This window comes from Lactuca sativa, chromosome 1 (genome assembly GCF_002870075.4).
Source record: "Lactuca sativa cultivar Salinas chromosome 1, Lsat_Salinas_v11, whole genome shotgun sequence".
NCBI classification, from domain to species: Eukaryota; Viridiplantae; Streptophyta; class Magnoliopsida; order Asterales; family Asteraceae; genus Lactuca; species Lactuca sativa.
This window is the reverse complement of record NC_056623.2, coordinates 71230454-71300581: the sequence shown is the minus strand read 5'-3', so window position 1 is coordinate 71300581 and position 70128 is coordinate 71230454. Positions and strand designations below refer to the sequence as shown.

General features: G+C 34.1%; 5 protein-coding genes across 8 annotated transcripts; 3 read left to right on the top strand and 2 right to left on the bottom strand.

The window, feature by feature from the left end:
* Window positions 1–11218: 11218 nt before the first annotated feature.
* LOC111916540 (secreted RxLR effector protein 161-like) lies at window positions 11219–11875 on the top strand. Its single transcript, XM_023912203.1, has one exon. The coding sequence runs from the start codon at window positions 11219–11221 to the stop codon at window positions 11873–11875; it is 657 nt and encodes a 218-aa protein (XP_023767971.1).
* Window positions 11876–14459: 2584 nt separating this feature from the next.
* Window positions 14460–15025, top strand: LOC111916641 (major allergen Pru ar 1). Its single transcript, XM_052771023.1, has 2 exons — window positions 14460–14666; window positions 14739–15025. The coding sequence occupies exons 1-2, from the start codon at window positions 14483–14485 to the stop codon at window positions 15023–15025; spliced, it is 471 nt and encodes a 156-aa protein (XP_052626983.1). The 5' UTR covers window positions 14460–14482.
* Window positions 14826–17316, bottom strand: LOC111916640 (protein CHROMOSOME TRANSMISSION FIDELITY 7). Of its 4 annotated transcripts, none has more exons than XM_042901486.2 (7): window positions 17141–17316; window positions 16423–16623; window positions 16084–16336; window positions 15904–15999; window positions 15776–15844; window positions 15337–15680; window positions 14826–15262 (listed from the first exon to the last, which is right to left on the bottom strand). In XM_042901486.2, the coding sequence occupies exons 2-7, from the start codon at window positions 16590–16592 to the stop codon at window positions 15130–15132; spliced, it is 1065 nt and encodes a 354-aa protein (XP_042757420.1). In that variant the 5' UTR covers window positions 16593–16623; window positions 17141–17316; the 3' UTR covers window positions 14826–15129. The 4 variants fall into 4 exon arrangements, with proteins under 4 accessions (XP_042757420.1, XP_042757421.1, XP_023768077.1 ...); XM_042901487.2 differs by having other exon boundaries at window positions 16423–16604; XM_023912309.3 differs by having other exon boundaries at window positions 16423–16638; window positions 17141–17315.
* Window positions 17317–29275: 11959 nt separating this feature from the next.
* On the top strand, window positions 29276–32903 carry LOC111916639 (digalactosyldiacylglycerol synthase 1, chloroplastic). The gene is made up of 7 exons (XM_023912308.3): window positions 29276–30088; window positions 30470–30502; window positions 30631–30718; window positions 30804–31279; window positions 31389–31655; window positions 31738–32069; window positions 32160–32903. Exons 1-7 carry the CDS (start codon window positions 29423–29425, stop codon window positions 32674–32676), a joined length of 2379 nt encoding a protein of 792 aa, XP_023768076.1. The 5' UTR covers window positions 29276–29422; the 3' UTR covers window positions 32677–32903.
* A 2675-nt stretch (window positions 32904–35578) lies between these two features.
* LOC111916638 (E3 ubiquitin-protein ligase PUB23) lies at window positions 35579–37118 on the bottom strand. The gene has a single exon (XM_023912307.2). It carries the CDS (start codon window positions 37048–37050, stop codon window positions 35812–35814), a length of 1239 nt encoding a protein of 412 aa, XP_023768075.1. The 5' UTR covers window positions 37051–37118; the 3' UTR covers window positions 35579–35811.
* Window positions 37119–70128: the final 33010 nt, after the last annotated feature.

Below are 70128 nucleotides of genomic sequence, written 5' to 3'. Positions count from 1 at the left end.
TCAGTTCATTCATGAGTCAATACTTATTACTAAGAGTACATATACAACTATACTAGGACGAGAACATATACAACGATACTAGAACAAGTAACATTACATTACATATACATGAATACGTTAACAATTATGATCCACTGTATGGGAGCATGCCTTAATTGTCATGACCCGAGTTATAGCCAGAGTCTCTTGAAGGGAGAGCGTGAGTTTGCGTATAGATCTATACTGGATTGACTATCCTACACCTGGCTGCTAGCTACAGCCGGACCGGCAGGTCTGCGGGTGCCAAACGTCATACCTTATTTTTCGACTATACGTTGTTGTTGTTACCAGTCTATAGTATGGTGCAATTTATCACATGATACCTTAATATAAATCCGGTTTAAGGTAGTTAGTACAGCAGTAGTTCCTATAATACCACACTACAGTACTACAATAATTTACCCATTACATATATTTAGTGATTATTTCACTTAAACATTAATGTACAAACTATATTTTGTTAAATGATAGTTACACTTGGGAAATTACACACTTTTACAACAAACGAGCATACAAAACAGTTAAGCCTTGGTAGAAGGCTACTTTAATAGAAAATATAGGTTTTTCTGAGAGATTCAAACTTTTACAAACACTTACAAACATTTACTTACATTTTACAAACTTACACTTGAGACATGTTCAAATGTTTTTGATAACAAACATCGACACTAAAGTACTTATGAACTCACCAACTTAATGCTGATAAACTCTTTCAAAATAACTTGTATTCTCAGGTCATCAGTAGACAGGTACCGAGGCCAGCTTTTAAGAAGATGGAGCGCATCCAAGACTCATCTTATTATTTTGATTTACATTATTTTTGGTGTCTATAACTGTTCAGAACACGCTTGTATTAAAATTATATATTTAATGCAATGGATGATGTTGTTTGCTTATTTACATTTACTGTGTTGTGATACTTTACATGACGTCCTCCGCCCCAGAACGTTTCTGCCGTTCTTGGTTTTGGGGTGTGACATATACCAACTTACGCACACTTTGGGATGAGACGTCATCCATATTCCCCTTCCCAAAGTGTTCATGCAATAATTGCTCATGTGAACTTGGAAAGAGACTTAGCGAGTATCAAGAGAAAGAACACCTATACCAATTCCTTGTGGGATTGGACGAAGAATTCTCCGTTATCAAAACGCAAATCCTAGCCACTAAACTGATACCTTCGCTTAGCATCGTGTACCATCTAGTAGCTGAAGATGAAAGATAAAGGACAATTTCGAATGACAAAAGAACACCTGTTGAGTCGTCGACTTTTTAAACCTTCCAAAGCCGAAACACAAATTTTGATTTAGCGAAAGAAAAGAGTGTTTCCAAGACAGTCAAAGACAAGAAAGATGAACATTGCATACACTGCAATAAAATTGGTCATAATAGTGATAGGTGCTTTAAGCTAGTTGGGTATTCGGATTGGTGGCCCGAAAAGAAGAATGAAAAGCCCAAGACAATGACAGTCCATGTTGAAGTGGAAGAGAGCCCAATACCTGAACTTACCAAAGAACAATATCAAATGTTAATAAATCACTTCAAGAATTCGAGTATCGATGAAGGACCGTCACGAAGTGCCAACATGGCTGGTAAGCATGATTGGATCATCAATTTAGGTTGTACCGAACACATTGCCTTTAATCCTAATTTACTTACTAATAAAAGAGTCACACACTTTGAACCTCCTATTGTAATACCTAATGGTGATGTAATGTGACATCCCTAAAATCTCGGCCAGAAAAGACCGATTTTCATTTATGCTTTTAAAATAATTTCAGAGTAATTCCTTTTGATTTGAAAGAGTTGCGGAATTTGTTCCCCAAAACAAAACGTAATAAAATAATGTTTACCAAAGCATTTCATAAGAGAAATGTATTTTCATTATATAATCAAAACTCGGGATGTCATGTTCCGATACAGACCATAAAGCATAAACGTTAACATTACAAGTCATTCAACAAATATATATATATATATATATATATATATATATATATATATATATATACAGGCTTGTAAACAAAACAACTTGATGGTTCATCCATCTTATGCCCTTGCGCCACTTCCTGTAATACAAATAAAATTGAGTGGGTCAGGCTTGGGAGCCTGGTGAGCATATAGGGTTTTCAACCCACAATAAATAATTATATTTAATTCCACCAACCAACAATAACCCAATTACCCATTCCCGTTATTCTCACTTTACATCCTTAAGACAACTGACATAAGGGACCTAGTCTAAGAATATTTCATCGGGGAGACAACACATGCTTCGGGGGTTCCTCATCAATATAAGTCAAATAAGGCAACCATGAGGGGCATGGAGTACAGCAAATGAACACCCAAGTTCATTAACACCTACAGGTGGCGAGCCTGCTAGTGTTCCACATGACTGTCTAGAAACGTCTGTGGTCGTCATCTAAACTCCGCTAGATGACTGAATCAAAACACCAACGAGGCCTCTCATCTGTTTATTACACACCAACTATCTACCCATGTTCTACCCAACATATTAGTAGATAAAAATATACATTTTTATACATAGTTTAAAAACCTATATAGCATGCTTTAATCAATACATATTCCACATAACAGATGAGGCACACACACATAAAACGTATTTCATAGAAAACAAATCAGATCCATGAGATAGAAGAGAGTGAATATACATTCACACATATAACACAAAATATACACATAACACGTATTTCGTATAAAATACTTTATAATTATGCGTTAGAAGAAAGTAACTACACACTCACGCATACAAACAACAATATACTTAATACACTCAAACCATACTTGTATTATTATCGTGTTTATGAAAGGTAGTATACACTCATGTGATCAGAAGATGATCGGACAGCACTACGGCTTATAGAAGTAGTATTCCTTTGGCAGATCTGGAAGATCTTCACAAAAACCGGACTCCTTGCGGGCAGAGCTTTGGCTCGGGAATCTTACTTCTCGGGATCTTCGGGACTTCGAAACTTGCTTCGGGGCTCGGGAATAATACCGGGGCTTCGGGGTACTTCTAGCACGCAAAACGATGCAAAACAAGATAGAGAAGAGAGAAAAAGAGCAAATGAGCTGGCTGCCTTCGCATCCTATTTATAGGAGGCTGAAGCCTCGGAGTACGCTGGGCGTACAGCAGTACGCGGGGCGTACGCGTCCAAATCGTCACTGCATGCGTCATCCGAAGAACTCGAGTGCGAGGCGTGTCATGCTTCGCTGAACGCTGGGCGTACTTCGGATCAGATCGGTGACTCCTTCGGATATACATCCGAATTAAAGATTAAATTTAAATACAAATTATTTAATAAACTTCGGAAATTCATATCTCCTTCATACGAACTCCGTTTTCGACGTTCTTTACATCCACGCGTAGGTGAGACTACGCTCTACAACTTTTGTTTAGACTCCGTCGGCTAATTTTGACTTTATTTTTTATTAATTATTTTTAGTAGGCCAGGACAGAAAAACTTCGTTATAAATTCATAACTTCTTCGTTTGGCGTCCGTTCCCGCCTAACTTTTCATCACTTCGATACCAACAACGAGATCTTCGATTCTCGTTTAGATTGATTCGACTAAAAGCCGCTCGATCTCAAAGCGAGTATGCGGGCTGCATACCGCTAAGTCGAAACTTCAGAAAATCATAACTTCCTCATACGAAGTCAGATTTGGGCGTTCTTTATATATTCGGAAACCTCATTTCAACTACTACAACATTATCCAAAGATATCAAGTTTATTTTACACTTAAATTTTGATGCTCATTTTATTCTTAATTAATCAAATCACATAATTAAGTAATTAAGCACAAAACACATAATACTCAAATAATATACTTCTATTATTTCAAAACGGGTTACAAAGGTTAACCTAGACTATTACATCAACGAAAATGCATAGCCTGGAAACGCGGGCGTTACAATTCTCTCCCCCTTAGGATGATTCCGTCCCCGGAATCACACATCAACAAACAAATGCGGATAGCGACTCAACATGTCACTCTCCGTTTCCCAGGTGAGATTTGGCCCATTCGAATGTTTCCAACGAACAAGGACTAATTTGACCATCTTGCGTCGAAGCTTCTTAGTCTTTCGGTCAACAATTGCCTCTGGTTCTTCAATTAACCTCTTGTTTTCATCAATTCTCAATTCAGAAATTGGAATTATATCGGGAACTTCTCCCGTGAACTTCCTCAAATAACACACATGAAAAGTGTTGTGAATTCCATTCAGTTCCTCTGGTAGTGCAAGCTTGTAAGCTTGGTTCCCAATCCTCTGAAGAACTTTAAACGGTCCAATAAACCTTGGACTCAACTTTCCCCTTTTACCAAATCTTATAAGTCCCTTCCACGGCGAGACTTTAAGCAAAACCGAATCTCCAACTTCGAAGGTCATTGGCCTTCACTTCTTGTCAGCATATCTCTTTTGACGATCTTGAGCTGCTAACATTCTTTCTCTAATTATTTTCACTTTTCAGCGGTTTGATGGACCATCTCGGGACCCATAAACTGGTTTTCCCCAGCCTCAAGCCAACAAGACAGCGTACGACACTTCTGTCCGTACAAAGCTTGATAAGGTGCCATCTTTATGCTCGAGTGGAAACTATTATTGTAGGAAAATTCTACCAAATGTAAATGTTCATCCCAGTTACCTAGGAATTCCAGGGTACATGCTCTCAGCATATCTTCAAGTGTTTGTATTGTTCTTTCACTCTGGCCATCAGTCTGTGGATGGTAAGGTGTACTTAAACACAACTTGGTACCCAATTCCTCTTGTAGACTTTTCCAAAACCTCAAGGTGAAACGGCTATCACGATCCGACACAATCGTTAACGGAACACCATGAAGCCTCACAATTTCCTTCACGTAATAATTTGCAAGCTTCTCCATAGACCATTTCTCCTTGGCTGCTATGAAATGCGCACTCTTAGTGAATCGATCAACGACCACCCAAATCATGTCGTGACCATTCTTTGTTCTGGGCAGTTTAGTGACAAAATCCATAGCAATGTCTTCCCACTTACCCATAGGCACAGGCAATGGTTCTAAACTCCCGTACGGTTTCTGATGTTGTGTCTTTACTCTCGCACAAGTCACACACTCAGCCACATACTTTGCAACATCAAGCTTCATCGTCGGCCACCAGTAGTAGGGTTTTAGGTCCCTATACATTTTAGTGCTACCGGGATGAATCGAGTACATGGTTTTGTGAGCTTCTTCCATCAGAAGATCTCTGACTCCTCCTGTCTTAGGTATCCAAATCCGATCTTGGAACACCTTCAGTCCATGACTGTTTACACCGAACACCAACGTTTTGCCCAAACGTTCCTCTTTTCGGTCATTCTTCTCAGAAGCTTCGCTTTGAGCTTTCTTTATACTTTCCAAAATAGTCGAGACAACTTCAATTCTCAACGCTCTTGGCCTTTTCCTTTCAAGATTGACTTTCCGACTGAGAGCATCAGCAACAACATTAGCTTTACCGGGATGGTAAAGTATCTCACAGTCGTAGTCCTTGAGTAACTCTAGCCAGCGTCGTTGCCTCATATTCAATTCTTTCTGATTAAAGAGATATTAGAGACTCTTATGATCAGTGAAAAGTTTGCACTTCGTGCCATAGAGGTAATGCCTCCATATTTTCAGAGCGAAAACTACCGCTGCCAACTCCAAATCATGAGTCGGGTAATTCTTTTCATGCTCCTTCAGCTATCGAGACGCATATGTTATCACCTTTTCTCTTTGGGTCAAAACACAACCCAATCCAACCCCAGACGCATCGCTAAAACAGCGAAGTCTTCAACTCCATCGGGTAAAGAAAGTATCGGTGCCTCGCATAGCTTCTTCTTTAGCTTCTTGAATGCTTCTTTATGCTTATCACTCCAAGCATAAGTAGTTCCTTTGTGGGTCAAAGTTGTTAATGGAGTAGCAATCGAAGAAAAGCCTTGGATAAACCTTCGGTAATATCCGGCTAATCCTAAAAAGCTTCGGATCTCCGTGGGACTTTTCGGCTGTTCCCACTTCATTACAGCTTCAATCTTTGTTGGATCAACCATTATCCCTTCTTGGTTGACCACTTGACCCAAGAATTGGACTTCACGAATCCAAAAATCACACGTAGAGAACTTTTCATACAGCTTCTCCTTCTGCAAGACTTCTAACACTTCTCGTAAGCGTCTGCCATGTTTCTCTTGGCTTTTTGAGTAAATCAGAATGTCGTCTATGAATACTATCACGGATTTATCAAGGAACGGATTACAAACCCTATTCATTAAATCCATGAATGTTGTCGGAGCATTGGTTAGTCCAAACGACATAACCAAGAACTCCTAGTGTCCATATCTAGTTCTGAATGCAGTCTTCTCGATATCTTTCTCTCTTACTTTTAGCTGATGATATCCTGACCTTAGATCGATCTTCGAGAAATAGCTCGAACCTTGCAATTGATCAAATAGGTCATCAATCCTTGGCAACGGGTATCTATTCTTTATTGTTGCCTTGTTCAGCTCTCTGTAATCAATGCACATTCTCATACTTCCATCTTTCTTCTTCACAAATAACACCGGAGCTCCCCAGGGTGATGAACTAGGTCTAATGAAACCTTTGTCCAATAACTCCTGAAGTTGCATCATCAGCTCCTTCATCTCCGTTGGTGCTAATCGATACGGTGCTTTTGCTATTGGCGTGGTTCCTGGTAACAAGTCTATTCTGAACTCTACTTGTCTATCAGGTGGTAATCCTGGAAGATCTTCGGGAAATACTTCCGGATAATCACACACCACTGGTATACTCCGCATCACCTTCTTTTCCTTCTTAGCATCAATCACGAATGCTAAATATGATGTACATCTCTTGGTCAAACACTTCCTGGCTTTCATTAGGGAAATGATTCCAGAATTTACTCGCCATTTGTCCCCGTACACCATAAATGAATCCTTCCCAGGCGGGTTTACTTTAACTATCTTCTTCTTGCATAAAATTTCGGCATCATTGGCGCTAAGCCAATCCATTCCCAGAACGATGTCGAAACCATTAAGTTCGATAGGCAATAATTCCTCGTGAAACTTATTCCCATTAAGATCGATTAAGATGTTTTTCATACGATGGCTAACAGGTACAAACTTGCCACTAGCAACTTCGACTAATAAAGCATTATCTAGAAGTAGTATTCCTTTGGCAGATCTGGAAGATGATCGGACAACATTATCTAGAAGTAGTATACACTCACGTGATCAGAAGATGATCGGACAGCACTACGGATTATAGAAGTAGTATTCCTTTGGCAGATCTGGAAGATCTTCACAAAAACCGGACTCCTCGCGGGCAGAGCTTCGGCTCGGGAATCTTACTTCTCGGGATCTTCGGGACTTCGAAACTTGCTTCGGGGCTCGGGAATAATACCGGGGCTTCGGGGTACTTCTAGCACGCAAAACGATGCAAAACAAGATAGAGAAGAGAGAAAAAGAGCAAATGAGCTGGCTACCTTCGCATCCTATTTATAGGAGGCTGAAGCCTCGGAGTACGCTGGGCGTACAGCAGTACGCGGGGCGTACGCGTCCAAATCGTCACTGCATGCGTCATCCGAAGAACTCGAGTGCGAGGCGTGTCATGCTTCGCTGAACGCTGGGCGTACTTCGGATCAGATCGGTGACTCCTTCGGATATACATCCGAATTAAAGATTAAATTTAAATACAAATTATTTAATAAACTTCGGAAATTCATATCTCCTTCATACGAACTCCGTTTTCGACGTTCTTTACATCCACGCGTAGGTGAGACTACGCTCTACAACTTTTGTTTAGACTCCGTCGGCTAATTTTGACTTTATTTTTTATTAATTATTTTTAGTAGGCCAGGACAGAAAAACTTCGTTATAAATTCATAACTTCTTCGTTTGGCGTCCGTTCCCGCCTAACTTTTCATCACTTCGATACCAACAACGAGATCTTCGATTCTCGTTTAGATTGATTCGACTAAAAGCCGCTCGATCTCAAAGCGAGTATGCGGGCTGCATACCGCTAAGTCGAAACTTCAGAAAATCATAACTTCCTCATACGAAGTCAGATTTTGGCGTTCTTTATATATTCGGAAACCTCGTTTCAACTACTACAACATTATCCAAAGATATCAAGTTTATTTTACACTTAAATTTTGATGCTCATTTTATTCTTAATTAATCAAATCACATAATTAAGTAATTAAGCACAAAACACATAATACTCAAATAATATACTTCTATTATTTCAAAACGGGTTACAAAGGTTAACCTAGACTATTACATCAACGAAAATGCCTAGCCTGGAAACGCGGGCGTTACATGTCATTCCCGTAGAGGGAAAATGAGATTGTACCATTTTAGGGGGAGTCAAAACAAATGGGGTTTATGTGTACCAAAGTTCAAATGCAATTTACTTTCAGTTAGCTGTATCACTAAAGATCTCCAATGTGTTGTAACTTTTTTTCCCAACTTTTGTGTTATGCAGAAACTCAACATAAGGAGCTTGATTGGATCAGGTAGACGCCAAGGGGGATTGTACCAAATTGGGATGACTGAAGACAGAAGAGCCATGATTGCTATGACAGACACTTGGCACAGAAGGTTAGGTCACGCCTCAAAGGGAAAGCTATCAAAAGTAGATTTATTTAAAACCAAATTCGTTGAGTTTAGTAATAAAGTTTGTGACTCGTGTGCTAAGGCTAAGATTGTTGGAAACTCTTTTCCTATTAGTATTAATAAAACTAACCATATGTTTGAATAAATACATTGTGACATGGGGGGAGGTATCAGATACCTTCTTACACAAATGCCAATAATTTCCTCACTGTGGTTGACGACTATAGTAGAGTTTTTTGGATTTTTCTTATCAAACACAAAAATGACGCTAGTGAATGTCTCATAAATTTTCACAATATGATAAGTGTTCAGTTTGACAAACACATTAAGAGAATTAGATGTGACAATGGCGGTGAGTTTACCTCTAATTTCATGTGTGATTTCTATAATAAAGAGTGTATATTGCTTGAAACCACTTGTCCACATATGCCACAACAAAATGGCGTTGTGGAAAGAAAACACCGACACTTATTAGAAATTGCGCATGCAATTCGGTTTCAAGCAAATATTCCAAAGAGGTTTTTGGGAGAGTGCTCAAGGCTGCATATATAATCAATAGGATCCCTTCAAAGGTCATTAAAAATAAAACTACCTATGAACTTGTTTGGAATTCTAAGCCACGGTATGAACACATGAAAATATTTTGGTGCCTTGCGTACCACAAAAACACCAATACAAAGGGAGATAAATTTGCATTAAGAGGAAAACCTGGTATATTTTTGGGTTACCCACAAGGTACTAAAGGTTACAAAATTTTCAACATTGAGTCTAAAAAAATTATTGTGAGTAGAGATGTAGTTTTTGATGAAAATGTGTATCCTTTCAAAGATACACAATGCATTGTACAAGGTGATGATGACTTACCAACTAAACTTCAAGAAGGTATGTGTGAAGGTAATAAAAATTATGACAAAAAATTTCAAGTAAATGAGGACCCAGAATATCATAATGATGATTTGTTGGCAACCACTGAGCAACATGTTGAGTATACTAGTTCACTGGAGCCTGATAGTACCAACACTTCTGGTAGCCCAACGCCGCAAGTAGGACCAGATGCACCAAGTAGCCCAATTCCGAGCACAAGCCTAGCTGCGCCTTCTGCTGCCAGCCCATCAGATTATTCAGATTTTATTTCAGAACCAGCCCGGCAAATGCATACTAATCTCGAAAATACAATCAGAAGTGTTAGAAAAAAACACAACCTCAGAAATTTCGAGATTACTTCGTGCAACTTTCCCCTTCCGTCAGTCATCAACAACCCGTTTTCGATCAAGAGGCCTCGACGGTACATCCTCTTTCTCATTTTGTTTCTTATAAAAAATTTCTAATAAACATGTTGCTTATCTTGTGGCCTTTACGTCCAATAATGAGCCTACTACCTTCTTAGAAGCCTCACAAGTCCACATTGGCGTGGTGCAATGAAACAGGAGGTTATAACACTTGTTGATAATGATACTTAGACTCTGACGCACCTTCCTGAAGGAAAACGAGCCATTGATTCAAAGTGGAGTTATAAAATAAAGTTCAAACCAAATGGTGAAATAGAAAGATACAAAGCACGGCTAGTTGCAAAAGGGTTTACACAAATGGAAGGCGTCGATTATCATGATACCTTTGCACTGGTTGCTAAACTAGTAACACTTCGTATTTTATTGGCGGTTGCGATTAAGAAGAATTGGTGTATTCACCAACTCGATGTGAATAATGCCTTCTTGCATGGAGATCTTGAGGAAGAGGTTTACATAAAGATTCCTCAAGGGTTTGCAAAAGAAAACGAAACGCGTGTCTGTCGATTAAAGAAGTCAATCTACGGGTTAAAGCAAGCTTCACACAATTGGTACCAAAAATTCACCACTTTTCTTTTGAGAATGGGGTTTTGTCAGTCAAAAGCAGATCACTCTTTGTTCTTATGGGATAAAGGAGGAGTTTACATGGCCGTTCTCATTTATGTTGATGATGTGATAATTATTGGAAACAAACCGAATAGCATTCAATGAGTTAAAGTGCAACTACATGAAGCCTTTAGTATCAAGGATTTAGGTGAAATTAAAAATTTACTTGGTATTGAGTAGGCCTGTCAAATCGGGCCGTCGTGTCGTGTTTTTGTCTGACACGACACGACACGACAATGTTTTTTTTGTAACACGAACACGACACGACACGATGTCGTGTTTTTTTTCACTAACACGAAAACGAACCAATTAAAAAACGACAACACGACAAAGATAATATTACATAACTATTATTTTTATTTAATTCATATTTAATCATATATAATACGATAAAAACGACAAACACATGCTCAATCGTGTCAATTTCGTGTGAATTTGTAAACACGAACACGACACGACACGACATCGTGTTTTTTATACTTGACACGAACACGACACGAAAACGAATTCGAATTTTGATTTCGTCACGATTTCATTTCATGTCGTGTATTTTTGTCGTGTCGTGTCATAAATTGACACTCCTAGTATTGAGGTTGCAAAAACTGATAAGGGGCTTGTCTTGAGTCAAAGAAAGTATGTCTCGGATATTCTTAAAGATAGTGGCATGCTAGGTTCTAAACCTATTCCGTTTCCTATTGAACAAAATTTGAAACTTGATCACTGTGAGAATGAAGATAAGGTTGATGCAAGCAAATTTTGTCGGCTTATTGGACGCTTGTTGTATCTACAAGCCATGCAAACTGATATTACATACTCGGTTAATGTTTTGAGCCAATTTGTTGTCGATCCTCGATGTAGTCACTTGGACTCTTTACACCGCGTGCTACGATACTTAAAAGGCACAGTTGGACAAGGTGTTCTTTTACCGAAAAGTGGAGATTACGTGTTGACAACATTTTCTGATTTTGATTGGCTAGGGTGTCCATACACGCGTCGCTCCATGACCGGTTATTTGATCGTGTTTGGTGGTGCTTCGGTTTCTTGGAAAACTAAGAAACAATCGATGGTCTCACGATCTTCAGCTGAGGCAGAATACCGGGCGATGGCTTCGACAGTTAGCGAGATTATTTGGATTCATTGGTTGCTTCGAGATTTACAAGTTGGTGTGGATGGACCTACTACTCTTTTTAACATGACAACCAAGCCGCCAGATACATCGCGAACAATCCCGTTTTTCATGAATGCACGAAGCATGTTGAAATGGATTGTTTTTTTGTTCGTGAACGAGTATTTCAAAGGAGATTATGCCCATGCAAATTAATACCAAAATGCAAGTTGCTGATTTACTCACTAAGGGCCTTGGTGTAGCTCAGTTTCAATTTCTTCTTGGCAAGACGAGCATTGTCAATTTACATGCTCCATCTTGAGGGGAGTATTGGATATTGTTTTTTTTAGTCAATCTTTGTCTAGTATTAGTTTATCCTTTTCTTAGCCAAGTCCGATACTTTTGTGAATTGGTTATTCTCATTGTACACGTCTTCTATTTATTATTAGCTTGCCATATCAATAAAATAGTTTTGAACGATTCTCTGAATAATACCATAGATTTCTATACTTTGAAGTGCCTCAACATTGGTGCATTGTTAGATTCTACAATACAACTTTATAATAAGTATAGCCTTTTAAAATAAGCTTGTAAACTTGCATGAACCAACAACCTTGATAACGAATTAGGAAACTATATTGTATCAAATATATACAGTTTATAGCTATTGAAGAAATTATCAATTAAGATATTTGTCAATGTGGAGAGATAATGGCTCCGAAGTTCTGTCTTTTGGCAGTTACAACATAAGATTTACTAACAGCCAAAGCTTTCATGTTAGCTTTGTAATTTTTTATTTTTTTTGCCAGTCACTGGATTGTATTACAATATTAAACAAGACAAATACTTTAGATGGAAGTACGATTTAAAAGATTACAACACTCAATTCTACATTTCGTTTTACTTTCTTTTGAATGGTTTTCAAGATTTTTAATTTGAGAGTATGTTAAAGAATCAATTTTTAGTTTGGTCTAGTATTCTCGTATTCAAAAATGGAACCTAGTTGGTTTTCTTATTTCTTGGATTTAACACCAAGCTATATGTATTTTTTAAGTTTAAACAAACTCAAAAATATAATATTTGAATTAGCATATACCATTGTTGTAAAAATCCCGACTAGGTCCCGATTAATCCCTAGGCGCTACTCGACCGATTAAAGGGCGCCTAGCGATTAATCCCTGCATACATAATAAGTGAAACATTTTAAAACGAAGAAATTTTAGCATTTTAAAGAAGTTTTATCTCAATGGAAACTATTTGAGGCATGATTAGTGTTGTATTAATCATATTAACCTATTTTGTTATCATATTAATGGTATTTACGAAATTTGATATGATTCTAGTCATATTTATTTATTTTTAAATTGAAGAAATTAGCAATTAATGGTACCCGATTAATCATCTGATTAATCTCCGCCTAGCCGATTAATCCCTTGACCCCAGTCCACCGACTAGCTAACGTCGAGCGTTTTTTGCAACCTTGGCATATACTTACTGATAGTTAGATTTCTACAGCATTAGACAAAATCCAACATGCTTATAAACCATAATCAATAATTTCAATATTACCAAAGAACAAGGTCTTTTTCGAATAAGCCAATTCATTTGGGACCCTGCAGATCCACTCTTTTTCCTATTCAAAGCTCAGCCCTTTGTCTCTGTGTTTTCACATCGAGAATTATTTGCAGATGAAGAGATGTCAAAGGGGCTTCTTACTCCCCAAAAAAATCGTCCTACATCTCTATATAAACGTTGGTTTATCAAGAAGACGCAAGAAAAGCACTTCGAATTGTTGATTAATCGCCAGAGATGGCTTAGAACCAATCGTTCATTATCTAATGGATCTTTCCGTTCTAATACTCTATCCGAGAGTTATCAGTATTTATCAAATCTGTTCCTATCTAACAGAACACTATTGGATCAAATGACAAAGGCATTGTTGAGAAAAAGATGGCTTTTCCCGGATGAAATGCAAATTGGATTCATGGAACACGATAAGGATTTTCCATTCCTTAGCCAGAAAGATATGTGGCCATGAAAGGCGAAGAAAGGCTGGAATGCCAACAGGCGTATAAGTTAATTTTCAAATATTCACTTTTTTGGAATTTCAAATTATCATGTTGATATTATAGTTTATTTAAAATATTGGGGTTATTTTATATGTAGCCATCATCATGTATGCCGATTAACACATATAGTCCTCAATGTTCTAATAAATAAATGTTTACTAGTAAATTTAGAAATTTGGTTTCAATTGACCATTATCGCATGATATAGCAAAAAAATGAAAAAAAAAAAAAAAAAAAAAAAAAAAAAAAAAAATCATTTTTCATGCCTACATGACGTCCACTTTGAACACATTTTGATCACAATATGTCTATGTGGATTTTTTGTTTAATTCTTATTTTTAAATTATATTCTTTAAATTTTAAGATTATATTTTTGTTTACGTTTATGACATCTCTTACATTTAATTTTAGAAACATCACACCCCACATACACACACATACAAAAGATAAAAGCCAACAAAATGGATGTATAGAAAGATTAATAACATTAACACTAAAATTGTGAGACTTATACTTAATTTTGTTTGATTCCTATCGTTTATTGTGGCTAAAACTCATTTCAAATGTGGACAAGTAACAGAATGTTGATCTTGCCAATGCAAATGTACAACTACAATTGCATCAAGTACAACTTCACAATCCTCTACACATTTCAACCTATGAAGTATAAATACAACCCACATCAACCTTCAATATACACACTCCAAAACACTCGAATCAACCCATTTTAACCATTTTGTTATCCTTGAAAACCATGGGTGTCTTGACATATACCGATGAACACATTTCAACCATCCCTCCATCAAGAATTTTCAAAGCCTCAATTATCGACTCCCACAATTTGATGCCAAAACTCTTGCCAGATGCTATTAAAAGTGTTGAGTTTATCAAAGGTGATGGTGGGGCCGGAAGCATTAAGCAGATTAACTTTGCAGGAGGTAAACTTATATCTGATCCAATATCTATTAATAGTGGCAAATATTTGTGTCTAATTAAATTCTTGTATGTAGGTTTTGTGAAGCACGAAATAGATGAAATGAATGAGAAGACATTCACATACAAGTATAGTTTGATTGAAGGTATGGGCATATCAGACAAGATTGAAAAGGTGTCGTATGATATTAAGTTTGAGGATTCATCTGATAATGGCACCATTGCAAAAATGACCACAACTATTTACACCCATGGTGATTTTGAGCTCAAGGAAGAAGAACTAAATGCAGGCAAAGAAAAGGTTTTAGGGCTTTACAAGGTTGTGGAAGCTTACCTCCTCAAAAACCCTGATGCATATGTCTAATAATTCACAATGTTTTCTTGACATAAACATCATACCATAAATAAAATTTGTCTCAAAAATGTGTTTCTTGAAATAATGAAGAGAATTCAAGATTTATTGGCTTACTATGAAGTTGTTGTGTAAACCAAAAAAGATTTAGTGTTGGTGTAACTTGATGCTAATAACTTCCCCACATTTGTTGGCTGAGAGAATGCTAAATCAGAATGTTCTAGAATCACATCCGAACTAAAACTTTTCCTACAATCATATGAAAAAAGAAAAGTGTAAAACTTTAAAGGCATAAGTGTGTGTGTGTGAAGGGGTAAGGGTACCTTGTGGCTTCGAGTAAATGAGTGGCAATGTGTTTTCTTCTGTTGGAGGGTGTGACCCAAATTGCACGGATTCCACAAACAGCAGGGATTGAGTCTTTTTCACAAATGATGGCTCCAAGAAGAGTGTCATTTGAATTTCTTTGATTTTTATCTTTTTTTATGATTTCTCTTTGGAAACTAATGCTACCGAATTGTAGAGTGGCTGGAGTTGACTTTTTGACCTTTTTTAGAGTGGTGGTGACGTCATGGTTTTGGTCTGAGTTTGAAACTAATGGATACGCTTTGTTTATTGGCTCTGCAACTAGACATCCAGCAACCCGTTGGGAGGAGATATAAAGATAAACCTATACATGAAAATTGAAAGATTAGTTACAAAATCGGGAAACAAGAAAGTCATTAAATCAAGAAAATATTGAAGGGATTTGTGAAAATTAGTCACCTTACAGTGTTTATGGAAGATCCATCCATCACCAAGCTCCATCTCCATCATCTTTATAACCTCCTCAACCTGTAATTACGAACTTTTATTAAGCAAGAAACTGATTATTTAAAAGATGTTGAATGTACCTTTTTTATATGAGCAGGAGGATCATCATTAAGGACCAAAATAATACGTCCATGTTCTAATGAGTGTGTATCTATAGCTCTTTCATTACGCCAACCCTTAAGTGTAAAATCAATGAAGAATGAATGAGTAGAAGAAAATATTGGAAACTAACATAAAAGATATAAGGATAAAGAATCTACCTTGAATTGAATACCATGAGTGCAGCTTTTGTGAAATTCTTTGTGAACCTTTGTATCTTCTTCATCTCCTGGAGCAAACTTGAATCCACAAGTTTTACAAGTGTGTAATAGAAAATCGGATTGACCTAGATCCAAATGAAACTGTGCATACTTCCTTTTCTTGTTTAAAACTTTTTTGGAATTTGTTGAAACTAACTGTTGTCCAAAATTAAGTTTGTTTGGATCATTTTCTTTGAAAAGATCATCATTAGCTCTGCGTATCGAAAACCAAAAGTCAACTTTAGTCAGGTAACTTCTTGTATGGTAAAAATGGAACAAAATGCTACTCATGGAATATACCCATCTGTGTTTGGAGCTCGTCGAGTGTATATAATGGGAATTTCGGGTTCTCTGGTGAAGTCTTCATCATCGGACAAGTTATCCGAAAGGGGAAGAGGTGGATTTAGGGCTTGGCTTCGTGATGTGGAAGAAGAAGAAGGTCTGAAGAAAGAATTTATTTTCGATTGCATTGATTGTTGTTGCTGTGAAGAACAAGTTGAGCTGAAGAATGACTTCCTAGATTACACTCAACGTATCATATAAGCATCAACAACATTGCAGTTATCATAACTGAACATAGTATGGGCAGCTTATCACAAAATTGAACATATTGAACCAAAATCAGATTCACAGAAACAGAAGCAAATTCACATTCACAGAAACTAAAGAACCAAATCTGATGCATCAATTCAATTTCATGTGCACTAATCAAAGTGGGTGTCCAGATTTTAACACTGATCAAACTAGAGAACCAAATCAAGATCATAAGGTAGTTCCAGCGCTAAGAAGAAAGAAGAATAGCAATAATACAGATTCTGTATATCTCTTATTTTGTATATAAGACCAGATTCCAGATGGAAATTTGAAGAAACACAAAACCAGCGATAAGAAGAAAGAGCGACAGCACAAAATTAATAATAATAATAATAATAATAATAATAATAATAATAATAATAATAATAATAATAATAATAATAATAATAATAAAAAGATAGAACGAATGCAGGAAGAAACGAACCTGTAGCTATGGGGTCGAAAGTCGAAGGTCTCCGGTAACTGTGGGGTGCGGCGCTCCGGCCGGTGGCTTCACAGGAGAAAAGCAGCACAAATGAGGCGTCTTCTGTTGTGTCGCAGTTTGGAATGCAAAACTGCGAGGTCATCTTTTGGCGCGGATGCTATGAAATTTGAGTTTCATTTTAATAGATTTTGATTTCCCGCCGGGGCAAATAAACCTAGGTAAAGCCCTAAAATCCTCCTTAATAAAAAGGTTTTTTCTCTCACATGCAAATCTTTTGATACTTGTTATTTTATGATATTTTTAAAATAAATATTATTTATTTTTTAATTTTTGATTTGTTTCAATTTTTAAAATTGAAGTCATATATATATATATATATATATATATATATATATATATATATATATATATAAAGTATTAAATACCATATATATGATATTAAATTGCAACAAATACATTTTTTCCTTTCTTATTTAAAATTGTACATTAATATTTTCTATTTACACTTTAATTTAATTTTTAATCTTTTTTTAAATCAACCCGTGTATTACACGGGTCTCACACCTAGTCCTCCTTAATAAATGAATGTTTTTTTACCACAGGTTAATCTCTCATAAAGTTTGACACTTGTCAGTTTATGGTATTTTTGAAATAAATATTATCCACTTGTCAATTTTTGGTTTGTTTCAATTTTTAAAATTAAAGGCATATACTTATATATGTAAAGTATTAAATATCATATATATGATATTAAATTGCAATAAATATGTTTCTTCCTTTCTTATTTTAAAGTTGTACATTAAAAAAATATTTTTTGTTTACACTTTAATGTTTATTTTTTTTTAAATCAACTCGTTAATACACGGGTGTCACACCTAGTTATTATTTTAAACAAAAATCTTTTTTGCTATATATAATAGTATTTTCATCATTTTATATTTATTTAAATTAAATTATTTTTCATATATTATTTTATGGTTTTTTCATTTTATTAAATTTTATATAGTATTTAAATATAATAATAAATAAATAATAATTTTATTTATGTAATTTTCCTTTTAATTTCAAAATTCCTAAACTAGAAGCCAAATAATCTTTTTGTTTATTTATTTAAATTATTTGTTTAAACTTTAAAAAAAAGGAACACTATGATTTCAATAATCCAATATTTGTTTAATTTTTCTATAAATTCAGACTTAAAATGTTTAGACATTCATATTTTTTGTTTAATAAACATGTATAATACACGAGTCTCATAGTTAATATATAATAAAAACAAAGGTTGTATGAATAACATATTTTTTATGACTTAAGCCACAATACATTTTGGTTTTAGAATTTTGTCATGATAATTTTGTATGTTGGGTTGGTCATATGTAGAAAATAAATTATGTATAAATAAAAATTATATAGAATATGACTTATTGAGGTAATTAACTTTTTGGTTTGTTCACATCTAGGTAACTAATTTTTTTCTCTATACATTTAGGTATCGAACTTTTTGAAAGTGTTCACGTATGATCATTATAAAATGTTGTAGCAGGTTTTATCCAGTCATAATGGTCATATATGAACACTTTCAACAAGTCTAATCCCTAGATATATACAAAAAAATAGTTACCCACATATGAACAAAACGAAAAATAAGAGTAAATTACACGAATGGTCCCCATGGTTTGGGAGAATTTTTGCATTTTGTCCCTAACTTATTTTTTTAACTCGGATGGTCCCTACAATTTGTTTTTGTTGCGCATTTGATCCATATCTTACCTAAAAAGACTATTGTGCCCTTAATAATTTATTTTTTAATTAATTTTCTTATTTATGTATTTATATTTTATATATATAAAAAAAAAAATTAATAGACCCCACATACATGTATATTCTCACCCTAAACTTGAAACCACATTTGAAATTTTTAATCTGGGTAACATCGATCACCATCCCACTCTTATCCTCCCCAACTTCTATTCCATTTTCATCTTTAGTGACATCGATGTCTTCACTATCCCTTTTTTTTTCGGTCTTCAACTCTGGCGAACCAACACCACAACCCACTGTCTCTTCATCGAATTTTCCACCACCACAACCCAATGCATCACAACTTCTATTTCACTTCCATCTTTTATGGTGTTGGTTCGCCTGAGTTGAAAACCCGAAAAAATAAGAGATTGTGAAGACGTTGATGTCACTAAAGATGGAAAGGAAATAGAAGTTGGGAGGATGAGAGATGGGATGGTGACTAGTGGGACCCAAATTAAATTTCTCATGTGTGGTTTCAGGTTTTGAGTAAGGAGAAACATATATGTAGGATCTTTTAATTTTTCTAAATATATAAATAAGAAAATTAATTAAAAAATAAAATAATAATGACACAATAGTCTTTTTAGGTAAGACAATGACCAAGAGCGCAACAAAATAAACAGTAAGGACCATCCAAGTTGAAAAATAAGTTAGGGACCAAACATATAAATTCCCTCAAACCATAAGAACCATTCGTGTAATTTACTCTTAATTTTTGTTTTGTTCATATTTGGGTAACTATTCACCTAGGTAACGAACTTGTTGAAAATGTTCACATATGACCATTATGATCGGTTGTAACTTGCTACAGTAGGTCATAATGATCATATGTTAACACTTCCAAAAAAACTCAATATTAGATGTGTACAAAAAAATAGTTACTCAAACGTGAACAAACCGAAAAATTAATTACCTTAATAAGTCATATTCCTAAAATTATAAAAGTTTATATATAGCGTAAAACAAAGGTTGTATGAATATTATATTTTTTTACTTTTGCCGCAATAGTTTTCATTTTTATATTTTTTCATAATAGTTTTGTATGTTGGTATATTTGATCCCTATGTAGAAAATAATTAGAAGGTTTATCCTTATAATTTATAGAAAATGTCATTGTCTATTCTTTTAAGTTTGGGTTTTAGATTTGGGCACTATACTTTTGTATGTTGGTAGGCTTGGCTCCTATGTAGAAAATAAATTACAAAGGTTGTTTATATAATTTATAGAAAATCTCTTTCTGTATTTTTTATTTTTTATTTTTTTTTTGAAATGGTTTAGGTGCATAAAAAATATACTATTTTGATTTGAGACTTTGACCGCAATAATTTTGTATGTTGTTGGGCTTAATCCCTAAGGAAAAAAACATATTACATAATTTTTAATGTAATTTATTATAAAAGTAGTTGCACATACTTTCTTTTAAATAAAATGGTCCATGTGTAAAAAAAAAAAAAAAAAAAAAAAAACTAGAAATATTGTTCTCACTAAGACTTGAGGGAGTGGGAGGGAAACATTCCTCATTTTTTTTGTGGGTTACACTATCATTTTCCTCATTTTCTTTTCCCTCACCTAAAACCCAAAGAATGAGTGGGACCCTTGGTGGGAAGTTTCTCTCACTATTTTTTTTAATAAAATTAAATTATTTTTTATGATTTATAATTTTTAAATTTAAAACAACCAAAAAATTTAATTAAAAAGAAAATGCATTTCATTAGTTAAAATAAAAATTACAATAAACCAAAAATTTTAAAAAGTTGAAAAAAAACACAAACAAAAAAAAATCAAACAAACCAACAACAACCTACGGAAAATATTTTTTCATAATTTTTTTCTTCTTCTTCATCACGAGCTCGAGAGCCGATCCCCAGAGATTGTCGGTGTTTTCCATCAAGAAATTCATATCCTCCATTTCTCGTCTCTCCGCTCGTTCCTTCTTCCTTGTTTCTTCTTTTTCTTTGTCGAACGTCAAACGTTCAGAGAAACTAAGATTATATCGATCAAACGACACTGTTATTTTCCGCATTTCGTCAAGGTCTATGCTGAAATCTGATGCACCCGAAGAAGTCCCTTTTCCCTTCCTCTTTGTTTTGTCCCCACCCATCGGTCAGACAATATCTTCTAGCTCGAGTTCGTCGTCCTGATTTAAATCTAGACCGACCCGAGCATCGGAGGAAGTTGTGTAACCACTAGAGCCCGTTTTTCGTTCGCTTTGGTTGTCGGACTCCAAAAATAAAATTTTGCTCGTATTTTTTCCACCTTGGACATCGAATCAATAATTTCTAACAATCATGCCACTTGAATGGTTTCCGACTTCCTCGAGGTAGAATTGCAAAGCTTCTTGAAGTATTTGTTCGTAGCCTTGGCCGCTTTTTCGTTGGGTTTTTAGGTTGTTGTACAACCTATTTATTTTTGAAACCCCCCTTTGCTATTTCTCGAAACTTCGAATTCATTGGTGCTTCGTACGGTAGTCGTCACCTTTGTCTAGCTCCTCCCGAAACCGTTCTAAAATGTGTAACCAAAAAATGCTCTCCCAGTTGTGCATCTCCATGAATTGAATCCTCATAAATGTCAGCCCAAACTTTTACCAAAACTAGCTATTCTTGTGGAAGCCATGTTGTCGGCTTTTGTCTTCCCGGTTGTGCGACACCCTCGTGCGTTTGTTTTTTTCCCTTTACGTCGTTGTGGGGGTGGTGTGGGTTGAGTTTCGGGAACCATCTTTTCTTCTTCCGGGTCATCCAACTCATCGACAATTTGGAATTGTTGTTAAGTTTGGGTTTGAGTTTGTAGTTGGTTGGATTTGAGGTTGATTTGGCAAATGTTGATCGAGAAAAAACAATAAAGTTTGAAAACATTTGCGGAGTAACATTTGGAACTTGGATCGGGTGATATTGTCTAACATTTTGGTATTGAAATTGTAGTGGAGATTGAATGGGAGCAGCGAGTTGAAGACGATAAACTCCTTGGGATGATGAATCGATAGCAAACATGTTTCGAGTAGGGGTTCTTAAACTCGAACCATGACTTTTTTTCCTTCGATCGGAAGTTGGGGTTTGATTGTCGGGATTCTTTTTTTTTTTTTTTGAAGAAAATAAAGGGAGTAGAATGGTTGTTTGTATGTACGATACCCTTGTCAGATTTCAACATTTTTGTATGTACGATACGCAGAGTCATGCCCTTTTAATCGCGAAACTTCGAAGAAGCATAACTTCTTCATACGAAGTCAGATTTCAACATTTTTTGTATGTACGAAACCCTTGTCGGATACATCATAACTTTGGTTAAGGATATTTATCCTAAATAACATTATATCAAAAAGTCATTTTTATAGTTTATTATACTTAATTAATTAGTCTGAATCTATGGGCGTTACAACAGTCTTTCATGCAAGAGTCACAAAGACAATCTAGAAACTTATATAGTATAGTGAGAAGATTCACCTGTCTCACGAGGTCAGATAAACCACAACTTAAAGCTGTGGAACAGGTGCTACAACACACCTATCGAACCAAACAAGGTCCAACCTTATCCTATACTCTAGAACTAGTAATTTGACCAAAAGTCAACCTAGATCAACAAGGCAGTAGTCAAGGTTAAAGTCAACGATCAATATCTCCATAAGTTGAACCTTATGTCGTGACCAACCCATGGTCACGTCGTGAGAAACGCACCCGGCTCAATCCCAAACTTGGTCACGATCTAACTCAACCAACCCAGTCTCGATTCAAGCTACTGTCACATTGTGAAAGAATCTGTCCAAAATAACCGGGAAATCCCCAGTTGTCACGTCGTGAAACTGGGTTTTCCACTACTTAATGGATCCAACCCTCCATTCATTAAGCCACCAACTCATTCATTCCCAAAGGTTTCCCAAACGTCCAATACAACCTAAAGATCGATGCTTTTCAATCATGCATGTCCATTGTAAGTCTAAAGCTCAAAATGGGTAAAAAATTGAGAAACAACACCAATAATATCATGCATGGGTTCAATATACTAGCAAACTTCGGATCTTATCCATATATTCAACAAGGGACTTCAAGGACCCATAAAGTTGCTAAATTTATGGAATCCCACCATGACAACTAGCTCAAACTTGAAGATAAAGGGACAAAGGCTTAGATCTAGCAACCTAGAACAATAAAGTTTGGATCTTGAACACTTACAAAGGGCCAAAGATGCCCAAATGAAGCCCCAAAGCTTGCTCATATGCTCACAACACTACCAAAGCCTTATTCTTCCTTCAAAAGCAACCAAAAACACCATGGTGAGCTTAAAAATGGATGAGACAGATTAAGATTTCTTCAAAAGGGTTTAGGAGGTGATGGAGGTTGAGGGTAAAGGAAACCCTTAGCCCCTCACTTCCTTTAAATAGGGTCCAAGTCCGAAAATTAGGGTTTTCCCCCGATCAAGTGTCACTTCATGACAATCATAGTGTCATGTTGTGACACTTAAATGTGACTCACGTCTCTCGTAGCCATGTCATGACGTGACAATGCCTCCCCTACGTCGTGACTCCCTTAAAACTCATATTTTACTTAAAATTCCATACATAGATGATTAAGATGTTATATCATGAGTTACTTGTCTGTATGTCTTAATTTATTAAGACCAACACATAACTTCATTTCATACATCATTCCACCGATCTGATCATGACTGCTCAATTTACAAGTCATTTATTCATGAGTTATTATAAAAATCACCTTTTACATCAAACTTAGTTATATCATATGAATTGATTATTTACATGTCTTAATCCGTTAAGACATCAACTTCACTTCACCTTATTTACAATTTTACCAACTTGAATATTACAGCTCAAAGTACAAGTCACTTATGCATGACTTAATTCATTCATCCAAATTCAGTTATACTTCACATATAAGTCATCCGTATGGCTTAATTAATTAAGTTGTGAACTCAATTTCACTTAAATTCAGAATTCACCAATCAAAGGTTTGTAACCATATTCTCAATCTCAAGAAATCACAAACAAAAACAGTTAATACTGACGTTATATATTAGTAAACATGTTTACTACACCCAATTTATGAATACCTTCATGATTAGAACCCACAACAAAAATATATGGAGTTAGGGTTTACATCACCCCTTTATAATTTCTCCACAAAAACCCTAATTAATCTCACTATAATTAATTAATACCTTATAATCCAAGTTGTGGAGTTAAATTCTTGATTTCCTTGATGTTTCTAACTCGAAGTCTTGATCTCCACGTGTTCTAGCCTCAAAATCTCAATTCCTTATATTCTATGAAGTATAAGATTGATAAATGGGGTAAATTTGTGACTTGGGTCTTTAAGACCCATATTTTTTTAATTATGACTTGTTTCCACGTCGTGGTAATTGATGACCATGCCGTTTTTCTTTTGCAATATATTTACCTAAACTTTGGACGATTATAACTTCTTCATTTGAACTTGGATTTCAACGTTCTTTATATATATATGCATTCGTATTCAAGTCAACTACAACTTTCTTTTACATTTCTTTGCCAAAATAGGTTATATTTTTATTTATCATCTGACATACCACAGGGTATGCATGGTATATCCCTTAATGTTACACACAAACTCATACTTTACATTCGCCTTTCGTGTACTTTAGCAATATACACGATTTAATCTTTTGTTCAACCAATAAAGGTATCATACCCTTATTAATATATAAGTTATATGAAATGGGTATTGCAAGTGGAGGCTGAAAAATGATGAATTATAAGGCTACTAGTCTTTAAATACTCCAAAAAAAAAAAATAACCTAAAAACGCACAACCCACTGGTTCGGAGGCACCCTACGCTCCCTAAAGGGCTCTCTGTGCTTCTCAGATAAAATTATGGATTTCCAGTTTTCAACGAATTATTCCAACAACCATAAGTTGTTCGTTCTAACTCCGTTTTCAGTGATCTTTATATGTACACGAATGTATTTACATGCCCAAAGTTCTATCTAATTACATTTGACTTAAATCATTCGGAACTTAATTTACTAACTAATGCAAAAAGTCTAGAATATTACTTTTTTTTTTCTCATTCCACCATTTGGCTCTAAAATAGAATTCAAAAGCTTAAATCACCTAACCAACATTACCAACATCCAATAAGGCTTAAACTTTATTTTCTTGAAGCCCAAAATCTTTACTCGACCAAATTACGGTCTGCTATCCCGAAATTAGAAAATAGAAACTAGGTGTGATAGTCCATTGTTATAGCCACCACAAACTACCATGACCATGACCGATCACAAACCACTGAGGTGGCGTTCACGACCTGTGGTCATTGCCACATAAGCCACAAAATCCCTTCGTTGAAAGTACTCCGAATGACCATAGATCTATAAAATAAAATTTTATAAAAATTAATATTCTAAATATTAATAGATTTTTTTTTTCAATAAAGTTAAAATGAAAGATTGATAATAGATAACAACTTCTCAGAGTAATGAACTTTTAATTTTATTTACATTTAATCATTTTTCTTTTTTATATATAACTGAGATCATAATGATATTTTTTAACATAAAATAAATTCACTAGTAAACTATGTAAAAAAAAAAGAAGTAAAAACTCGATTACCAATCATAAGTCATTTTCCCAGGTTCATCTATTTTACTAAGGTCTCTCTTTCTTTTATTTATTTTTTTCTTTTTTTTCCTTTTTTTTAAAAGATGCATCATGTTAAGCAAACGTAACATGTTTAAGAAAATAGCCGTGAAACATTTAAGAATCATGTCGACTTTGCATGTGTTCACAAGGACAACAAAGCCTTCAATACGGAATGTTCTCTTTGTTATTATGTATGTGTCATCGTTTTAGTGTTTGTTAGTTTTAGGTAACTCGACATGATATACATTATCTGCAACAATTTTTTTTTTCTTTGTTGTCCATGTATGCATACAACTTTAGTTCCTGGATTGAAGCTCTTTGTCCTTTATGTACTTTTTCCATTAAAATTTAGTGGCTACAAAATTTTGACCATATAGAAACAATACACAAATACACCAGCAAATCTCAGCTTCACATTTTATAAGTGTTGTCATGTTCCAAAGCCGCGCGTGTTCATTTCTTAATGATGGTGTATACAAATGTTGTCGACAATTGGCTAATAATCTAATTGTAAACATAAAGGTTATAGTATAAAAATAATGGAATAATTTTGTAAAATTTTATAGGTGTAATTTAAAAAGTTATTATAATTTCAGTTGGTTAAAAATTACAAATTGCACCACATAATAAGGTTTAACAAATTTATAAAATGCAAACTGCCCCATAAAAATTTAAATAATGTTATGTAATATGATTTGGTGAGGTATCAATACAATATAATAAATGTCATACTAAACAGTGTCTTGATGAATCGGTTCTATTATAATAAAATACGTGAATCTCCGCATATTGCACAAATATATAATTATATAGTTAAAATAATAATTACTAACAAATTATTACTTAAAATAAATATAATTTCTTAAAAATGATTAATAAACACAAAATTAATTAAAATAAAAACACTTCACTACATAAAAAAGATACACAAAAAAATCAAGATTAATTTAAAAAAAACCTAAAAAAAATCAAGATTAAAAAAACACAGATTAGATTTAAAGAAAAAAAGACCTAGAAAACATAATTAAAAATTACATAATAACCCGAATTTGAAAAAAAAAATGTCACTCGGAATCATCGTCCTCGACTTTGTCATCGTTATCCGAATCTTCGTCCGAGTCCTCAACGAACATATATGAATCTTTATCTGATTCGTCAAAAAAATCATCATGTCAATACTCTATCTGGAGTTGTATATGAACCCTATAAACGTGCTCCACCAATTCGCATAAAAGGGAGTGATGAATGTCACGATCATGTACTTCTCTTCTATTTATCCTATGCTCTTGCGTACCAACGACTACTCCTTCCACATTTGAAAAAAAATCGTTTTCGTTGTATCGACATATTGTTTTTCCTTCATCTTCTATAATCATATTATGTAATATGATGCACACATACATTATGTGTTGCAACCTTTTCACTTAATATGATTGTTCCCCTACTTGTAGTACTTGCCAACGCATCTTGAATACACCAAATGTTCGCTCCACGTCCTTCCTAGCCGACTTGTGTGTTTCCTTAATCTTTTTTCTTTTTTCGTCGTTCGGACATGTGAACGTTTTCACAAAAAAACAGATAAGGGAGGATATATCCTGCCAGTAAGATAGTACCCGAGCTTATATGCTAACTCATTTGCTTCAAACGGTACATCGCATGAATTTCCAAGGTAGATGTTGTTGAATACCGACGACTGGTCTAGAACATTGATGTCATTGTTTGCACCAACTGGACCAAATAATGCATGCCATATCCAAAGATCATGTGATACGATTGCTTCTAGAATAATTGCCGACTCTTCATGGTCGCCTTACATGTATTGACCATGCTATGCGTTGGGGCACATCGCCAACTGATACTACGTATGACCAATACATGCAACTGATACTACCTAGCATTCTCGGGAATCCATGCTTACTTTCATGCACTGTGTACAATTGGTGGACATTGTTGATTGTTGGTTTGCACAAATATTGTTGCCTGTAAACCAAAGTAATAGATTTCGCGAACTTGTACGCACTTTCTCGTGTGGTACGCTCAGACATCCTCAAATATTCGTCCCATTTGTCTGCGCCAATGCTATATGCTAACTGACGAATTACGATTGTGCATTTTTGATTTGGAGAGAAACCTTTTCTGCATCTCGCATCCCGTTTCCATTGGAAATATGGAAAACGACCTTCCAAATCACCAACAATACGTAAAAATAACTCCTTCCCCATCCCGAACCACCATCAAAACTTTTCAGCGTAAACGTCGTCATCTGCAAAATAGTATTCTATAAGACGATTGTGCCCAACTTTGTGATTTCTCCGCAACTAAGGGTTTCTTGTTTGAGATCGTGGACGTGAACTTTGACCTTGTCGATTTTGAAAATACGCCACAGTTTTTGTCATGACAGAATCGACAAATAATACCTCTTCTTGAACTGTTGAATTAGAGGACCAAGAAGACAACATTGTGTTTTAGTGGGTTTGAAAATACGCCACAGTTTTTTCTAGTTATTACTGCTGGAACAAGAAAAAGAATAAAAAATCGGCCAATCGGGTGAAGAAAGAGAAGACGGGACAGCTTCCCCTTGGACCGACCCACACCACCCAAACCGTGGTGGCGGTGTAGTGTTCCGGCTGCGATTCCCCTACATGCACCCTCTTTCTGCTATGCTCCGTATAGTCTTTAGGTGTATTATAAGTCAAGCTGTAATATTATATTATAACTTATTTTTGGAAATAAAAACTATATATTTTCTTGATTTCATACAATCTGCAATATTTTTCTTATCTCATCAAAACTATCATCAACCCCTTTTCTGAATTTTAAAGTTTACATGAGATATCACAAAAGAAAATTGTTTGATAAGAAAAGTACATTTAGAATTGCCGACATAGAACCCGGTTTATTTAAAATTGTTTTAAAATGTATCATCATATACAACATGAGTTTTAGGTTTGCTTTTGATAATCACGAGGCTTTAGTTTATATAATACGTTACATTTTGGTTTATTTTTCTGTTAAGGATCTAGTCATTACTAAATTCTATGGATTTTATCATACTAAAAAACAAAACAGAGGTTGAAAATAAAATATGTAAAATAATTAAATAGCCAAGCACATGTCCTCACATATGATCACACTTACAATATTATAAGGAGTGTCTAAATTTTGACTACATTATAATAAAACTTTATTATAAACTTTATTTACAACAATTAAATTATCAGCAAAACTTTATTAAGAAGTGTCTAAACTTTATTTACAACAATTAAATTATTAGCAAACTTTATTAAGGAGTGTCTAAACTTTATTATAAACTTTATGATCACACTTAAGAAAACATTTTTTAATATTATACATATACACGTTGATAAATATTTTGATAGCAAATTAAAACACCTTTTTGTAAATGACAAATAATTCATTTGGTTGAAAATATTAATCTATACAAAATTAACCCTCAAATTTATTGGATGGATAGCAATTTACTCATTATTTTATTTCACATTTTTTTTGAGGATATGCCAAGAATCTTCCGGCAAAGTCGAGAAAATAGAAAAACTAAACGTATTTCCACGTAGTTATCGATTTCATCCTAGGGTCCCACCAAAGAACCTATAGAGACTAGCCACGTCAGCAAGAAAATCCTAAATCCACATGGGACGCCACGTGTCAGCAACAAAGTTGGGCTTAAACCCAACAAGAAGATACCGGAACGAAACAAATTCTCATCAACCGTTAATTTCTCAGCCAACCCTTTTTCCCAAACACACACAACACGACACACGAAACACGAAACACGGCTTAATCGGTACACCTGCAAACCCCTCATCGGAATCTCCATCGATTTATTGATAAAGATGATAAACTTCAGGCCGTCGGAGAGTCGAACCTCCACGACGAGTTCATCCGTGACGGCGGAGAAAGCGTTTTCGTTCATATCGAAGGGATGGAGAGAAGTGAAAGATTCGACTGAAGCGGATCTCCAGTTGATGAAAGACAGAGCGACGTCGTTCAAGAACCTTGCGTCTTCGTTTGATCGGGAGTTTGAGAATTTTCTTACTTCTGCGTCAAGATCGACGTTTCCGGTAGCTGCTATCGCGAATTCTTCGTCTCCGACTCCGGCGGAGATTGATTTCGTGAAAAATTTGCAGCCGAAGCTTTCTGAGTTCCGTCGAGCGTACTCTTCGCCGGATTTTAGTAAGAAAGTTCTGGAAAAGTGGAGCCCTAGAGCTAAGATTAGGATCGATTTGTCGGCGATAAAGAATGCTATTGTATCGGAGGTGGAGGAAATTGATGAGAGAGAGAGGTATAGAAGGAGGTCGAGGACGAGGGTTGGGGATTTTAGCTGGGAGTGGAAAGGAGAAGGGATTGGGGACGCCGAGGAAGGCCAGCTTTCTCGGAATTGGGAGCCGATTAGGGCATTGAAAACGCGGTTACGGGAGTTGGAACAGAAGAGTTCGTCCTCAGAGATTATTGAAAGCCTCAAGAACAGTGAACTGGTCGAGAAAGTTAAATCTACTCTGGTAAGTTTCCCAAACTTTTTCCATAGAAGCAACATGTATGCTAAAATTGCCAGAATGTTTTGCTGTTATCAGTTTCGTATTCTATTTCGTTAAAAGCTATACACAAAAATAGCCACAAGGAATTACATATCAGAACTTGAAATTAATCTAAAAATGAGAACACTGAATAGCAAAGAGTTTAGGTCATCGCTCCTCATTGCTGAAAGATGTAATGTCAGGTAGTTATTTAGGGTTCTCTCTATGAACACACCTGAATCCATGCTTTAAAGTACTTAGTCTTGACTTATTGAAGGTTTAAACTCCTTAGGATTCATCTCTTATGAATTCATCTCTTTCTCTTGTTATGCCTCTTCTTACATGGTTTTTCCATTCTTCTTGCAGAAAGCAATCTGTAAGGAACCAGAGTACTCAAAGGTATGGATCTACATCTATTAAATTCTCCCCTTGTATCATTCTGCTTAATATCACTCTATTTTTTCCATTAATTGAAAATCTTTATGCTAAATAGTAAATATTCTGTTCAATTCACTTCAATCTCCCAGGAAGTCCAACCTTTAGATTTCCAAGAACTTCTGGCATGTCTAGTTAGACAATCTGGGCCATTTCTAGATCACCTTGGTGTCAAAAAAGGTAATCAAACTCAAAATTTCCCAATAATCTAATAAATCTATCCCAAAATAACACTCCTAACCTTGTTATAACATATACATAACAGATATATCTGACAAGATAGTCGAAAGCCTATGCAGCAAAAAGAAAAACCAACTTTCATTGAGATCATTTCCCACAGGAGAATCATCCATTCTTGAAGGAGATAACATAAACGATGAACTTGATTTAAGAATAGCAAGTGTGCTTCAAAGTACAGGTCATCACTATGAAGGTGGGCCATGGGATGATGTCAGCAAACAAGATGGAAAAAGACACGTAGCCATTGTTACAACTGCTAGTCTTCCATGGATGACAGGGACAGCTGTCAATCCCTTATTTCGCGCAGCATTCTTAGCAAAATCCCAAAAACAAAGTGTCACACTTTTAGTCCCTTGGCTTACCCAAACAGATCAAGAATTAGTCTACCCGAATAATATTACATTCACCTCCCCTGAAGAACAAGAAGTTTACATTCGCAACTGGCTCAAAGAAAGAGTAGGCTTCAATGCCGATTTCAAAATCTCATTCTACCCTGGAAAGGTACATTTTTGGTCCCTGACTATATCTGATTTTTTCAGTTTTGGTCCCAAAAAGTTTTCTTTCGTTATCTGTGGTTTTTGTTATGTTTTTGGTCTCCTTTTTTTTACAGTTTCAAAAAGAAAGGCGAAGTATAATCCCAGCTGGCGATACTTCAAAATTCATTTCATCAAAAGATGCAGACATTGCAATCCTTGAAGAACCAGAACATTTAAACTGGTATCACCATGGGAAAAGATGGACTGATAAATTCAATCATGTTGTTGGAGTTGTTCACACAAATTATTTAGAATACATCAAACGTGAAAAAAATGGTGCCCTACAATCCTTTTTTGTCAAACACATAAACAATTGGGTCACACGCGCCTACTGTGACAAGGTACACAATCTTTTAATTCCATTCTCTTCAAAATTCTTCGTCTTCAATCACCTAATTTTTATCTTTTTTTGTGTTTTTTAAGGTTCTTCGGCTTTCGGCTGCAACTCAAGATTTACCTAAGTCAGTTGTTTGCAATGTCCATGGGGTGAACCCTAAGTTTTTGGAAATTGGGGAAAGAATGTCGGCTGAAAAATTCTCAAAAGGGGCGTATTTTTTGGGGAAAATGGTTTGGGCTAAAGGATACAGGGAGTTGATAGATTTGTTATCCAAACAGAAGAATGATCTTAATGGATTTAAAATCGATGTTTATGGAAATGGTGAAGATGCTAATGAAGTACAAACCGCTGCAAAAAAACTAGAATTAAATGTCAATTTTATGAAAGGTCGAGACCACGCAGACGATTCTCTTCACAGGTAACATAACTTTTTTTAAATTATCAATTTACTTTAAAAACCGAAAAAAAAAATCATTTTTTTAACATGAATTTTTTTTTTTGGTTGCAGTTATAAAATCTTTGTAAACCCGAGTGTGAGCGATGTCCTCTGCACAGCAACAGCTGAGGCGCTAGCGATGGGTAAATTCGTAATTTGCGCAGACCACCCGTCAAACGAATTCTTCAGATCATTTCCCAACTGTTTAACCTACAAAACTCCCGAGGAATTTGTGAATAAAATTCGGGAAGCAATGTGTAGTGAGCCACACCCGTTGACACCAGAACAGAGATACAATCTGTCATGGGAAGCAGCTACACAAAGATTCATGGAGTTTTCAGATCTTGACAAGATTCTGAATAATAATAATTTGGAAATGGAAGGTGGTGTTAGAAAGTCAAAATCAGTTCCCAATTTGACTTCTGTGGTGGATGGAGGGTTGGCTTTTGCGCATTATTGTTTGACCGGTAATGAGTTTTTGAGGCGGTGTACGGGTGCGGTTCCCGGGACACGGGATTACAGTATGCAACATTGTAAAGATCTTCGGTTGTTGGCCCCACATGTGGAGAATCCTATTTATGGTTGGTAAATAGATGGAAAATAAAATTGGATATTAGGGTTTGTTTATATATTGGTTGATAATGCCTAACCACACTTTAATTACACTTTGTTGCTAGTTAGTGTAGTTGGATATTAGGGTTTATATTATATATTGGTTGATTCTGTTCGTATAGCGTTGGTGAACACATTAGGTTTTTGTTTGTTTACGTGATTGGAATTTGTCATTTGTGTGCTATTATAGATTTGTTTTTGTAATTGTTGGTATGTGTATATTAGATAATCTTGTTTACTTTTTGGATCACTAATCTCACCACTAGGTCTGTTAGGATAAAATAATTCTGCAACTCGTAATATAAGTTACAATTGGTCAAGTTTCTAAATTGGCAGTCATTTTCGCTTTTTTGTCTGAAGAGGTTATCAAAATGTTAAGTACAACAAAAAAGATATGGTTATTTTAGTGGATATCACTAACTTTTGAAAGTAAGTCTTATAATTTGCTCTTATGTATTAAACTAGTTGAAGCTCAAGGTGTGTTATGACAAAAGTTAATTAAACAAAAGATTCGATCATGCTTTCTCGGATGCAATGGTCACATTGTTCTTGTACATTTTACAGCTGTATAATCAATTTACTTTTTTGTTGATACTAAAAAATTAAAAATCACATCAATTATATAGTTACCTTGCAATAATAATTAAATTGACTAATGTAAAAACCAAAATTTGTTATTAATTTATTATATTTTGTGATAAAAAAAAATCCATGATCTAACGATATTAGAAATTGACATAAAGATGTCTTTCAACTAAATGCTAAATGTTCAAGAGGTGCCTGTGAGGCTGTGACAAAATGTGTAGATATATAAATAAGAGAAATTAAATTGTTCTTACCTTTTATAACTATAAATATTTCTACATATTAATTTTATTTTATGACACATGTTATCATTCCACCATTCAATTTAATTTTATTTGATATATTCATAAATATTCTTAATAAAATAGTTAAGTAAATATGGAATGACGACATGTGTCATAATGTTAGTGGGTAGGATTATTTATAGACATAAAAAATATTTAATTTCTCTATAAATAATGTATGTAAGGAATTTACCGTTCTAAAAAACTGTTATAGAGTCAAACAAAGGTTTGTTATGCGTAGTCGTTCCTCTTAAATATTTGTGGTAAGTAGCAATTTTTGAAATTTTCATATATAATTTCATTAAGTAACGCATGACGTGTCAAACATGGCGGGTTCTAATCTCTGAAGGACAAAATGTAACAGTTTGAAATGTGAAGGGGGCAAATTGGCAAAATATGAAACAGCCCACGATTTACGACTAGAAGCTAGAAAGGCCTCGAAGCTGTTTTATGGGCCCCGTTAACTCCAACTTTGACTAGAAGATTCGGTGTTTACTGAATAGTGGTCGACGTTGTATATTTTTTTCTATTCTCTTTTCCAAGCATTATTTTTACTTTTTTGGCATATTTATTCATACGTGAAACACGTTTCGTCGTTTCGTTTTTTTTTTTTTTGGTAATTGAATATATAATTATATATATAGGCATATCCCAAAAGTAGATTGGATCGATGAAGTATATAACGAATGGGCAATTTGCAAGTATCTAAAATAGGTTAATCGGGTGAGGTCAAGGTGTAAAAGTTAATTGTTTTTTTATTTTATTTTATTAAATAAGGGAAAGTGACTTACAAGCCTAATAGAGTTTTTAAAACGTTCAAAAAACCTCAATCATGTTTTATTTGTTCAAAAAAACCCAACGAACTTAACTATTTGTCTAAAAAAGCCAACGAAGTTTCCAAACCGTTCAAAAAACCCCAATTTGTCTGTTCAAAATTTTAAATTCTTTGAGATTTTTTGAACAAACAAAACATGATTGGAGTATTTTTGAACGGTTTGAAAACTTGGTTGGTCTTATATGTTATTTTCCTGATATGGCAATAAGCCACATCATCTGTTTCTCTTCTTTGACTTCCATAGAATTGAACAAAAGTATAACTTAGTTGAGTTTTTTTAGACAAGAGGTTAAGTACGTTGAGTTTTCTTGAACAAACAAAACACGATTGAAGTTTTTTGAACGATTTGAAAACTTTGTTGGGCTAATAAGTCATTTTCCCTAATAAATAATTTTTATATTTTTATATTAAAGCTATGTTTGGAACACAACCGAAAAGTTAGTTTAATTGTTAATTGATAAAAAATGAAGTTTGACAAAACTAACTCATAAGCTAGAATATATAAAATAACATAAAAATACATTTAGGACAATTAGTTCTTCTATAATTAATTAAGAAAATATTTAAAATAATTTAAAAATGTTAATGAAAAGTTTAAGTAGTTTGAGAAAACTAACTTATAAGTTACTTTTTGGTTTGTGAAACCTGACAATTTAAAAAATTAAAAAAATAAATAAACTAGCTTATACCAGCTGTTGCGTGTGCTAAAGTCTAAACATTGTTTAAATATGTTTATAAAATATATTTTTAGAATAATAACTTAATTATAATAGGTTAACGATTTAAAAGATTGTAATTAATAAGTTCAATGTGGTTTATCATTTTATGTGAGTTTATCATTTTATGTGAGTTGTTATCTATAGACAATCCAAATCAGTTTAAACATAAACAAGATTAAGATTTATTATAATTTTAATGGATGGAAATAATTATAGACATAAAAGGTAGGAGGTAATTTAATTTCTCATATATAAAAAAATTCAATTAGTTAGATTGGTTGGTGATCAAATATTATCTAACTTCCAAGCACCATTAATAGAGTATGTGTACGATAGTATTTAATTAGTTATTGTTATGATCAAATAATTATATATTAGTAAAATTGAATGATTATAGTCGAAGTATATGTAGATTTTCACAAATTCACCTAAAGAGAAAAATTATACATAATCGTATCTAAGTAACATATTATGTACTCATGTTCATGTATAAATCATTTACAAATTGATCAGTAAAAATACCTAAACGGGTATCTAACTTTACCCTTTATATCTTACGTACAAGAAACCCTAGAATGAAACTTAGATCGACAAATTATGAACCTTGATGATGTTATTCATAACTTTTTAAGATCTAAATTCCCTTTTCTTTTTGGGTTTTCGGAATCATATAACTAAGGTTTTTTCTTCTAAGATGGATATGCAGAAATCAAATCATTAGGTATACAAGAAGATTTCTTCCAAACCCTAGAATGCATCTTTAGAATCTCCTTTGCTTTCTCCTTCATCTTGCTTCCACAATCCACTTGCAACACCAAGAAAAGCTTTCCGACCACCCCCAACTGCACCATCTCCTCTAGAACACGGGCGTTGCCGGAAAACATCGCCACCGAGTACAATATTCTCACCGCCCTTTCGCTAGCTATCGACGACACACGGAAGATCTTCTTGGAAACAACCGGTAAACCACCGCCATGTTTCAACAGATCCGCCCTTCCTTCTGCAGACTGACAAAGCTGGTCCAAAACGATCATAATCATCTCGGTGAGTCTCTTTTCTGTAGTATCGAGGAGGGTGTCGATTAACACCGGAACCACCCCTGCCTCCGCCGCTTTTATCCTATTCCGCCCCCATGGACAAACGCTGATGAGTAGTTTCAGTGTTGCTTTCGTGGCTTTTTGCGAGATTTGATCAACCAAGATGTGTACAAGCTCTGTGAAGAACTGAGTGTTTAATGACGTCACCTGTATAGGCTCCGCCACCTCGAACATTGATTTTAGTAGCATGACGGCGTAAGCGCGTGACTCGAAGCTGGCGGCGCGTTGCATCACCCGCGTCAACGTTACGACGAAATTTTCTGTCTTTCCGAACAAGGACTTAAGACCCGTTGGTGACAGCTTCAGATGGTAAAGGATTCTTAACGCTTCGTCGGCTTCGGTTGAAACACACCCATCGACGCCGGAAACTTCTCCGGCTCCGGTGGTTAAGATGGATGCTAGGTAATCAGCCGCAGAAACCGATTCCATCAACCGCCTGTTCTTTTCATTCTCCATAACAATTGTTTTTAACCTTTTCAAGCTCTTCATTTGTAACTGTGGAGACTTTGAATCCTTGAGGAGCTTTACGATTTCGGTTCTGGAGATCGGAAGGCGTGGCGTCGGAAACCTCTCGATGCCGGAAGACGCGTTAATGGTGCACCAAGATTGGATCAACCGGCGAAGGGTGTGATTTGGGGTGAGCTCAATATCAACGACGACTTGTTTGGTTACCGGACAAACGTCATTCTTCTGAGAGAACAACCATTTCTCGATGCTATCACGATCATATGTGATTCCGGTGGAGAGCGTTACAGGGTCTTTCATGATCTCAAGTGAAATTGGGCACAAGAAAAACCGAGGAACTTCAACATCGTTTTCGAGATCAGTCATTGTTATTGTATCAAGAGTTTGAACAAAAACCCAGAAATGATTTGAAGAAAGATTGGAAATTTGAGAGCTTTTTTGGTTATGAATGATGTATGTGGTTTTATTTATATATAGAGGACTTGTGAGGGGAATCAATTTTGTAAAAAGAAAAGTCAAAACACGTAAAATGTTTGACTTTTCAACCTCCATTTGATTTTGGTCATAAATGCATGTGGGATAAAACCCAAGTGTGCGTGCTGTGCTGATTGTGTTCATGGAGTGCCGCAATTAAAAACTTGTGGTACTGGTACATCGTTACTTGGGTTTTATTATTTTAACACTTTTATTTTATTATTTTATTTTATTTCTCAAAAGAAGTAATAAGAGGATTGCATGAGTTATGACTTATGATTCGGGTTAAAATGAATTATCTTTTGTATGGATCAACTTCTATTAATTAAACATTTGTGTTCAAAACATAATATAAATAATTAGTGTTTATATAAAAATAAAACCATTAAGATTATATTATGTATTAGAAATATATTTTGAGAAACTTTCAACTTATCTGATCCTTTTTAGTTATTTTTTAAATCGTCAGTGTGACTATTATGATTATTGGTCAAATACTTAAGTACGTGGTTACTAAAAAATAAAAATGTAAATGTAAATTAACAAATAATAAATAGAAAAAAGATAAGTGACATTACTAAATCGATGATCTTAGTTTTTGGGACTCTAGTGTGTAGAAAATAATAGCCATATAGAAAAGCGCAAAACTCCAGTGCCCACATATTATATGTAAGAGATGAATGAGCTCTACTAAAATTTCCAAAAAAATCAATAACGATAGCATTTGCTACCTAAGGTTGCAAACGGACTAGCTTTTATCAAGCAATGTGGGTGCAACCGTTCAAGTTAAATTTTATTGGGTTTAAGTGCTGAAATCGTGTTCAGGACATCTAAAAAACATAAAGACTTAGACTCAAATTCTTATCAATTTTTCAACCATATATCAAAGTTGTGAATATGGCTGTAAACGAAATGAACGAGGTCTTGTTTATGTTTGTTCATTTAAGTTAGCCAAATAAATGAATGGACACGAACGGATAAACGAATGAAGTTTTTTTTGTTCATGTTCGTGAGCATGCTAAACGAATATAAACGAAAGAACATAGACGAATAAAGATAAACAAAACATATATGAAGATATATTAACATAAATGAACATATAATACGGTAATGTAATCAAACACAATTAAGAATATATGAATATAAAAGAAACTTATATGAACAAATATAAACGAACGTAAACAAGCAACATAAACGAACGTTCACAAACATAATTGAATGAACGAGATTATTGTTCATGTTCATTCGTTTAAATAAAAGAACGAGAATTTGTGTTTATGTTCGTTCATTTATTAAACAAAGGAACATAAACGAATTTCCCGATGAACAGTTCACGGACAGTTCGACGAACTTTCAGTTCATTTACAGCTCTAGCTGCGAGCAAACCGATCCTTTATCAAGCTATTTGATTTGAAACTCGATTAAAGCTCATCTAAGTTGAGCAAGGACATGAGGTGAGCCTTTTATTTTCAGAATTTTATTTAAGGAGTTCCAACTTGTTGAGAGTTTTCTGTCCACATAAGGCGGTGCCATGCAACTCCTAATCAAAGGATCAAAAGCTATGGTCGTTCAAAATTGAGTTTCTTTTCGCCTCTTTAATCATATTCTCATGTATCCATGAAAGACTTTGCTAAATCCTCGATATGTTATGCATCACAAAATAATAAAACATATTTATGGGAAAAACAAACCAAATTCAGTTATAGGGGAAATGACAAATTAGCCCTACAATGTATTGAACATTTTCCTATTTAGTCCCTTAAGTTATTTATGTACTTTATGAGGGAACAAAATTGTTAATGACCTGCTTATTTGGTCCCTATAACCTACCATTCTCAGTTTCATGTACCAGATCATTTTTACTTAATTAAAAAAGTTAAATTGAATCCACATCACCTCTTCACCTCTTATCCACGTCTCCCTCCCCCCTTTCTATCTTCCTTTCTCTTTCTCTCTATCTCTCTCTCTCTCTCACACACACACACAACTAGCTAAGATTCCTTTTCATTTTCCAATGGCGAATTGCATGTTATTTCATTTTTTGATATAGACGTTGCTTAGCTTTCAAAGCCTTTTAACAGCACATGAAGATCCTACTTACAAGGACATACAAGTGGGAGTGACTCTTGACTTGAAATCAGGGGTATGGAAGGTCATTTATCATCGCATTACCATGGCTACATCTGACTTTTACAAATCCAATCCTCGCCACAAAACTAAGATAGTTTTTAAGACTAGGGATACCAAAGGAGAATCACTACATACCTTGTTTGTTGATGCTCTTTCTTTTGCTATTTTTACTCATCAATGTTTGCTTAATTATCATAAAATTTAATTTTGAGTACAAATATAGTGTGTTGATGGACATTCAACTCTGGAGCTTTTGTAGAACATTGAAGTGCAAGCGATAATAGGTCTAAATCAACAGTTAAAACAAGATTCATGTAGGTTTTAGAAGACAAAGCTAACATACCGATTCTTTCCTTCTCAATAAGTCCTTTTTCAAAATGAGAATCCTAATCTACATAGAATCTTTTTTTTGCTGTCGTTTTAGTATAGCCAGTTTAGATATGCATAACATTTGTTCGATGAAATGCCTGAAGGATATATGACAAGATAGAGATTTTTAACATGATTTCTGGATTCGTTAATGATTTCCGGAGTATGTCAATGGTGAGAGTTGTAGGTGAAGATGAAGATGGAGATATGTGGTGCTTGGGGTTAGTTTGTTAGTTTTGGTGCAAGTGGTGAATCACGTCCTGGGTTTGGAGGAGAAACGAGGGGTCAGGTTAAAAGAGGTGGAGCTTTTCAAAGTCAAAGTGTAATGCCTTGTTCCGAATCGCTTTCCTAATTCGGGACTATGGCCTGAAGATAGGTTATCATAAGGCTTAGGGCCTTTGGAAAGGAGAGACCGAGACCCATTTAGGTACATATAATATAATTGAGGTGATCTGGGAGTTTGGGTTGTGTCTTGGAGCCAATGGGTAAATCGGTAAAGTGGCATTTCGAGATATTTATGAATTTTGGATTTTCGTTTGGAAGATTTTGAGGTGAAGATAAGTTGATAGATATGTAGAGCTTCTCTCCACCTTTCCGTGGATATAAAGAACGTCAAAAACGGAGTTGAAACGAAGAAGTTATGGCCGTTTGAAGTTGGAGTGGTTCGGGCGAGTGATCGTTGACTTGTTGACCAAGCTCATTTAAGGCTCACGACATGAGGAGCGTCTGATGCACCAAAACCATAATTTTCGGGTATTTAAAGGTATAAGATGATTAGGGTTGTTTCCCCTCAGCCTTTTTCACTCCCAAGTCACTGAAAAACCCTAGATCCGGCCTTCTTGAGCCCTTGAGCCATTGTTGGTGGTATTGGTGTGCTATAGTGATTGATTTCCTTGAAGAAGAAGAAGGATCTATTGTATAGGTTCCTTTAGACGAGATAAGCTCCTTCTAGTGGCACTTCTGAGTTCATAAGCCTCTGTAAGTCTCAAAGATCCCACCTTTCTCTTCTAATCTTGCTAGATCTAGGTTATGGTTACTTTCTTTGCATGGGATCTTGAAGTATCATGCATGAGGGCTATAAAGTTAGCAACTTTATGGACCATTAAGTCATTTGCTATTCTAGAACCCTTAGATCTGGATTTTGGTGCAAATTATGGGCTCCAATTAGGGATGAGCATTAGAACCGCCGGAACCGGACCGGACCGGAACTGGTAATAGGTCCGGTTACCGGTTCTCCATTTTTATGAAAACCGGTCCCGGTTCTAAAAATTGGAACCGGTTTGACATTTTTTTCATTTTTTAAAATGCGCATAACTCACTCATATGAATTCGGAATTATTTAATTTTTTTATCCAACATGTAATTTGGAGTTTGTAATTCATTTTTGACGGTACAAACATATGTTTTGGTTAGATATTGAATCAGACACATGCCCCGAAAGAAAACATATCGATGCTGCATTTTTTTTATTTTATTATTATTTTTTTTTAATCTGTCCAATTTTTTAAATGTGCATAACTCATTCATATGACGTCGGAATTACTTAATTTTTTCCTAGCATGCAATTTGGTGTTTGTAGTTCATTTTAGACTATCAAAACACATATTTTGGTTAGATATTGAGTCAGTAATAGACCCCGGAAGACAACATATCAATGCTGCGTTTTTTCTGTTTTGACATTTTTTATTTTTTTGGAATCTGTCCCCGCTTTTAAAATGCGCATAACTCACTCATGTGAAGTCGGAATTACTTGATTCTTTTTTCATCATGTAATTTAGTATTTTTACTTCAATTTAGAATGTAAAAAGTCATAATTTGGTTAAATATTGAATCATTTACAAGCTCCGGAAGATAGCATATAATCTTTAGTATTTCAACCGGTTCTACTTTGAAAATTGACTGGAAAACCGGGACCGAAACCGGAACCGGCGCTAGAACCGGCGGTCCGATTCCCGGTTCTTATAATATAGGAAAACCGGTTCCGGTTCCGAACCGGTCCGGTTTTAAAGCTCATCCCTAGCTCCAACTTTGAATCTTGATGTTTATACCCATCTTTTGACCTAACTAGTATTTAAGTCATGTATTGGACATATGTGACTAAAAAGCTTCGATTTTATGGTCCTTGAGGTCAAGGAAGACCCTCTAGGCTGTCCCATGTTAAGTCTTAATGGATTAGGAGCTTAATGCTCGTTTTTGGTCAGATCTGAACTCACGACGTGAGGAATGAAGCCTCATGACGTGAGAACGTATTCGTGGAAGATTCTGGGCCAAATTCGCGACCTAACGACGTGAGCATAAGGTGCTCACAACGTGAGAACCTTTTATGCAAGTTTTGGACTCTTTGAATGTTGGCTAGTTTGGTCTTGGACTTATCCTTTGGTTTGGGCTCATAATGGACTAAGGATTTTAGAGTAATGGACTTTTGGTTGGGCTTGCCCTAATGGGCCTTGGATGGTGAATTGGGCCTTAGTGGGCCCAATGGAGTTAGGCCTTATTTGGGCCCAATGGGCTTGGTTAGTTGGACCATTTATGGGATTAGTGTTGGGTGGTTTTGCCAAGGGTAATTATTAAAGAATGGTTTGGTTGATTGGTCCAGTTTGTGGAAGCCGGTTCGTTGCAGCTGCAACAATTATGAGATTTTGTTAGGGTGCAAAGTCATGCTTGGATGTAATGTTTTAGGCTTTCCTCTTTGTATGTGTAAATGGGTTGAGTCTTTCCTATAAATAGGAAGTGAGTGACTCCCATTATGTAAGAGTCCATTTTGGAGATTTTGTATTTGCCATTTGAGGTGAGTTCTTCTCACTATATCAACAGGGTCTAAGGCACCAATGTTGGCCCTTTTCAGATTTGTATTCGGGTTATTTCATGATATGCTTATTGATTTACATCCTGGTAGTTAGGATGGTGATATGCTTAGTGACCTGGTTAGGTCGGTATCATGGTATATAGGATGATGCTATATTAGTGACCGGTTAGGTCTGTATCCAACACTTGCAACATATTTTAGAAGTTATCTTCATCATTTAATCTGATTGAAAGTTTGATAGCATCAACATGACAACATGAACTTAAGTTCCATAAAAAACCATTGTCAAAGGAGGAGTAAGAAGTATTGCTCTGTAACAATAGAAGTCACCTGCAACACAATTACACCAAAAGATAAATGAAAGTGTATTTAATAAAAGAAAATTACAGAAAAAATATTAATAAAAGACAAAATGACAATTTATAATGGTTTGATCATTACCTGCATTGTACAGATTTAATCTACAACTGCAACATAGATCTCTAGAAACGAATGAAATAACTACATAAGCATATATCAATGGAGTAAGGGCTAATTAGTAATTACATACGTTTATTACCACCAACCTGAACGTCAATCGAACTAAGAGTCAACAAACTTGCACATAAGAGTTAGAGATAGATTAGCGTATGGGTTCACACACACACACACAGAGTTAGAGAGAGAGAGAGAGAAATATGCCTTCATCGTACCCTATCCCTTTGAATCGAATCAATTTTTTCTTCATTTCCTACAAGATTTGTATAAGTCAAACATGAAAATGATTTGCAGTGAGTGGAAGTAAAATCAAATTAGGGGTGTGTATTTGTTCTCTTGTTTTGGCCTTAAAAGCAGAGCATATGCCTGCAAAATTGTTAACATCAATTTCAATTTTACACAAGATCGACAAGAAATTATGAAAAATGTGATCGTTAATTTGCATACCTGAATGGTTCCTAGGGCAAAAAGTGCGATTCCGATGTTGCGGTGAGTGTTGTATTCGATCCCGATGGAGTCGCTGCTGAGTTTCAGTCTGGTGGCCCATCCGGCTACTCCGACGACATAGGCGGAAGCTTGGCTGGTGACGTGGACCAGGTATTTGCGCAAAGGAGGTTGGTAGACGCTCGCCACCATATGCTCGGTCGATTTTCGTCTATTTTGGCAAAGGAGCTTCTCAAAAGCCAGCGGGTCACCGCCGTGCGCACTGAAGAGATCTGCCTCTCCGGTGGTCTTGTTCGTCAGAAAATAAAGTACCTTCGTTATCTCCGTAAGCGTATGATCACCAAGCCGTCTCATGGTCCCATTTAATTCCGTGCTCCTTCGAAGATCCTGTGGTGTACCATCCGAGGTCAGGTGGTTATTGACAAAGACCAACTAGGACCAATGTATGAAGTGTTTTGATAAAAGCTACACTAACTCTTGAATATTTGTTTGTCAAGAAATGGTTATTGACAAGAGAATATTATAGGTCAAGGAGTCAGTGGGAGTCTTAATTATCTTGAAAGGTTTCAAGAACAAATCAAATAAACCTTATCGATCATCACTAGCACACGAGTTGAGGTTTACAACCTATCGTGTTGACATTATTTTGTTTATGTGCTGTTCCAATTAAGTTAATTATGCATGTGAGTTATATGAGTTCTCATTTTGAACGCATAAAAGGCAAGGCACCTTAATCAATGAAAGGTACATTGATAGGAAAGGGTGAGCTGCTTAATTACTTGGAAGACATGGTGGGCAGCTGTGCTACCATAAGGCAAGAAATCAAGATTAAGAAAGTTCGGTCCATATGAGTTTGAATTTGTCGTAAACTTTGGTTTTAACAAATTTACATGGATAGGAACACATACACCGTTTAAATCTAAGTGTCATAAGATTTCCTCCTTCATGAAAATGATTGTGAGGAAATGCTTTCACTAAGAAAGATTTTAAGAAGATAGTGATTGTAAAATTGCATTCTCAAATTCGATTATGGTTACGGTATCCCTTTCCATAATTTGAATTGTGAGGTTTGGCAATTAGTCTTAATTGTTTAGACACACATATGAACTATCTAAGGCAAAAGTGTATAAGTTCAAGAAGCCTTGATAAAAGATTATCAAAGCATTAAGTATTAGAAACATGAACTTAAGAAATTCAATAAGTATTGTTTTTCTGAAAGTTAAGATGTTTATGAATACATGTCAAAGCTAGTGGGAGCATAAATGTTATGATTGTATGATTATTAAGGCACGTATTGCAAGTTGGCAATATTAATTATAGAAAACAAGAGTTATACCTTGCAAAGTCGTAAGGGTTGTAAAGTTGTTTTACTATAATTAAGGGAGAGAATATTATGCTTCATTTCAAATTTAAAGGCTTAAATAGTGGAATGTTAATAAATTTAGTCAAAGGTACATAGTGTGTTCTCAATTTTTGACTATGATTACGGCATTCCTCTTCATAGTTCGAATTTTGAGAACATAGCAAATAAAATATTATGGCAGAAGATTGATAAAGTATCATATCTTTATTATGCATCGTGTCCCATACGCTTCGGGTATAGGATTGATTGCAAATGCTATAATATTTTACCATTCTAAAATTTTCCAAATGTCTAGCGCATTTAGAGGGAAAAGGACTAGAATCGGTTTTGACTAAAATAATTAAACAACTATCAAAGGACAATCCAAAGTTCGATGAGGATTGGTTGCTTGTGAATAGTTGGAAGTATAGTATTGGAAAATATGGAAATGTTTCCATATTGGATGGACCATATCGACATCATTACGAATAGATAAGATTCTATTAAGAATGAGTTGTCATATGGAAAATATGGAAGCGTGTCCATATTGGGAATTGAATATGGAAAATCTATGTCTAGATTAGAAACTTTTATGCAAAAGGATGTTCAAAGGAATGTACTTTGAGTGAGAGACATCATATCTAAGGAATTGTCTTGTAACAATCTCCGATAGAGGACTTTGTAATATCATTGGCAATAGTCTTTGTGACTTTGGTGCAGTGACATTACGAAAGTATCATTGCATAAAAATGTTAGAATCTAGCATATTCTATAAGTAGCAAGAATTTGATATTCTTTCACTTATGAAAAGGATTTGGAGTTGTGAAATGAGAATGATTGGAAATGTGTTCAATTTGATCTATTTCACAAAGTAAGAACCATAGGTAAACATTGTGTGCATGCTAGGAACATGGGACAAGTGTAATAATTCAAGTAAGTAGTTGATTACCCGAAACAACAAATAATGAGTAATCGATATGGTGATAAATAAAAGGTGTTTTATTTATACTCAATGGTTTGAGGCCATATGGGATTAGTATTATTCTTGTGTTTCACTTTGCATGTTTTGACTTCCTGAATAATTTAATTGGTTAAGAACTGTCAAATTATTCGAACGGGCCACGGTCATTCATATGTTGGAAGTAGGTATGAATAAAGACTGTCGTGAATTGGTGTGTGGATTGTCTAAAGAGCATTAGACATAAGCAAATGTTTGCTGCAACGTTCATGAGTGCTTATGAATGTGATTTGAGCATTGGATTAAACCCACGCTCACTTGGATCACTCCATGAATTGTATCACGAGTGATTGGTGAGACGATAACATCTTATATTCTTGAAACCGAGATATGTGAGTTGTATCTTGCAAATCGGTTGCACATTGATAATATGTAAATGCACCAGTAACTTGGTGTTATAAAACATATTGTTGTGTGTGATTCGGTGAGTAAGTGCAAGCGAGCATTGAATCAAATTTTATCCGTTCCTTTTATCCAAAGTAGGATAAAAGCGATATCTTTGTGCCCCTCAATGATTTAGTGATGACAAACGTAAATGCTCGGCCGGGCTAGGGCTAATTTGATTTGTTCAATTAGTCAGTCGTCATAAATTGGAAGTCGAGATATAGTACAAAGAGAATGATTTGAAATCATATCTCATATGATATCTAGAATGGAGGAATATATGATCCCTTATCTAAAGGACACGCATATCTGATATGATCAGAGTTGATAGCGGCTTTGGAAAGCTACGATTGCATATCAGGATCTGAAGTCATACGCATAATAGTTATTAGAGTTATCCAAGTGGGAGATTGTTGGATTAGTGTCTAAGTCCATAACTATTTTGGTATGTACTTGACCCGATGGTGCATGGTCCTTTTGGGTTGCCTTCACCAAAGCAACTTGATAGGATGAATTATGGAGAGAAAGGATTAAATATGATTTATTAATATATTATGGGAATAATATATTAAAGGAGAAATCATATTGTTTAATTAATATTAGTCAATAATTAATTGGTAATTAGTTTTGTGACTAAAAGAGATTAATTAAACTTAAGGGACTGGAATTGTAATTATAAGATAATTGCAATATGGGCTATGGATTGTTTTAAATTAAGGAGTGGACGAATTCTATGGGAAACCCATGGGGAAATCGTCCAAGGCCTTAATTAAAGGAGTTCATGGGTTGCTTAGGGCTTAAGCATCCAAATTAGGGTTTTCTTGTTAGATAACCCTAATAGCCTCACTATATATATGACCCTTATGATCCAAAAACGTAGCTAAGCTTCCTTCTAGGGTTTCACACGTTTTAGGGCAGCCTCCATCCTCTCCCCTCTTCATCCTCTTGCTCTTGGTGTTTGTGAACCATTAGAGGAGTGACATTTGTGACTCTAAGCTTTCTAAAGTCAATACAAGGAGATTTGGGATTGTTATTGCTACATAACAATCAAGGTAACATCTTAAACCTATTCTCATGTTAATATGATTACTTGAATGCTAGAATTAGGGTTTATAGTCTTGGATATCTTGCATGTACAATAGAGAAACCTAGATCCAAACATTAAGGTTTGTATGAGCACATAGGATGTTCTTATGACCCAAACCCATCATCTAGAACTAGAATTTTTGTGCATTTTCTCCATATTAGGGAGAGTTTGAGTGGATGGATTCCATAAAGTTGGCAACTTTAGGGATCCTTGAGGTCCCTTTGAGGTTTAGTGTTCCAGATTTGAGATTTGGTTGGATTTTGGCTCTTGCATGAGATTTTTGACCTCATTTCCACCATTGTTATTGTTAGATTAAGGTGTCTAAGCTCATAACAAAATTGGTATATACTTGTAAATCAAAGCAATGTCTTTTTTAGGTTGCCCTCTTAACTAGAAATAGCTAGAAATGATATTATGAGAGAGAAAAAAAATTGTTAATATATTAATTAGAAATAGATAATTGATATGTTAATTAGTTATGTGATTAATAAATTAACATAAGATCAATAGTTAAATAATTTATTTGTTAATTTATATGGTGAATAAATTAACAGGAAATCAATTAGAATTAATTAATTATTAATTAGAATTAATGTGGAATTAATTTGTGATTAATTAGGATTAATTAAAGGTGCAATTGGTGAACTGTAATTGTTTAGTAGTTGAACAAAAGAAGCAATTCTAGAACCCTTCATGGCATGGACGGTTCTGGAGGCTCTTCTAGGGTTTCTGAAAGCCTCCTAGATGCAGATAAGGAAAAGATTTGAATTAGGATTAAATATATTATTTAATTATTTCAAATCTAGCTTTGCCTGCAAGTTACCTAAACTATAAATAGGAGCCCTTGGCTCATTATTTTGGTTCATGACCTTCCGAAGAAGCATAGGAATGAAATTACTACCTATCTCCTCTCTCTCCTCATCATTCTAGGGTTTCTAGGGTTTTGGGTACAAACCATTATAGGCACTAAACTTTTGGTACTTGCTTTTCAAGGTTTTCAAGAGGAAATTTTGTTTGGTTATTTACTATAATAATCAAAAGGTATGTAAACCCTAACTCTATGTTTATTTTGATTATTATAGAGTTCCTTTAGGGTTCTTGATGTTCATAGTTTATTGCTATAAATAGAGAAAACATAGATTCAAATAGGTTGCATTTGAACTTATGAGTTAAGTATTTTTGCGCCTCATGCATAGATTTATAACCTATAAAACCTATCAGTTATGACCTAGCTTGGGAAAGACATGCATGGCTATAAAGCAACGATTTATATGACTCATTTAGTGTAAGAAAGCCTTCTAGATGAGATGAGTGTGTGGCTTAATGGATTAAGGGTTTAATCCATTAAGCTGTTTAGGATTAGTTCCTACAACGTGGTGATATGCTCACCACGTCAGGATGGATAAAGTTCTCGCGACTGTTTTGTCCGGAGATTGCCACTTCGTGGAAAATGATGGGCCACTATGTAGTGGGCATCAAAGATGTCTTTTAGGGCTGTTGACTATGACTGTTGACCATTGACTTTTTGACCGATTTGAAATTTGGTCAAACATTGAGAGGTGTTAAGCTATAGCCTCAAGTTTAGCTTGTGATTTGTTTAGGAGGTTTGTGTAGTTGATTCTATGGGACTTTGAGTAGTGGACTTCAACTTTTCACTCAAGTGATTATTATGATGTGTTGTATGTGATATTTTCGAGAACTCACTAAGTTTTGTGCTTTTAGTTATAGATTAAACGTGTTTTAGGTAGGTACTTATCGGATTGTGAAGGCGGGACCATACACACACCTCAACCATTTTATTATTTGAGATTCCATATTCTCTTCTTATAACTCTGATTTTTCAATTATGGTTTATAAACAAGTGGTTTGGCTTGAATGTAACTTTAATAAAAATGAGAGTTTATTCTATTTTAAAAATGAAAAAATTACTCTGGAATTTGGGACGTTACACGCCTGCAAAGTTTCTCCAGAAGCTCGATAACTAAATTAGAAGCCTTAAAAAGAGAGAAGAAAAACAAAGGCAAGCTTCCAAGAACATAATTGACAAGAGTTAACCAACCTCTAAAATAAAGACTTTTTGCTTCCAAGCGGAAAGCTTGGAATGAACTCTATCAACTATGGGTTGCCAATTTTTTTAAAGATTCATATTGGCACCAACCGAGACTCCTAAGTATTTGAACGAAAAGGAGGCCTCTTCACATCCAAGAATCCTAGCACAACTTGACACTTCATTTTTAGAAACACCGATACAAAACACCTTTGACTTATGAAACTTAACTTTTAAATCGGAAGTGACATAGAAGCACTTAAGAATGCGAGTCAAGTTAGCAAAATTTGAACTCACCCAATTCCCCACAAATAAAGCATTGCCAACATAAAATAAGTGCGATAATTCGGGTCCATCTTTTGGAATTTTGACACCTTGAAAAAGAGATATTTAACAACCAGTTCTCATGACAACATTTAAGCCCTCCATGGCACTAATGAAATGAAACGAAGATAAAGGGTTGCCTTGACGGACGCGTATGGATGCCTTGATCGACCCTTGATTATTAACGACTAGTAGCTAAAATGTTGATAAGAACCGAAGCTCTAGAAGATGAAAGACACCCCTTTATAAAAAGAATCTATTTATTTCCAAACCCCATTTGACACATAACAATTCTAAATATTTCCAATGTATAGAGTCAAGGCTTTGTCGAAATAAACCTTGAAAAGAAACAACTAATTTTTGTTTTTTTTCGCCCACGTACACACCTCGTTAATAATCAAGGGCCCGTCGAGAATGTTTCTCCTTTAATAAAGCCGGTTGGAACTTCATCGATCACCGAACCAATAACTATTTGTAGTCTAGAAGTAAGAGCCTTGTCAGTAATCTTGTACATGCACCTGATGCGGCTAGCCGGCTAATGGGCCGGAAGTCATTTAGAGTAAGAGGAGTTACAACCTCTAGAAAGACAACCAACTTCCTAAAGTGTTTCACGTATCTCATAACGCTGTCTTGCATTATAGGCCAAAAGTGTTTAATAAATTTTAAGGTGAACCCTTCTGCCCCAGAGCTTTCTCGCTCCCACAATTCCAAATAACATCTTTAATCTCGTCAAGTTCAAAAGGTTCCTCTAGAAAACATTTATCCTCGTTAGCCAATTTTTTGAAATTGGAATTAATAAACTTATACGAGTTTTATATTGCCCACGGAATTTGTTTCTAAAAAATTATCAAATTTACTCACCCAATGTCCATTTATCATAAGGCAACAAGATTGCTTCTCTTGTTTGTTTTTTGATAGAGTTATGGAAAATCTTGAGTTTTCATCCCCATCACATAATCATTTCATCCGAAATTTCTGAACTAGATCCATCTTCACCAACTTTTCCATCTCCAAATTTTTTTGCTTGGAATCTCTCCTTAAAGCAATTTCACTATCTGAAAGCATCCTCACCTCAGCCTGTAATTCGATTTCCTTTTCTCTTCTTTTAAATCTCCACCAGCCTCCAAGCTCTAATGATATCATTGACGTATCGAAACTCCGCTCAAATACCCCACAATAAATAATAACATTTATAAAACGTTGATTATCAATTAAGTCAAAACTTTTTATAAATATTTTTCAAGTTATAAATTGGACTTTTAGATTAACCTAAAATGGTTGGTTCAAGCTACCCAAGTTAGAGCTTGTCTTATCTTGTTTGTAGCGTAGTGGCACCTAACTTGAAATTGGAATAACAATAGCATGGTCAATAAATGAAAAGCAAATGCCAAGAGCCAAGTATTAAGTGAGTGGATTGGATTCATGCATGCTTTGGCGGTGGCTGGTTGCCAGCCAATACATCGTCTGACGCTAACAAAAGTCAAACCTTCTTTCACCAAAAAAATAAAGTAATTAGTAAGTCAATATGGGTTGCCCACAACTCTTGAAGTTGATCGAAGGATTAATCGGTATATATTCCTTTTTTGGCCACGATGTGAACGTTTTAGTTCTGATTCACAAGATAAGTTCTTTTTCTTTCTCTTACTTAAAAAAAAAAGATAAAACTAAATAAAAGATAGAAATTTTATAACACAATCACAAATTTTAGACTATAGTAATTTTCGATTAGCTTGTAGTAATTTAAAATTTTGGTCACATTTGTTTATTAACTGATTAACATGAGATGTCTTTAATTTTTGACTGTTGAAATTGGTAAAATAAAATGTGTGTGTATATATATATATATATATATATAGAGAGAGAGAGAGAGAGAGAGAGAGAGAGAGAGAGAGAGAGAGAGAGAGAGAGAGAGAGAGAGAGAGAGAGAGAGAGAGAGAGAGAGGTGGGTTCAATTGAGAAAATAAAAAAGGTTGAGAATTGGGGAATCATTCTCAGCCACTCATTTAATCTAAGCATAAAAGACACGGTGACAAACTTATAAATATCGTAATAACCTTCAATCTCAAATACGTAACTATAGAGAATTCGATAACTGTGCGTTCATCATCAAAATTTTTCATCCAACCTTCAATAATCATCCAGATTTCTTCAACTAAACCAGAATTTCTTCGCTGTTCATGAAATTGGAATCGGAGTTTTGGACTCGCAGTCACAATCGACATTGAGGGACTTAGAATCGGTAATCACAGGTTCCCAATCGGATTTTCGGAAATCAAAATCAAATTGAGAAATCGATCAGAGATAGGATGTAGCATCTGAAGTCGAAATCGGAAGTATATGATGATTTGGAATTGATAACTTAATGTTTTTAACATTTTTAAAATAGTTAACTTGTTTGCACTCCAACTGTTTGATGAAATGCATAAACTAAATTATCACGTTATATTCACATATGAATGTTTTCTCACCTGAATCAGTATATGATTATTAAAAACACAAAACAAATATGCAAGTCTGTATGTTATTCATATGTGAATAACATATAAAAATTATATATATTTGTCAAAATACCTTCAATATTCATAAGTGAATATACCTTGTAATATTTATATGTGAATATACTGTGTAATATTCATAAGTGAATATATCATCTAATATTCACAAGTGAATATACTCTGTAATATTCACATGTGATATACCATGTAATACTATGTAATATTCACATATAAAATATTATTTAATACTCATAAGTGAATATATCATCTAATATTCACAAGTGAATAGACTATGTTAATATTCACAAGTGAATTCATCGTCCAATATTAAAATATGAATATACTATGTTTATTATATGTTATATTCATATATGAATGATACTTAAATTATAAAAAAAAATCATACTTTTTATTCATAAGTGAATAACGAATGTACTGTAATAAAACCTGATGCATTGTTATTCATTTATGAATAACGATAGCTGAAAATATATAAAAAAAAAATATTGTATATTAAAACTATATCAATATGGATGTCTATTTGTAGAGGATAAAAAATTATGAATTTTGGTATATTTAAAATCATTTTTTTGATAAAAATAGCTTATAAAAATTAAAAAAAAAAACGAAAAAAACTATGTTTTTGTATATATATTAAGGTAATGATTAGGAAAGTTTAAGAAAATATGTTATGTTGGAAAACACATGAGCATTCGTTTCCCATTTTCGCCGGTACGTTGGAGGCTTTTACGGCAAAAATAAATGATTGGCTGAGAATGATTCCCCCATTCTCAACCTTTTTTTTTCTCAATTGAACCCTCCCCTATCTATATATATATATATATATATATATATATATATTATATATATATATATATATATATATATATATATATATATATATATATATATATATATATATATATAAAGTCGTCAACATTGTATTATCAATACATAAAATCTTCTACATTTAATTATTTAAAAATTAAATTATTATTATAAGAATATCTAACGTTAAATTTGGAAAAAAATTACAAAAAAGACCATTAAAGTTTGTCTAATTTTGGGATTAACCATCACTGGACTTTTTGCTGAACAAAACTAAACAATTTCCATAATTTTCCAAATAAGGCCTTCTTACTAATTATAGATGTCAAGTTTCTTAGGTAGAAACACTTGCTTGGAAATTTATTTTTGATGATTTTCAAATTTCATGCGGCATTTCTTGTTCACTGTGACAAAGGTTCATAGGGATGTGTTGGGGATGGGCGCAAATGAATAAAAAAACAGACGGTTTTGTTTTTGTTTTTAGGCGGGAGGGAGTGGAGTGAGTGGTTCCGTTGAGGTTTCTTATCAACGAATTGTTAAATTGTGGAGTTTGATCTTTTTTTTTTAAGTTACGGTGTGCGCTTGGTATGCTTGGGTGGCAACTACGGTGCTAAAATCGAAATCACGATGCTCAAGCAGACACTACAACACATCACCGCTATAGCGGCGACATTTAAGCAACATGTTTAAGTGTCGCGCCTTAGATAGTAAATTGCAATTCGTGTGCTTCATTTGAGCAATAAACCTAACCATTGATAGTGTGATGGATCCAATGTCTAGCATTTGATTCATACATTAGAATTAGCGACGACGACATTAGCGGCGATAACCTGTTGCCGCCAAAACCCTAATATATGTCTAGGAAAACTTCCCTCCACAATTTTCGATCGACACTATTATTGCTTTATCATTGTCTCTGTTAAAATGATGTGTCGCGACTGATATCGTCGCTCCTAAAGCCATGCCATTATAGACCCCCCCTGTCGACGTATTATGTGTGTAATCATCGCCCACACCACCACCAGAGCAACCTCCGTCATCGCCGTTGCTCACAACCACAACTGTTCTCCAAAAATTCTTCGGTTATCTCTAAAATCTGGCAGTATCATTGTTGCCAACGATGATTAAAACCGAGAAATGTCAACCTCACTTGCCACCTGACATCTTCAATTTAATTTCAATGACCAACGGATCAACCATCACCTGCCACCTAACGAACACCACCACCTTCAGGTTATGATGTTGTTAATAAGCTATTAATTTGTCTTAATATGTTTAACTGGTAAGTGCTTAATCAAGATATGCTTCTAATCGTATGTTAATATGTTTTTAAACGGCTTAATATGTTTGGAAAAAGGCTTATTGAAGAGCTACTACTGATTTGATGTTTTAATATGCTTGGAAAGTGCTAATCAATTTTTTAAGGACTTAATTTATAAGTACTTGATTGTAAAGGACTTAATTAGACAAGTCTAAAAGTGTTTTTATCGTGACATAATTGTTAAGGCCTTAATAACATTATTATGCCTTTGATGCCATTAGATATTATGTGTATGATATTGAATTAATAGATTCGTTATTCGTCCACAATACTAATAGCAAGTGTAAAATACAACATAAATTACTGCTTACCTTTTTCGAAAGAGCCCAATACAAATCAACAAGAAAGTCACTCGAACTAGATAAAAGGATCGACCATACTAAATGAGTGAAGGGTGCAAGTTTGGTAGTGAGTACATATTTTTCCTCCAAGTTTGGTTCATTGGTGAGCTGAAGCCTGAAGGGATGATCGGTCCGTTGGTAAATGGAAAATGAAACTCATTGTTTCAACAAATTATCATTATATACATTAGCTGCTGCTTAAATTACGCTTATTCACCGTTCATTTTAGGGTTTTTTTTTTAAGTTTCGTTTTAGTATATGTTATAAGCTTCTTTTCGACGTTTTTAAAACAAAATGGTTTGCTACGTTATTACTGGTAGGCACGATTCATTTAGAGTCTGACTATGCCTCCCTTTTTGGCAATTTTTACCTTAAGTTTTAATTTTTGTATAATTTTTTAACAAATATCCCTAACTTTTTTTACAATCCTCTTTTTATATAATTTTCAAAACTTATGCTTTTATCATCTTGGAAAATTACTTTTGTATTATTAGTTTTCTTTTTCAAATAAAAAGTTGTTTTTGTTTTACAGACCAAAAGTCTATCCTAATAAATACAGATTATTTTTGTCAAATATCAACTTCCATTTAATTTGGCACATGTTATTTTCGAAAAATTTAACAAATATTTTTTTTCTAAATATCATTTTTTTTTCATTTTTATTCAAATTTCACATATTTAAATGCTACCTCATATTAATTTGTTTTATTAATATATTAATTAATAAGTGTTAATGTAATTAATAACCTTCCATTTATGAATTTCTATTTCTATTAATATATTAATTAATTTTATTAGTATAGATTAGTTAAGACAAAATTATCATTGTGGTTTATCAAATGTCACAAACTCGATCTTTGCTATTTTTTTTGTCGAACATGGTACTTGTGGTTTTCAAAACTTGCATGAATTGTCATTTTTGCTCACACCATAACTTTTGGTCTTTTTAGGTATGAGAGACTGAATTTGTGATCATAGATAAACCATAAGGACTATTTATGCAATTTTTTCTATATTTATGTTTACGAGTTTATGGTTTTCTACCCCTTTACTTTTTAAAATGTCACTTTGATCCCATTCACTTTGAACTTTGTAAAATATTACTTTCACCCTCCATTTCTAAACTTTCATGTTTATCCACCATGGTATATATAATTTGATTTGATTTTATTACTTTCGTCCATTAAATAAATAAATATTTTTTACGTGCTGGTTTAAACAAACTTATTTTCTTTTTCTTTATATATGAGTTTAAATTCAAAATTTTCTACATTTCGAAGTTTTTTTTTTTTTTTTTTTTTTTTTTTTTTTTTTTTTTTTTTTTTAACGTTTTTGTGCTTTATTTTATTAACGTTTCATACGTATATGTCGGCTTATAAATAAAAAACTTTCGTTCGTTAACTTAAAAAAATGGAAAACTTCATCTATATCCTTGTAGATTTTCATAATTACATCTATATCTTTATAAAACTTCAAATTACATTTATATCCTTATAAAACCTATAAACTCACATATATACCCAAATAATTAATTTAATCATATTTAATATATTAAAAAAATGAAAACAATATCTTTAAATTTATTTTTTGTTATTAAGAAAATAATTAACTTATAACATTAAAATATTACATTTCTCTCACATTGTTATTCTCGACTATGAATCCTTACAAAATATTGACACCCACATTGAAATTAGTTTAGCTATGATTTTACTTAAAAACCGGACGAAGAACAAAATTGTTTATAAGAGAATAATCACATGTCTCCTAAATCGATTTTTGGAGATCGAAACTATTGTAAATAAGGAGATTGATTATGGGGGTGATGCAAATGAGTATTTTAGTAATTTAGTTATAAAATAGCTTAAATATAATGTTTTTTTTATTTTTAAATATGTTAATTATCATTCAATTAAGTATTTGAGTAGATATGTGAGTTTATAAGTTTTATAAGGATATACATGTAACTTGAAGTTTACAAGGATATAGACGTAATTATGTAAGTTTATAAGGATATAGATGAAATTCCTGATGCATTTCGAAGAAGACAATATGCACCGTTTGTATGTTTTATGATGACAATAAACAAGTCAAAGATAGTTGCTATCGAAGTTGGTGGTTGTTTTTTATACAACCTATCTTTACTCATTGACAGTTGTATGTTGCAGCGTCCATAGTTAAAAATAAATATATATTGTAACGACCCAAAAATCACGACTAAAAATTTCTTTTAAAACATTACTAAAATCATATTTATAAAAATCGCATCATAAGTCATAACATAATTTCTAGAGTATTAAATCAAAACATAACATCATTATCAGAGTCAAACGTTCCCAGGCTAACTGACTATGGTGTGTGCACTGCAATCTTCCCGAGCTCCTCTTTTGAAAACCGAGTACCTGAAACCAAAATTGAAAACCATAAGCACGAAGCTTAGTGAGCTCCCCCAATCTACCACATACCACACAATAACATATAAAGCACATACTAGGCCTTGCCCACTGCATCGGACCGAAGTCCGGGCTAACTGGGGCTTGCCCCCTACATCGGACCGAAGTCTGAAGTTGACTGGGACCTTGTCCCCTACATCGGACCAAAGTCCGAAGCTGACTGGGACCTTGTCCCCTACATCGGACTGAAGTCCGAAGCTGGCTGGGACCTTGTCCCCTACGTCGGACCGAAGTCCGAAGCTGACTGGGACCTTGTCCCCTACATCGGGCCGAAGTCCGAAGCTGACTGGGACCTTGTCCCCTACATCGGACCGAAATCCGAAGCTGACTGGGACCTTGTCCCCTACATCGGACCGAAGTCCGAAGCTGACTGAACATAGCATGAACATATCCACTAGCATGAACACACATATACTACATCGGGACGTAGCTCGGCTCACATAACGCATAAATCCTGTCTGAGCCACGAAGGCATCAAACATGCTAACTACTGCATCGGATCAAATCTGGAAACTACTGCTAGCTAAACGGGCAGGCATTGTGGCCTTAGACCCGTTTCTACTGGAAGGAAACACACCTGAACTGCTGAGCTCTGCTGATAAACCTCTGGCTATTACTCGACAATCTCCTGAACCGCTGTTCCTCTAGCTCTCCGAGCTGTCAATATCCATATAACACTTAATCCAACTGACCTCCAAAGGTCAACTAGGTCAACTCTGGTCAAGGTCAAAATCCTGGTCAAAGTCAACCTTCCAGGTCAACCATACTCGCCGAGTCCTCATAATGACTCGCCGAGTTCATATGCTCAGGGTCTCTCTATTCGCGATGCGACTCGACTCGCCGAGTCAGTCTATGACTCGCCGAGTCAGTCTATGACTCGCCGAGTCCAACTAGTTCCAAGTCCTGTCCTGACCAACTCGCTGAGTCGCCACCCGACTCACTGATTCGAGTCTCAACTCGAAGGGTTTGGGGTTTTGCGACCTGACTCGCCGAGTCCACTAATAGACTCACCGAGTCCAAGGCAATCTTCAACCAACTCATCGAGTTGTTCTTCCAACTCGCTGAGTTCATGCTTAACTTCATCCGACTCGACGAGCTGTTCATCCCACTCGTCGAGTTCCTTCTCATCTTCAAGCTACTCGCCGAGTCCACTCGAAGGACTCGCCGAGTCTATTCAGATCTCCATACATGCAGAGGACTTTTGAGTCATGCATGGACTCCATACTGCAGATCTACCCTTCCCAAGCCTATTCCCCACGTAAAGTTGCAAACTTTACGTGTAGAGAAGGAGATCTAGGCACCATTCACCATAAACTAGGGCTTAAGACAAAAGGGCCCAACAATCAACCCATAGACTGATGCTTTATAATTCTCTAGGCCAGGATACACATAGATCTGAAGTAGCAACTTCAGATCTGGGCTTCTAACTCGAAATGGTTCATGAACTTGACCTAAAAGCCCCAAATCCCATGATAAAGGTTGATCTATATGCAAAAGAGGGAAGGTCATGACTCATTACCTTCAAATGCTCTAGAAGACCTCACAAACTCTGGATCTACTGCCAATTCTTGAATCCCCAATGTGTGCCTTCTTCCTTCTTCCTTCAAACCACCCAAAATGGCAAGAAAACTTGAATGAGCAACAATGGAGGCTTAGGGTTTCTGGTTCTGGACTATAGGGCCGCAACTGAGCCCTAGGAAAGAGAATAAGATGCTTAAATAGGGTACCAAGTCCCGAAATTAGGGTTTCCAAACCCAGACATGACTCGCCGAGTCCACTTGCCGACTCGCCGAGTCGGTCGATTGCTTTACACCCGGATCCCGCTCCGACTCGCCGAGTTCCTCCCTGGACTCGACGAGTCAACCCTCTTCAACTTAGGGTTTTTCCCTTCTTTTCTTGACCTTTCTGATCTCGGGTGTTACATATATTAAAAATATTAATTTTAGACAACGACGATAAACTTAGCAATATGACATCTAACGTTGTATTCAATGATTTTTTTTGGATATTTGTGATTCATAACAATTATTTAAAATATGTCAATAGTTTTTTATTAGTATAGATTCAATTACCCACTTATTCATGTTTTTTTATTGTATTTATTTCAAAAGTTTACTTTAAAAAATATTTAGTTTTTACATCTTGATGTTCAATAAAATTATTTAACACATGTCAATAGTTTTTTTATTAGTATAGATTGAATTGCTTGCTTATTCATCATTACGTTTGTATTTATTTCAAAAAATAGTTTAAAAAATCTTCAATGTACACCTTATATTTAACCTTTTTTTAATCAACCCATGTAATATATGTGTCTCATACCTAGTGTTGTATTTAAAGAAGTTTTTGAAACTTTGTGCTTCATAAGAATTATTATAATATTTCAATAGTTTTTTATTAGTAGATTCAATTACCCACTTATTCATGTTTTTATTGTATTTATTCCGAATGTTACTTAAAAAATTTTTAATTTTTACACCTTAATATTCAACATAATTATTTAAAATATATCAATAGCTCTTTATTAGTATATATTGAATTACTTACTAATGCATCGTTTTCTTTGTATTCACTTCAAAATTTTACTTTAAAAAAATACTTAGGGCCTGTTTGATAAGCTTTCTAACTGGGTCCAAAGTTAGGACCATGTCCTTAATCCCCAATCAGCTTGTTTGTTTTGACTTTAGCATCCTTGGACTCGGTCCCCAATTTTATGTTGATTCGGTCCTCCAACAAAAAGACGCCGACTCGATCCTTTTTTTCCTTTCACGTATTTGCCCTTTACCTTTGTTCCTCCTGTACGTCTTCGCTTCTTCCTGCGGGTCATCGTCTTCGACTGATTGTGGTCGTAGTTGTGGCCTCCTCTTATCGAAATTAAGGGAGACTTTGACTTATTTTTCGGTAGTAGACAACAACCACGGGAACGGATCTCGGCTTCGGAAGATGACATCGATTGGGTGAAGACCCAGATCGAAGTGAATGGACTGCATATGCAGGATAATGTATATTAACAATCCGTATAGAACGATCCTAGTAAACTAGATGAAAACTACTAGAAGAACAGGTTTTCTTGATCGTTGGGTTCATAAAAATGCAAATTTGAAAAGATCTTGAAGATGAAGAAGGGATTAGGGATTGGAAGATGAATTGTGAAGCAAAGAATGTGAAATTTGGATTTATGGAAGGAAGCATAGCGAAGGAGCTGCCAAAGCCCCTTACGCCTTTTTCTTGAAGCTTTAAAAACATAAATCCCGAGAGTATGAAAGAAGGATGTTTTTGTAAATGACAAAATAAAATAAATAAATAATAAAATAAGTTTCTATTCGTGTTGTTAAAATAAAAAAATATATCTTGTCATATGTTATTATTTTATTTATAATATTATTTTTATATTTTAATAACTTATATTTGTAGATGACAAAATAAAATAATTAATAACTAGATGTGTAAGTGAGCCGAACAATTCGTATGTGGTCATAAGGGTAATATAGTCATTTTTTCATCATTCACCATAGTCGGTCAGAAAATAATCAAACAACATAAACTCAATCAGAACTTCTAACCCAGTCTGCTTCTAACCCAGTCAGCTTTAATTCAGTTAGCAACTATCAAACGACCCCTTAATGTTTACACATTTTATTTAATATTTTTTTAATTAACCCGTATAATACACAAGTTTCACACCTTGTATAACTATAAATTTGAATTTATTGAAAAATATGTACTTTTTAAATATTTTTTACATATTATTTTCCAAATAGTATATATTGAATATATTTTTCTGATTTTTGAATAATTATTACCTTCTTTATAAGTCTTTGAATCTTACCCAAATATCCATAAGAATAGTCCAATATATGACATTTTTTACCTAAAAGAACTTAATGTAATTAAGATGTGATAACATTCCAGTTACTATCTTATATCATATCTACTTTACAAACATTAGGGATGTCAAAAAATCCCGTGGGCCCTATCCTGTATGAGGGTATTTGCTGAAAAAAAATCAGGGATGGGAGCAGGGGCGGGGGCATGATTAACCCCTGTTTTTAATTTTGTGGGCGGGGGCGGGGGTTGGAAGTCTCGTCCCGAAACCCCCGTGAGGACCTCGTTAATATATATATATATATATATATATATATATATATATATATATATATATATATATATATATATATATATATATATATATATATAATAAATAACATAATGATTTTTATGTACCAAAATTCAACAAAAAACATGTTTTTAAGTTGTTTGTAACATGTAGAATTATGCTATAAATAACTATTTGTTACAAAAAAATAGTTTCTTTTAACCTAAACAAAAACTTCTTTTAGCCCAAATAAGATAGCCCAAAACCAATCGGGGGCGGGGGAACGGGGGTAAGAAGGAGAATTCGGGGGCGGGGTGGGGGAATGGGGGAGTTTTGGGGGCGGGGGCAGGGTATTCAATCCTCGTCCCATTTGCCCCCGTTGACACCCCTAACAAACATTGTTACCAAATAATATTCATAGGCACGGTTACCCAACCCTTGTTATTATGCAAAATGGTTCATAAAAAAATATTGAGTTATTGTCACTATAACAACAATGTTTTGTATATTTGTTTAAATGGTATCTCGTGATTTTTTTTGAAGGGTATGAAGTCATGTTTTTAGGGTTTAAAAAATCCTTTTGTAAAAAATGATGGGGTCACCCGATGAACCCCTTCCTAATCAGCAAGTTTACAGTTAAGAAAATGCCACCTCATTAGACACGTCCCTTATCAATTAAGATATCTCTTTCTTCTTCTCTTTCTTTCTCTCTCTCTCTCTCTCTCTCTCTCTCTATCTCTCGCTCATCCCCACACCGTCGGAAAGCCCTAATCCCCCGTTTCCTTCCGCTGGAGACTGCCTCTGTTATTCTCTTTACCCTTTGTTCCAACACCGCCACGAATCCACCATCATTTGCCACCAGAATCGTCCACCAGGTTTAAGAAAAATATTATATATCCAGTTTAGGATTTTAATCTATCGAACCAGTTAAATTTGTTATACCTTTGTAAAGCTCTTCGAGGGTACATGGAAGATTGATTTATTCGACTCGATGCCAAATGATTTCCAGTATGATATATGGACCAACACTCCCAACTGTTCTCCAACGAAAACATACTTTCCTTAGATTAATGGGTTTAAGCTTTGACGAAAACGATCAGATTTTGTGTAACAATGCAGTTGATGATGATGTGGTGATACAGGAAATCGAAATCGAAGGTAGAGTTATGTAGAACAATGGAGTTGTGTTGAGAACCCCCATTGAAGAAGATGAATATACCACCAACACCGTCGTCGCTACTAGAAAAGGGTAAACCATTGTTGCTGCCACCTCCTCCAAATGAATTACTAGAAAACTTGACGTCTCTCATGCCAGACAGATCTGCACTGCCTTCCACTCCCTTAAACCTCGAAGGTGTGAAAGTTTCATCGTCAGAGAGTAAAAGCGTTTGTCTTATTTGAAAGATTTAACTAATTTAAGAGATTTGTTTCTTGAGATGTGTTCTTTCATCACTTTAAATGGTAAATCTGTTCTCACAAATCGAAAAAGTATTGAGGGAAATGGATTTGATTTCCAAAGGGGTTAATCAAAATATGGGTTCGTAAATTACCTAAAAACAAATGGGGTGTTTGAAGCATCCATCTGGTGCATAGAAAATTACCTAAAGATTGAATGTGGAGGAGGAGAGAGAAGCGAAAAGACAAGCAAGTCTTAAATTGGAAGACGATTTTCTTTAATGAACTTGACTCATCCATCCATGAAGTAGTATTTGTCTTTGATTTTAACGTATTTGATACTCCATTCAACAGTAGATTTGTTCTTGAGAACAAATGTTACTCTCTTGTTGTTGTCTTTTTCTAATTAATACTTCTCGGCAAAAGCAGACGAGAATGATTGCCAAATATGATGAATGATTGAAGATCTATGTAATGAGAAGCAAAAAAAAAAAATGGTTCGTGTGTATGTGAGAGAGAGAGAGGTTGTTCCAGTTGACTAAATGGGCGTAATAACTCTTGGCATACGTGCAACGATGAGTTGTCTCACTACTGAGTCATTGTTGACTCACCTGCTTAGTTGACAGTTGACAAGACAATGTAACCTTCAAAAATAGATAAATGTACAAAAGTAACCAGTAAAACACAAGTTCGTACCCTTCAAAGGCAATAAAAAGTCATGAGGGAGCATTTAAACCAGTATACGAAATATTGTTGGACTACAGTGACAATAATCCATAAATATTTAACGTTATTATTTTAATATTTTATCTAATATTTTTATATATTATAAACCTTTGTGTTTGCAAAAAAAAAAATGATTTGATAAACAAAAGTCATTATGTATTATACGATTCGAATTGTTCTTTTTCGGTTTCGGATGTTGATGTTGTTATTCAATTTGTGTATATATTAATGATTTTCATCATTTTGTACCTATTCTATGTGTCTTTAAATTTTACTTAAAGATTCTGAACCTTTTTATGGAAATACACGTGTTTAGGTTTTTTTTGCATTGTCGACTTGTCGTTCCTACCATGTGTCTGTGGAAAATTTCAACAGATTTTGGTGTGCCTACCATGTGTTTGTGGGTATGTTTAACAGCCTGGCAACATATATGATCTCGACCTCTCTTCTCTTATCATTAAAGCTTGTTTGTATTGTAAGCACCAAAGCTAAGACAATGGTTTTAGACGAGACCGAAAAAGACAAGAAGGAAAAAAAAGGTAAGTGGCTAAGCATCCCATCAATAAATTCTAAGTCCCATAGCTAAGACAATGGTATAGCCTCTCGGCATACTTTAAGTGAACCAACTTTAGATGAACTAAAAGAGGAATGAGTTTAATCTTTATACATGATTATAAACTAAAAACTACGTACACTAGAAACTGGTTTGTGTTTTTATCGCAAGTGTTTGTTATTATTAAAAGAACTAGACTAGAGATTAACTTCAAACAAAATTTTTAGAGAAGACAATTTCAACTTATTTACTTGTTAATGAGTTGATTTTATTATTACTATATACTACGTATCTAACAAGTTGTTTGTAAATTAAAAAAACAAATTACACAATAAATAAGCTGAGTGGTTGAAAATAACTCCAAAATGTGTTTTTAATTTGTATAATTATTCCAATAAAAGATAAATCGCTGGTGCAATAATGTTGGTTTTATAATCATACTAGTTTATAACCCGTGGGAACCACGGTTACAAAATTAATTAAACTTTCATACTAAAAACTCAAAATTATTAATAAATTGTTTTAAATAAATAATTAATTAAGAGATTTTTTTAGCTATATAAAATTTTAATCGTTGATTTAAATAAATACGTGACCTTATAATCTGTATTAATTTTATTTTAATTTTTATTCTAATGTTATTTAATTTAAGATAATTAGTGAAAAACTTAATTTGAAATTTGAAATGAAAAAATAAATAGATTGCCATGTGACATGACATTAATTAAGAAACTTAATAAGGATATATCACATATTATTTGATTAGAATAGGAATTTAATATATCTACTATTTTTAAATGAGTTTAGAAATAGTTCGAGGTCAACTAACCCGGCATGTACCAGAAGTATCCTTGCGAGACACATGAGAAATTACCCAACCCACTTGATGACGCCAACTGTTTTGTTCATAATTGACTCCTTAAAAACCAAATCTTTTAGCCAATTGGCTTGGTCTTTAATCGGACCCATTCTTGCGAGACACCGGTCTAGACCCATTATTGCTCCTAATAAACAAGATAACTACACATAGCTCCGACCGGTTCTCATTGCTCATATACTATATTTCCTTTTTATTCTTTTTACAAGAACAATGGCTCTTCTGTCGAGCAAATGTCGTTTTCTTAAAAATACATGCCACAATTCAAACATATCCATTGCCCTAAAATGAAAAGAATTTCACAAACCATAAGCTATGAGACTCTTTAAGTATTTGAAAGGCAAGAAATGATAGACTCTTTAACAACCGGCGAAACTTACTCACTAAAAGTGGCAGACATGATAAAATCTATGGTGTTTTTAATTTTTTATAGGTCAACCGTAGAAAATGTTTAGGAGGGAATCTGATTTGAACGGATTGGTGTATTGATCTTTTTCTCTTTATTTAATTTTCTTTAGAATTCCTTGTATGTTGCTTTGCCTTTTTTCTAACTCTTTGTTAGATTGGGCTTTTCTCACGTTTAATAATATATTTAACGGTTCAAAAAAGAATATCACGATGTCTAAGTTTTTTTAATATGATAGGATTAGTTATGATGTTTAAGTTTTTTTAGTTATCATATTTTATATTGGACCCTTTCAAATATATATTGGATTCAGATGGGAGAGAAAAAGAATCATTCGAAAATAAAATTTTATAAAGTCCATTATATATATATATATATATATATATATATATATATATATATATATATATATACTACTTTATAACCCGTGAAACCACAGTTACAAAATTAATTAAACTTTAATAGTTAGAACACAAAATTATTAATCAATTATAATCGTTAATTTAAATAAATATGTGAAATTATATCATCTTATAATTTGTATTAATTTTATTTTAATTTTCATTCCATTGTTATTAATTTATTGTAATTAAAGTGAAAATATTAAATTTTGAAATAGAGAATTAATAGGTTGACAAGTGGCATGCATTAATTAAGAGGTTTAATAGGATGACACATGGCAAAAAAAAGAATAAAATGTGTATTAATTAGGAGACCTAATATGATGACACATGTTAAAAGGAGGTTAAAAACTATTTTTTTATTAGAATAGGGATATATATATATATATATATATATATATATATATATATATATATATATATATATATATATATATATATATACACTAGTTTATAACCCGTGGGCACTATGGATTAGAAAGGTAAAAATAATTTTAATTAAATTATAAGGTGATTATTAAGCAAAGATAAAAAAAAATTAATAATTTAATAAATTAGGCAATAGATATTACAAATATATTTTTTGTTGAGGTGTTCGATATGTGTAAAATGGAGGAGTGAATTAGTGGAAATTTAATTTAATGAGGAAAAACCTTAGAATGACAAGTGACAAATAATTAATGTGAAGCTCTAATTGATTGACAGGTGACAAATGTGCTACTCTTTTATTAGGTAGGGATATATATATATAGAAGTATGATCAAATGAGAACACGAAAAAGGTTGAGAACGCGATTTGTGATTCCATGTATTAATTAATAGAGAAATGATAAATTTTTACGCATTTAATTTCAATTGAAGAGAAAAAGCATATTCATGTTGATTGTACGTAAAAATTTATCATTTCTCCACAAATGAATATACCTGTTCTCGCGTTCTCAACCTTTTAGGTGTTCTCATTTGATCATATATATATATATATATATATATATATATATATATATATATATATATATATATATATATATATATATATATTGGTGGCTTTCTAAACACAAAATTAAAACAAATAAGCCAAACCATCAACGGACTCTCAAGTAAATTGTGTATTACATATCATACTAGACGAATTCCCTCGCGTTGCGCAGCGAAGATTAAAAATGTATTGTTAAAATATTGAAAAATATATGTTTAAAATGGTTATGTTATTGACATTAACTTTAAGATAATATTTTTACACTAATTTATATATATATATATATATATATATATATATATATATATATATATATATATATATATATATATATATATATATATATATATAATCTCTATTATTTTGAACAATAATATTTATTGACATCAACCCACATTCATCATTAATAGAATTAAATATAATTATCTATTTAGTATTATTTTTAACAATTATTATTATTGATTAATTATATTTTTACTTATGCGATCATTTTGTAATTTCAATAATGATGTTCATTTAAAATACAATTTATTTATAGCTAAATGTAATTTATAATTTGATGTTAGTATCATTTAAAATTGTTATTCATTAGTTTTAAACCACTCATTATTAATAATAAGTTAAAGTAGACTTGTAAGAAACACTTAATATTGTTATTAAAATGTGAAACATACACTAAATAATAAAGTGATAAGATAGAAAATTTGCATTTCAAAAGACACTTACATGGATAATATGACATAATCATGTAATTTGATTTTATTATTTATAATTATTGCTTATTAATTTTAAAACCACTTGTTATTATTAATAAGTAAAAGAAACTTTTAAAAAATACATATTATTATAACTAAAATGTTAAACATATACTAAAATATAAAGTGATAAGATAGACAATTTGCATTTTAAAAAATGCTTACATGGATAATATCGATAATATGACATACCCATGATTTTTAATTAATTATTGTTTTGAAGCAACATGAACATACAAACATGTATACAATAGTTAATTAAATATTATATATATATATCACCTTCCATAACATATGATCGATAACATGAATCTAATCTAATTTACATTAAAATTTCAACCACAACATACAATGATATTCTTAAAAGAATACTTAAATCAAATACAAAAAAGAATTAGTATATAACAAACTTACAAATTAAAAACTTCAACATAATAACATGGCTCGAAAAATTGTTCAAAGCCCTCAAACCAACACAAAAAACTTTAAACTTGTTTTCTTTGTAAATTTTGTATATGATTTGTATTTGTGTGTCTACTAAAAAAGATTGACCTATTTATAATAGAGTATCTATTAATTGTTTATTAAATGTACTATATAAGTCATAAAACCTTTGAATTATTAATTATTATTAAGAGACTTTTGAGTGGTATTCATTAAAATAGGAGGTTTCAAAAGCATGAGGTGTTTGCAAAATTTTATGGGGGTTTCAAATGCATGAGGTTCAAGGAAAAATGCTAGCTTTATAAGTATGTATGATTTAAAGCAAGTTCAACGAAAATGCATAAATGTTTATCCTTTTTAATGCATGGAGTAACTCACTTTTAAACAAAATTTGATTTTGAAAGAAACTCAAAACTAATCATATCCCTTTAAATTTGTATGCTTACCACAGATTTCTAATATTTTAATTTGACAAATCAGTTCATAAAAATGGTTTGATAAACATGAGAGTTATTTGTCTTGAATAATGACAAAAACATGTTGCAATAAAAAACACATACTTATAGATAGATTGAGTTCACAAAATATAGAACTATAACGAATACATATTGTGAGTGTTTTATATATTCTATTCTTAGAATATAAATCATTCATAAATTAAGAAACTTTGTCTCCAAGTTTTAAACAAAAAACAAGTTAGATTCTTGTAAATTACTTACTACTTTTTGAAAAACAAGAAAATAAGTTGTCACTTCTTACCTATTACAAAGCCAATTAGTCCTCTTTGCTTATAAAGTGACTCAAAATATTGACATGAAAAAACTAATATTTCAGTGTACGTAACATCCATGTTCCAAGTACTTTTCAATTTTGTCTTTAAGTATAAAAATATTGCAAAATTCAGTCCTTACGCGGGGCATACCTTATAGGTACGCCGTTCGTAGCTCATCAAAAGATGTTGCGGGTTCTTTTGTGTACGCTGGGCGTACTCGCGTAGATCCCAAACCCTAATTTTTAAGGGTTTGGACCTATCTAAAGGACTTTATGACCTTAAGCCCTCCCTTACCTTTAGCCTCCATCTTCTAAATGGCCCCTTGAAAACCCTAACTTTCCTTTGTGACATCCCAGAAATCAAAGTAAAAAATTTTAATTTTTAAATCCAGAGAAATCATTGTTTTCAAATAAAACCCAAATCAAAACCAAACATTTACAAAACATTGTTCTCAAAAGTAGAAATCATATATCAGAGTGTCCCAAATCAATATCATCAAAACCAAGAGGATGTGCACGATCACACCTTTTCTTTCCCATAGTCATCTGAGGTACCTGAAACATAAAACTGAAATTGTAAGCCAAAGCTTAGTAAGTTTCCCCAAAGTACCATTACACAAACATATAACAACATGCATATTGGGTCCATAGCTAACAAACAAGATTACCCTTGAGTCCACAACATGAGTCTGACTTGCCTTCCGGCGCACAACTCATGTCTGGCTTACCCTCGAGCCCACAACACAAGTATGGCTTGCCCCTCGGGCCCACAACTTATTTCTGGTATGCTCCTACATTTGTTGGCTTACGGAACCAAAACGTCTAAAAGATCAACTCAAATGAATTAGAAAACTAATAACCAAGATTGCATTTTTATGACCTTAGACACTACAAAACGTCTGAAAGGTCAACTCAAATGAATTAGAGTAACCCATACTCAAATACATTAAGCTTATGGAACCAAAATGAACACAATTCATGACTAATCAAGTTCTAAGCAAAACTTTATCATTATTAGAGCTTTTTACCTCTAAGTGGTGTCAAATGATGATGTGTTTATGGAGCCAAAGTGTTTCACTCCTCTAAGATGGTCTCCTTTTCCTTCTTCTTCCTTCAAGATCACCAAAATACACACTCAAGGCTCAAAGATGCTCTAAAAATGGATTAGGGTTTGTAAGGGTCGAATATGAGGCTGGAGGCTGATGAATGAAAGGGGCCTTGAGAGTTAAGGATGTATAAATGGTGCACAAACCCTAAATATTAGGGTTTTGGGTCCAGGCCACGTACACCCAACGTATGCAAGCAATTCCAAAAAACTACAAAAATGCCATGCGGGACCAAATATGCAAATAATACTTATACCAAGGGTCAAAATGTAAAATAATTGGAAAGATGTTACAGTTCTCCCCCACTTGAATCAGACTTCATCCTCGAATTTTGTTGTTGTGAACAACTTAGGGTAATGCTCCCGCATCTCTGCTTCGGGTTCCCAAGTTCATTCGGAACCCTTCTGATGTTGCCACTAGACCTTGACCAAAGATACCACCTACTTGTGCAAGGCCTTAGTTTTCTTATCCAAAATCATTACTGGCCTCTCAACATAATTCAGGAGATCATCAACCTGAATATGATCCAGAGGAACTAGTGTTGAATCATTAGCCACACACTTTCGAAGTTGAGAAACATGGAAGGTGTTGTGAATTTG

Bases quoted from the DNA above. Each gene is read 5' to 3' on its own strand.
- LOC111916540 (XM_023912203.1), top strand. From the start codon at position 11,219: ATGCTAGGTTCTAAACCTATTCCGTTTCCTATTGAACAAAATTTGAAA.
- LOC111916641 (XM_052771023.1), top strand. From the start codon at position 14,483: ATGGGTGTCTTGACATATACCGATGAACACATTTCAACCATCCCTCCA. The intron at 14,667-14,738 runs GTAAACTTATAT...TCTTGTATGTAG, and splicing joins GCAGATTAACTTTGCAGGAG to GTTTTGTGAAGCACGAAATA.
- LOC111916640 (XM_042901486.2), bottom strand. From the start codon at position 16,592: ATGCAATCGAAAATAAATTCTTTCTTCAGACCTTCTTCTTCTTCCACA. The intron at 16,337-16,422 runs GTATATTCCATG...TTCGATACGCAG, and splicing joins CGAGCTCCAAACACAGATGG to AGCTAATGATGATCTTTTCA. The intron at 16,000-16,083 runs GTAGATTCTTTA...TTTACACTTAAG, and splicing joins CTCATGGTATTCAATTCAAG to GGTTGGCGTAATGAAAGAGC.
- LOC111916639 (XM_023912308.3), top strand. From the start codon at position 29,423: ATGATAAACTTCAGGCCGTCGGAGAGTCGAACCTCCACGACGAGTTCA. The intron at 30,089-30,469 runs GTAAGTTTCCCA...TTCTTCTTGCAG, and splicing joins AGAAAGTTAAATCTACTCTG to AAAGCAATCTGTAAGGAACC. The intron at 31,656-31,737 runs GTACACAATCTT...GTGTTTTTTAAG, and splicing joins CACGCGCCTACTGTGACAAG to GTTCTTCGGCTTTCGGCTGC.
- LOC111916638 (XM_023912307.2), bottom strand. From the start codon at position 37,050: ATGACTGATCTCGAAAACGATGTTGAAGTTCCTCGGTTTTTCTTGTGC.